Source organism: Rhamphochromis sp. 'chilingali' (assembly GCF_963969265.1).
Source record: "Rhamphochromis sp. 'chilingali' genome assembly, chromosome: 1".
NCBI classification, from domain to species: Eukaryota; Metazoa; Chordata; class Actinopteri; order Cichliformes; family Cichlidae; genus Rhamphochromis; species Rhamphochromis sp. 'chilingali'.
In genome coordinates, this window is record NC_137929.1 from 38,552,852 (window position 1) to 38,624,940 (window position 72,089).

Below are 72,089 nucleotides of genomic sequence, written 5' to 3' on the forward strand. Positions count from 1 at the left end.
TCTGATTACAAATGTGAATTTCTATCAGATTTTTTCTTGTTTTAATGTTTTTTTTAAACACACAGGAAGTAACAAGGTCATACTGACAGTTCAGATCTGTGCAGTCACTCTGTGGTTTTACTCAGAATATTAATTAACTGCTTTAATTTGTTTCATAAAAACACATCTTATTATTTTCAAGTCCAAATGTCACCAGGATGCAGTAAATCTTTTGACTCTTAACAGCAGCAATAAAAATCAGTTCAGCTTCAAAATGACTTTATGCTTCCATCAATCTCTAACTTGATGTGTTTATGTGAACAGTTCCCAATAAGCCCACCGTGATCCTCGAACCATCCTGGCCTCAGATACACAGCAGTGAGACAGTCACTGTCAGATGTGAAGGAAGTCAGTCGCTGTTTGTATGGAGAGATGGCACAGTAATCAGACCTCGAACATCTGAATACAGAATCAGCAGAGCTACTGAGTCTGACAGTGGAGGATACAGCTGCTGCACCATGAGTCTTTCAGTCTGCAGTGACATCATCACACTGACTGTATCGTGTAAGTTGGACACATTTCATTGAGTCATATTGTTCTTTGTTTTAGTTTAGTAACAAAATCAGAGAAAATCGTAACAAACATTAAACACAGATGTGATGATCGCAGTTTCTTCAGTACCTGCACATGTGTAGTTTCCACCACTGCAGCTCAGAATTATGACACAATTATTTTATTTTTATAATTTATTTGAAGTTGTGGATCAAACATGATCAATAAATACAGAATGAGCAGAGCTGCTGTCTGACGATGGAAATACAGATGTTGAAAAAAGAAAAGGCTGATCATCAACAGAGAAGAGTTCTGTTATCACATCACAGCCCTGGTTGGGGTCGGGGATAGCATACAGTATGAAAAACATCTGTGTGAATTATGACTGATAAATGCTGCTGACTGTGCACTGGTTATGCATCTTTATGCATATATATTTATGTGATCATGATCCTTAAAACAAACATTTAAATAAAAAACAGATTAACAAAAAATCTGATAATAAGAGTGACCACAATCAACTGGCCTCAGATCAGCTAACAGTGTATAGTTCACCTGTCTCTGCATTTAGGAGTACAGTTTGGTGACAGAGCATAAAAACAGTCTCACCTGATTCTTGATTCACTCTGATAAAGTTTTCATCATGTTATATACATCCAGTGTTAGCTCCTGGCTCTCTAGCTGGCTAACAGTTAGCTGAGATACCTGTGCTGTCCTCATGTGTGCTGCTGCCAGTTGTTGATTCTCATCAAATTTGTTTTGAAGAAACTTGTTGTTCTTGTGCTGTTGGTGCCTGTTTGTAACAAGTGTGATGATCACACTGAGATCAGGGACCGACCTACCTGAGAAACCTGAGATCTATTATTGAACTCCATCCATCTTCTTAACCCATCATCCAGGGTCGTGACCTATTAAGCACTTACTGAATTAAAAAAATACATAAATTGTAAATTAATTAAAAAAAAATTGGATTTTTTAAAATTACTATTGAGTTTTTATGTTGAAATCTTTATTTGTTATATAACAAAGTTTTTCCTGAAGCAACTGACAGTCTGATGTTTGTCTTTCCTGTAACATCAACAGCAAGTAAACCCAGAGCCACACTGACAGCACAAAGTTCAGTCATACCAGCAGGGGGCAGTGTGACACTGAGCTGCTCTGTGGAGGGCTCTGCTGGCTGGAAGTTTGACTGGTTCAGACGTGATTCAGAGTTTTCTGGAGCTCAGAAAATAGGAGCTGGAACATCAGAGCACACGATCAGTATTTCAGAAGGAGGCATCTATTACTGCAGAGGAGGGAGAGGAGATCCAGTTTTCTCCACAGAGGACAGTGCTGCAGTTACAATTCAGAAACAAGGTGAGGGCTAAGTTTTGTGGTGAGATAACACAAATTAATGATTAAATGAAAGTAACACATTATAAATATGATTTTTTTCTTATTCCTTGTTGATTTTTTTTTTCAGTTTAATATTTGTGTTTATTTGTTTGTTAGGGAAAGTTTGGGCTGCTGTGAATCTGCAGCACAGCTGGTCTCAGATATTCACTGGTGACACAATCACTCTCAGATGTGAGATTCAGGGAGGTGAAGGAAAGGTGTGGAAATATGAATGGACAGCACCCAACACAAACAGCCCTCCAACATCCAGTGAATACAGGATCAGCACAGTTTCAGTGTCCCACAGTGGAGACTACAGATGTCGGGGTAGCAGTGACTATCTCTTAACAGGATGGAGTGATGCCTTCAGACTGACAGTTTCATGTGAGTTGGACCATGATTCATGCTGACATTTAATGTTTTCATGTTTACATCTGTCTTAACAGGAAAACTCCAACAATGATCCAGCTGTCTGCAGGCAGCTCAGGACAACAGTTTTTCTCACTGTGCAAACAGAAAGGAGAGACACCATGGAGGCTCTTAAAATATCAGCAATGTAAAGAGGAATGTACAGAGATGACAGTTTGATAAGAGAATGATAAATCAGTGAAATCTTTAGTTTGTTAAACAGTCTAATGTGTCACATGCAGGGAAACTAATTAATTTTTGTGTTTGTAGATAAATTACTCTGTGAATGTTTAAAGTGTGATTAGTGCTGTAAGAAATGTATTCTTTATGATGATTTAATTTTTTCAATGGTTTTGTTTCTTCAACAGCAAGTAAACCCAGAGCCACACTGACAGCACAAAGTTCAGTCATACCAGCAGGGGGCAGTGTGACACTGAGCTGCTCTGTGGAGGGCTCTGCTGGCTGGAAGTTTGACTGGTTCAGACGTGATTCAGTCTCTTCTAAAGCTCAGCTCATGAGAGGAAATGAAGCAAACAGAGTTATTAGTGTCTCACAAGGAGGTCTGTACCACTGCAGAGGAGGGAGAGGAGATCCAGTTTACTACACAGAGGACAGCAGTGACGTCACAGTTGTGGAGACTTGTGAGTTTTAAACTTTCTGTTATTTAAGTTTCCCATGTGTTTCATAATAATAATAATAATAGATTGCATTTATATAGCGCTTTTCAAGGAACCCAAAGCGCTTTAAAATTCCAATATTCATTCACTCTCACACACTGGTGGAGGAAAGCTACAGTCGTAGCCACAGCTGCCCTGGAGCAGACTGACAGAAGTGAGGCTGTCATATCTTGCCATCGGCCCCTATGCGGTAGGGTAAAGTGTCTTGCCCAGGGACACAACAACCAGGACAGAGAGCCCAGGGATCGAACCGGCAACCTTCCAGTTAGAGATGCGCCGCCCAACTCCCTGAGCCACGTTCATAGAAATGTAGAAATAAAATTTGTGGCATCAACTCCAGAAAAGACTAGAAAAACTGCATATTTATTGCTCATTAGCTGCTGTTAGTCTTTAAATTGTGTTTAATATTTGTGTTAAATATTTTTGGCCTCTCTTTCTAAATGCTTCCTCACATTAAACTGACTTTAAGTGGACATGAAAGACTGTGTATTAAGCCACAGAGCCATAAAAACAAGCTTTGGGTGAAAAAATGAAAAATAAAAATAAAAGTCCAACCTTGCTTTAAGAAAGTGGCCTGATGGGTCATGTATTCCGTGTATTCCGTGCCACAGGTTGAATGTAGGGGTGCAACGATACACAAAATTCACGGTTCGGTTCGATACTTTGGTTTCACGGTTTGATATTTTTTCGATACAAAAAATGTTCATGCCTTTTTAATTTGTCATTTATTAAAATTATAAATATATATTTTAACTCAGAAGTACAGATTTAAAATTTAATGTTGCTGAAACAACAAAGTAATCAAAAAAAAAAATATATATATATATATCTGATTGAGGAATCACTCATCTTTGGAAAAGAGAGTTTATTACAGAGAAATGGCTCTTTCCAAAATAAAAGCTATACTATACGCTTCTTCTGGGCTATATTCTCAGCAGCATATTAAACATATCAGGTCCCCATAAGGAGAATCATGTGCTAACGGCTGTCTAAATGACTCGGGTAAAGTTTGTAGCATGCGTGCTTGTTGTTTTTGTCTGCTTCCACTTGTCTTTGCACTAGGATGATGTCGGAGTAAATGTGCAGTCATATTCGTTGTGTTCCCACTAGTGCTGTCAGCGTTAATCTCGTTGAAATGACGTTAACGCCACAACACGGCAAATCTCCGTTAACGAGCCACTGCGGATCGCCCCGTGCATGGGGCTGGATGGCCAACATGTTAACAAGCAAACTGCGCTAACGCAGTAGTTCCCACCCATGTAATTGAGCATTGTGTGGCACATCCACCATACTGTTTTACTTTTGTCCATGACGCGCTTACCTTCAGGGTCATACGTCACATGAAAACCAAAATAGTTCCAAACGCCACATCTGAATGAGGGTGGGGGAGGTTCAATTTGCCATGTTGCAACGAGTGCTTAACTTCTGTCTCACTAGCTTGCCCTGCGCTCAGTGAATCTGCGTTCGACTGCTCCGCCTAGGCTGCACTGTCGAGCGCAGATCCACTGAGCGCAGCGCAAGCTAGCAAGACAGAAGCTAAGCTCAACACAGACAGCATCGTCAGAAGGAAAGTTGATAAAATAAATTAAAAATTTTGTATTGTTCGATACATATGCGTACCGAACCGAAAGCACTGTATCGAACGGTTCAATATCGATACGAGTATCGTTGCACCCCTAGTTGAATGTTGTGGTGAAGACAGGGACCGCCTCTCTCTGCGTATGTGCGAAGCAGCGAGTGAGAGTAACATCTGCAGGAGGAAGTTTACAGAGTGAGAAAAAGAAAAGTGTGTTTATAGCAGCAGCTACTGCAGCCAGAGAGAGTCTGACAGGCCCAGCTGTGAGCCACATGTTAGTATCCAGCTGTTCACTGTGTTCACCGCCTCCAGAGGAAGAAAGTGTGCTGCTGTAACCTTCCCACGCCTCTCTCCATCTCTGCACTTTGCCATAAGTTGACCCAGAGCAGAAAGCTAGTTAGCAGCTACGAGCCAAACTCAGAACACTGAGCATCAGCCAGAGGTCTCCGTGGGTCAGAGCCGTGGATCTGGAGATAAACCTGCCGTTCTGACACTCACGTCAACACGACAAAGTCTGCTTTCCACAAGGAAACAAATATCTCTTGAAAGTGTTACAAATGTGCACGACATGATCAACAAGCAATGATTTGTACACATTTGTTTCACACTGGGACTTGAAAGCAGCTCACATTTGTGGATCTGTGTGAAGCTGGCAGTTAAATTAGACTCAAAACCCCACGTGGGCACGAGACGTGATCTGTGCGTGTCAGGTGATTCGTCCACATGTATTTAAGGTGTTGTGAGCTGTGTATTATCACCAGATATGCTGTTATTGTGCAATAAATATCTTTATGTTTTCGACCCTGAGCTGATGTATTTTATACTCAGGGCTGCCTGTGGCTGCATGAAAACAACAGAAGATGATCGCTCATTGAAACGGACTGAAGACATAATTATATACAAATAGTTTTCATGATTATTCTTCTTATTTTACAATTATTGGACCACAGCTACATTTTATTTACTTATTCTGAACTCAAACAGACCTGCAGAATGATGCTTTATTTAAAGTAGGCCTGCACAGGCCTGTGCTGTTTTTCTCCTCTTTAAAGTTTTTGTTAAAATGTTCTTAAAAGGTAAAAAAGCTCTTCTTCTTATTAAGACATCTTGTATTGTATTAAGTATATTTATTATCATCTCTGAATTATGGACGATGAATTTTAAAGAAAGAAATCTGAAAAACAATCTGGACGTTAAAATTTGTGCCTCAATGATCAGCAGTTACTCAGGTTTGTGTCGACACATTTGTACAATAGTTTGTGTGAACTGGAGACCTGAAAAGTTGCACACAAATCACTGCACACATCTGTAAATCTTACTTTCTGCTTGTGAATCATATTATACACAGTTGTACCACTTTCAAGGTAAATTTGTTGCCATAAAAACAAGGATATACTGTCCACCTTCACTCCCTGTCTCTGTAGCTGTAAGTGGTTCTTCAAAGGGAAAATGCAGCTGTTAGCTGTAATGTTAGGATTTGTAGATCACTTTATAAATGTGGAGTGTGTGGAAAACAGGCTGTGTGAGTCAGATACACCGGTGGGCCACCACACACGTGTACCACACGGTAAATAAATGTAAACACTGATTTTTAAATCCAACTTCAGTTACAGTCAAAATGTCACCAGGATGCAGTAAATCTTTCTCCTCTGAACAACAGCAAAAAGAAAATCAGGCTTCAAAATGACTTCATGTTTCTATTTGTGTCTAACTGGATATTTTTCTGTGAACAGTTCCCAGTAAGCCCACTGTGACCCTGCAGCCATCCTTGACTCAGATATACAGCGGTGAGACAGTCACTGTCAGATGTGAGATTCAGGGAGGTGAAGGAGCTCAGTGGACGTATGAATGGAGAGCAGCCAAGTTAAACACACCTCCAACATCCAATGAATACAGAATCATCAGAGCTACTGAGTCTGACAGTGGAGGATACAGCTGCCGGGGCAGGAGGGACTATTTCTTCTCAGAGTGGAGTGATATCATCACACTGACTGTATCATGTAAGATCTTTCATCCAGATTATTTCAAATTACTTATTGTGTTAATCTAACCTTTAATTGGGAAAATCAGTCGTCTGCTTATTAAATAAAATCACAAATCAGATGTTAATTATTTTTTATTCTAGTAGACTTTCAAACATGATAACAGACAGTTTTTGTTTATATTTCAAAACTGATCATTTAACCATTTGTGGACAGGCTGCAGTCTTCAGTGTCCACGAACAGCATGTTTAACTGTCTGACTGGATACTTTGTAGCATCGTGAGCTCAGAACATTCCTTCCGCTAACAATTAGCAAAGCTAGCTGGCCAGCAACAGCAAGCAAAGCATCAACACTGATCATTTTATTAAGGATGAAAGAATTTAGACCATTTTTAACTCTCAGTGATGCCACATGTGTTCTTTTGACTTTGGGACCTGAAGCTGAGTTTTAATCCAGATTACTGAGGATTCTGACTGTGGTAGCCGTGATGCTCCGACAATCCTTCAAGCGGTGTAGCTTTTACCAAAGTTGTACTAAAACATTTTTTGACTGATGAGCACCACGTACCACATAAAATCGGTTCGAGGTCAGTAAGCACAACTACAATTCATAAATAAAGCGCACCGGATTATAAAGTGCACTGTCGATTTTTGAGAAAATTAAAGGATTTTAAGTGTGCCTTACAGTCCAAAAAATTCCATACTTGGAGACAGAAAAACAAGGTATTTTAAAACTTTACTTACAGTGTAGAGCACTAACATTGCTGCTTGTGAGTTGAAATTCATGCTGGGATACCTGGCTGCCCCACGTCCACAGTACCATCAGTTCATAGCAGCGATTTTCTAATATCGATCTGTCCTGACTTACTGTGCACGGTAATCAGTCAGATGTTAGACAAGAGGCAGCGCTAAACGAGATCCTCCAAAACTGACATTTGGACTCCATCTTTTTTTTTAGTTGAATAAAACTCAACACACTCCCATGTGGTCTCATTTTATTGGAGGCTTTATTGGAGTCTGTCAGCCTCTCTGATTTTTTCGTTTTTCTATGTCGATCAGTTGTTTACATCATTGGAAATTAAATTATAGGATTACAGAAAACTACCTAAACTTGAACCATGTCAGTGATGACTGATGGTCACGGTGCTCTCACAATAACAGACACCATTCAGTTTAGTGTCACTTTTGACTGTTATTAAAGGAAAATGCAGAGAGCACACAAAACATCTAAAAGTAATTTGTTTGTGCAGCATTCATCTTTGAATAGTGAAGCTGTAGGCAAGGCAAGGCAAGGCAAATTTATTTGTATAGCACAATTCAACAACAAGGTGATTCAAAGTGCTTTACAGAGACATTAGAAACAAAAACAAATAAAAAGCATGATTTAAAATTGATTAAAACAAGCAAACAAACAAACTAACTAAACACACACATTTCACACCTGTTCGCGCGATCTGAACCCTTATCGTAAGGGGAGCTACCAGTCCTACTGTGGACGAGCTACTTTCTATTTTAAATTCCCTGAATTTAAAATACTATCTAGACCCAGTCTAGACCCAGTTGGGGAGCTACCCAGAGCTCTAATCCCACACCTGTTCGCGCGATCTGAACCCTTATCGTAAGGGGAGCTACCAGTCCTTCTGTGGACGAGCTACTTTCTATTTTAAATTCCCTGAATTTAAAATACTCTCTAGACCCAGTCTAGACCCAGCTGGGGAGCTACCCAGAGCTCTAAACCCACTTAACAAACAAACAAACAAACAAAACAGTATATAAAATCAAAACAGATAAAATCAGAACAGTAGATAAAATCAGTTTTGAAATTTAAGCTTAACAAACAAACAAAACGTATATAAAATCAAAACAGATAAAATCAGAAATAGATAAGATCAGTAGTTAGTGTAAGTTTTGAAATTTAAGCTTAAAAGTGTGGATTTGGTGCTTTATTCAAATGCAGCTGAGAATAGGTGAGTCTTCAATCTGGATTTAAATAAACTGAGTGTTTCAGCTGATCTGAGGCTTTCTGGGAGTTTGTTCCAGATATAAGGAGCATAAAAGCTGAATGCAGCTTCTCCATGTCTGGTTCTGACTCTGGGAACTGATAAAAGACCGGATCCAGATGACCTGAGGGATCTGGAAGGTTCATACTGGGTCAGGAGGTCACTGATGTATTTTGGTCCTAAACCATTCAGAGCTTTATAGGCCAGCATCAGAACTTTAAAGTCTATCCTCTGACGGACAGGCAGCCAGTGTAAAGACCTCAGAGCTGGACTGATGTGGTCCACTTTTTTGGTCTTAGTGAGGACTCGAGCAGCAGAGTTCTGAATGAGCTGTAGTTGTCTGACTGATTTTTTAGGTAGACCTGTAAAGATGCTGTTACAGTAATCAAGCCTACTAAAGATGAACGCATGGACTAGTTTTTCCAGGTCCTGTTGGGACATCAGATCTTTTATCCTTGAAATATTCTTGAGGTGATAGTAAGCTGATTTTGTTATTGTCTTAATGTGTTTTTCTAAGTTTAGGTCTGCATCCATCACTACACCCAAATTTCTCGCCTGGTTTGTGGTTTTTAGATGTATAGATTGAAGTTCTCTGGTGACCTGTAATCGTTTTTCTTTGGCGCCAAAGACTATTACTTCAGTTTTGTTTTTGTTTAGTTGGAGAAAATTGTGGCACAACCAGTCATTAATTTCCTCAATGCATTTACCAAGAGCCTGTACAGGGCCTCGGTCTCCTGGTGACATTGTGATATATATTTGTGTGTCATCTGCATAGCTGTGGTAGTTTATTTTGTTGTTCTTTATAATCTTTGCCAGTGGGAGCATGTAAATGTTAAACAGAGGGGGTCCCAAGATGGAACCTTGGGGAACTCCACATGTGATACTTGTCTGCTCGGATGTGAAGTTACCTATTGATACAAAGTATTTCCTGTTTTCTACGTATGTTTTGAACCAGTTTAGTACAGTTCCTGAAAGACCTGTCCAGTTCTCCAGTCGTTTGAGTAATATGTTGTGGTCAACTGTATCAAATGCTGCACTGAGATCCAGTAAAACTAAGACTGACATTTTTCCACTGTCTGTATTCAGACATATGTCATTAAACACTTTGGTCAGAGCGGTTTCAGTGCTGTGGTTCTGTCTAAAACCTGACTGGAAGGCATCGTAGCAATTATTCTGTTTTAAGAAGTAATTGAGCTGTTGAGAAACTGCTTTTTCAATGATCTTACTTAAAAATGGGAGATTTGAGATTGGCCTGTAGTTTTTCATTTGTGTCTTGTTAAGATTGTCCTTTTTCAGTATAGGTTTGATTACAGCAGTTTTTAGTGGTTCTGGAAACACACCTGACATTAAGGAAAAGTTGACGATCTGTAACAGGTCTGACTCTAAAGTCTTTGAGACCTTTTTGAAAAAACTTGTTGGCAGGACATCTAAACAGCAAGAGGAGGAGTTCAGTTGACCTAAGATGTCCTCCAGGTCTTTGCTGTTAATCGGGTGAAACTGTTTGATGGTGTTTAAACAGCTTTTTGGTGGACACAGTACATATCCTGGATCTGCTGTTGATGTACCAATTGCTTGTCTAATCTTTTGGATTTTGTCTGTGAAGAATTTGGCAAAGTCATTGCAGGCCATGGTCGAATGAAGTTCAGCTGCCACTGACACAGGAGGGTTTGTTAGCCTGTCAACTGTAGAAAATAAGACCCGAGCATTATGGCTGTTTTTAGTGATGATGTCAGAGAAGTAGGACCTTCTTGCACTCCTCAGTTGTAAATTATAATTGTGAAGTTTCTCTTTATAGATGTCATAATGAACCTGGAGGTTTGTTTTTCTCCATCTGCGCTCAGCTTTCCTACACGCTCTTTTTTCATTTTTCACTAGTGTGGAGTTTCTCCATGGAGACTTTTTCCTTCCAGAGATAACCTTCACCTTAATGGGGGCAATAGTATCCATTACATTTAACATTTTTGCATTAAAGCTATTGACGAGCTCATTGACTGAACCTTTGGACAGGTCAGGTGTTAATGGGAAGACCTGGTTAAAGATCTCACTACTGTCTTCAGTTATACACCGTTTTGTGATCACTGCTGTTGATATATTTGTGTGGGCTGAGATTTTACTTTCAAAGAAAACACAGTAATGATCAGACAGGCCCACATCAGACACAGTAATGTTTGAAATGCTCAGGCCCTTGGAGATCAGTAGGTCAAGAGTGTGTCCTCTGTTATGTGTGGCCTCTGTTACATGCTGAGTCAGCCCAAAGTTGCCCAGAGTGTTACTCAGGTCTTTAGTCCCTTTGTCCTGAGGGTTGTCCACATGGATGTTAAAATCCCCAACAATAATTACACAGTCGAAATCAACACAGATCACAGACAGCAGTTCACTGAGGTCATTAAAAAAGTCTGTGCAGTATTTGGGAGGCCTGTAAACATTAAGAAACACAACTTTGATTGGGGCCTTCAGCTGTAAAGCCACATATTCAAAAGACTGAAAACTTCCAGGAGATAGCTGCTTACATTGAAATGATTCATTAAATAAGACAGCAACCCCTCCTCCTCTCCTGCTCACCCTGGCCTCACTGATAAAACTGTAGTTAGGAGGGGTCGTCTCGATGAGAACAGCTCCACTGTTATTTTGGTCCAACCAAGTTTCAGTTAAAAACATAAAATCAAGGCTGTGCTCAGTGATTAAATCATTAATTAAAAATGTTTTCCCAGCTAAAGATCTAACGTTTAATAAAGCCAACTTAAGTGTTTTAGAGGCATTACTTGTCCCCTCGTGTTTGGGAGCAGTCTGTGGCACAAAAGGTATGTTTACTATATTTAAAGATCTTTTAGAGTGCAGCTCTCTGTGTTTTGACCAGGCCACATGTCTCCTTCTGTCACCTAAAAGTACAGAAATTTAGTGCAGTTTTGTATGAAGACACTCAGTCTAATGCAGGGTCAGCAACCTTTTACACCCAAAGAGCCATTTGGACGCAATTTCCACGCAAAAGAAAACACTGGGAGCCGCAAATACTTGTTGACATCTAAAATGAAGATAACACTGTATATATTGTTTTTTACCTTTATGCTTTGTGTGAACAACTAAGGTGTGTTGCTTATGAAATCTATGAAGTGCTACAGAGAAACTTACATGTTATTTATGTAATGAACACATTTTGAACTCTTAAAGAAATATAACAAAAGGAAAGACACCCAGCTGAACTAAAATGATCCATGTAGCAAACAAAAACTGTTGTGAGCCTCCAGCCTTATATCACCTTTGGGCTTTTGGAGCCTTGACCTGATTTTTAAAAAATAATTGGAAAAAAAGCACTTTGCTGCTAAAAGATGAAAAATAGGTATTTGCAAAATTCTGCCTAAATATGTATTTTACCTGGTCAATGTGTGTGGCGGGGCGTGGTCTGCAGCGCTGCTGCAGGGGAGGCGGACGCACCTGAGCGGCACCCGCAATCACGCCTCGCCGTCTTAACGTCTGTGCTCTCTGTGCTGTTGTTGGTGTGTGTCGGGCTGTGAGCTGAAAAGCTACAGCCGGCTGTATGCGTACAGCAACCGTGTGTGAAAAGTGGTCAATAAAGAGAAGCTGTAAAGCGTGTTCATGGAAACATCGTCGGGTCTGCCGTGGTATGTTTACAATGGGACTTCTGCTCCTGAACCTCTGTGCACAGCGTCTGCAAATCAGGGCTTTCATCTTTACGCAGGACTGTAAGCTGTCATCTGTGAGGCGTGAGCGGTGTTTGTTTTTAACATAGTTCACGGAGGAGAACAGCTGCTGACATAATGTGGATCCGAAGATCCATAATTGGCTACCTGGGGTTGAAAGTCTCGATAAATGCATGTCGTTTCAGCGGGTATGACGCTTATTTTGAGCGATGAAAAAAATAATAGAATAGAATTGTATTTTTATATTTCAAGATCACAATAATCTTCCAATTTAGAACTACAAGTTAAAAAAGAACTAAATAAATAAAACACACTTCAGCTAAATACTTCTAATTTATTTTCCCAAACCACGCGGAGCCGCACTATAAGGACTAAAGAGGCGCATGTTGCCGACCCCTGGTCTAATGTGTCACATGCAGGCAAATATTTTTTGTTTGGTGCTAGAAGCTAAATGACTGAGTGAATGTGTAAAGTGTGATCATTACTATAACAAAGTTCTTCCTGAAGCAAGTGACAATCTGATAAACTTTTCCCTGTAAACATCAACAGCAAGTAAACCCAGAGCCACACTGACAGCACAGAGTTCAGTCATACCAGCAGGGGGCAGTGTGACACTGAGCTGCTCTGTGGAGGGCTCTGCTGGCTGGAAGTTTGACTGGTTCAGACGTGATTCACAGTTTTCTGGAGGTCAGAAAATAGGAGCTGGAACATCAGAGCACACGATCAGTATTTCAGAAGGAGGCATCTATTACTGCAGAGGAGGGAGAGGAGATCCAGTTTTCTCCACAGAGGACAGTGCTGCAGTTACAATTCAGAAACAAGGTGAGGGTGAAATTTTGTTGTGAAATAAAACGAAACATCATGATTAAACTCAAGTAACAATTTATAAATATGATTTATGATTTTTTCAGTTTAATATTTGTGTTTATTTGTTTGTTAGGGAAAGTTTGGGCTGCTGTGAAACTGCAGCACAGCTGGTCTCAGATATTCACTGGTGAGACAATCACTCTCAGATGTGAGATTCAGGGAGGTGAAGGAAAGGTGTGGAAATATGAATGGACAGCACCCAACACAAACAGCCCTCCAACATCCAGTGAATACAGGATCAGCAGAGTTTCAGTGTCCCACAGTGGAGACTACAGATGTCGGGGTAGCAGTGACTATCTCTTAACAGGATGGAGTGATGTCTTCACACTGACAGTTTCATGTGAGTTGGACCATGATTCATGCTGACATTTAATGTTTTCATGTTTACATCTATCTTAACAGGAAAACTCCAACAATGATCCAGCTGTCTGCAGGCAGCTCAGGACAACAGTTTTTCTCACTGTGCAAACAGAAAGGAGAGACACCATGGAGGCTCTTAAAATATCAGCAGTTTAAAGAGGAATGTACAGAGATGACAGTTTGATAAGAGGATGATAAATCAGTGAAATCTTTAGTTTGTTAAACAGTCTAATGTGTCACATGCAGGTAGGGATGGGAATGGATAAGAATTTATTGATTCTCATTGGCTCCACTTTGAGAGTCGCCACCATCTCTAAGCAGAATATCAAAGACATTCATGCAGATTAATTAGAGGCTGTGAGGTCAAATGTTTGTGCATGTTGGAGGTATTTCCCCTCTTTGTTGGAATCAGTGTTGGGATCATTTCTCAAAAAAAGTAAAGCAAAAAAGTTCTTACACAAAATCAGCACAAAGAGACTTTAAATTGGTCGTCATGGTGATTCTACTGTAGAGGCATGAACAGGTAGAAACGGAGCTGCAGCCTGACTGCTCATCAGTTTGTTACCTGTTGAAATTCATCACTCTGGGTTATTGGCTAGCTTAGTGTTAGCGTACTGTCTGTGCAGGTACTGTGAAGAGCTGAAGTTGTGTTAACAGTTGATCACGTTAATGCAGTTGTTTCTGTCCTGCAGCAGTGTCCACTTTACCATCGTTCCCATCCTTTGTGCAGGAACAATAAAAGTAATTTCTGAACCACCATTTTCCTCCTTTGATACAAACTGGAATCAGCTGATCGTAGCGAGAGTGCAAGAACCAATAAACAGGATTAATAAGCAAGTGGACTAACAATTCCCAGGACTGGGACTACTGTGATCCAGTTCTCTACTCCCATGACTACATGAAGGATTACCAATTTCTGTTTATGTTTTTAGATTAATTATTCAGCGAATGTTTAAAGTTTGATCAGTACTGTGACAAGAGTATTCTTGGTAATGATTTAATGTTTTACTTTTTGTTTCTTCAACAGCAAGTAAACCCAGAGCCACACTGACAGCACAAAGTTCAGTCATACCAGCAGGGGGCAGTGTGACACTGAGCTGCTCTGTGGAGGGCTCTGCTGGCTGGAAGTTTGACTGGTTCAGACGTGATTCAGTCTCTTCTAAAGCTCAGCTCATTTACTTTTTGTTTCTTCAACAGCAAGTAAACCCAGAGCCACACTGACAGCACAAAGTTCAGTCATACCAGCAGGGGGCAGTGTGACACTGAGCTGCTCTGTGGAGGGCTCTGCTGGCTGGAAGTTTGACTGGTTCAGACGTGATTCAGTCTCTTCTAAAGCTCAGCTCATGAGAGGAAATGAAGCAAACAGAGTTATTAGTGTCTCACAAGGAGGTCTGTACCACTGCAGAGGAGGGAGAGGAGATCCAGTTTACTACACAGAGGACAGCAGTGACGTCACAGTTACAGAAACTCGTGAGTTTAATTATTTTATTTCTACCAGACTAAGAGGTCATATAGCTGTGAGTTTATTAACCCTTAAATAAGAAAATAAATAAGAAAAATGAGACCTTGCAGTGAAAAGTTTCAGATTTTGTTTTAATAACAAACAACAAAACAAATGTTTCTTTGTTACAGTGTTGATGTAAATACCAGCCGTACCTGCAGGTGTAAACATGAGACTGTGCTGTAACTATGTAAACACTGTATATGAGAGTTGTGTTGGATCTGATTGTTCAGTGTTCAGCATGGTGATGGCTGAGGGATCAAAGCTGTTCCTTAGTTTGTTAGTTCTTGTCTTTATGGCTCTGAAATGTCTGCCTGAAGGTAGACGTTCAAACAGTGCATGACCTGGGTGAGATGGATCCTGAAGGATTTTCTTCGTGTTCCTGAGACTGCGGGAGCTGTGCAGGTCTTCAAGTGAGGGCAAAGGATGGCCGACTATCCTCTGGGTGACCTGTATAACCCTGTGGAGCTATTTCCTCTGTGCTACTGTGCAGCTGTGCTATACAGTTCTTCATGTAGCACAGTATGCTATCAAAAACCAGCTACAGGTCAGGGTGTTTGAAAATATCTCAGTGCATCCTGATGAAGCAGTCCTGCCTGTGGCCTGGTTTTGACTGTTTTTGTGCTGATTGTAGCAATTTTACAAAGTGGGATGTGGCCGTGATGAAAACAGTTACCTGTGGTCAGACTGGCCCGAGGTGTGGTTTAACCCTGTAGCCTGTTGGAGGTTTATTTTTTTCACTCACGTTACTCTCATGTTTTAAACATCAGAATTTTTATGTTTCTATTTGTCTCTAACTGGATATTTTCCTGTGAACAGTTCCCAGTAAGCCCACTGTGACCCTGCAGCCATCCTGGACTCAGATATACAGCGGTGAGACAGTCACTGTCAGATGTGAGATTCAGGGAGGTGAAGGAGCTCAGTGGACGTATGAATGGAGAGCAGCCAAGTTAAACACACCTCCAACATCCAATGAATACAGAATCATCAGAGCTACTGAGTCTGACAGTGGAGGATACAGCTGCCGGGGCAGGAGGGACTATTTCTTCTCAGAGTGGAGTGATATCATCACACTGACTGTATCATGTAAGATCTTTCATCCAGAGTATCTAAATAAGGAAAAAGCACTTCTTCTTTCTTACAGCTTTATAACTGTCTTTCATGTTGGTCAGTAAAATGTTTAGTTTTTATTCCAACAACAAAAACCTGAACAGCAGCTTTTTATTCACAGTGAAGAGAACAAAACATATGAGAGTAACTTCTCTGCTGTGCAGCTCTAATACATGAAAGATGAAATGCAGAACAAATGCTGGATCTGTCTCAGCTGCTCCACCACATCCACTAAGAAACATTAAATCCACTGATTGTTCCTCATGTGTGTTTTTAACTTAGAAATGCAGCAAATTAAATATGAAAGATTAGTGTTGTGTTTGTGTGATAGTTGTACAGTTTGTTGCAGCTTCACCATTAAAGTTATGTGATATTTATTATTGACATATTCCCACCAAGTTATTTCAACTGGTTTGATTCAGTCATTGACTTTTGTTCTTTTTCTAAACTGAACTGCAGATAAACCAAAGGCCAAACTGAGAGCTGATAACACAGCTGTTCCAGTAGGGGGCAGTGTGACCCTGACCTGCTCTGTGAGCCCATCATCATCATCTGGATGGAAATACTACTGGTACAGAGATGAGAAATCCTCTGAAGCCCTGACCACACAAGATGCAGTTTTCCACTCAAATGGACAAATCAGTGTCTCACAGGAAGGACTCTACAGGTGCAGAGGAGGAAGAGGAAACCCAGTTTACTACACAGAGGACAGCCAGTCAGTCAGGATTGGGAAAACTGGTGAGTTTAACATGAAGTCAGATAAATTCCTGATTAAGGAGGAAGATGAAGAACAAAAGGCATTAACATTTTTGACATTCATGTGTTTTTATTGTACTTTCTTGAACAGTAACAGCCTCAAACAGGCCTGTTGTGACTCTGTATCCAAACTGGTCTGAGATATACAGAGGAGAGACGATCACTGTCAGATGTGAGATCCATGGAGGAGACACTGAGTGGGATTGTGAGTGGGAAACAAACAGCATGATAAAAGCTCCAAATCAAAATGAATACAGGATTAGATCTGCTTCATCATCCAACAGTGGAAACTATCGCTGTAAGGGCAGAATGAAAAGTTCACAGCATGAAACAACAGAGTGGAGTGATTCAGTCACACTGACAGTTTCTGACAGTAAGTAGAGTCATAGTTCATTTAACCTGGAAATAGAAACAGTTTGTAAAAATGTGTTTTTATTAGTACATGTTGAGATATTTGACATGTTTAGATAGTCTCACTCTTAAAGTTCATCATAAATATTTGTGAGTCAACATTTTAGTGACATTGAATTCAGAGTTAAGAGACGAAACATTGAGAGAAAATCTTTGTTGAACAGATGAACCCCGTCCTGTCCTCACTGTGTCTCCATCATGGCTGAGTCCTGGAGCCTCAGTAACTCTGAACTGTGAGGTTGAACTTCCGTCTGCAGGATGGAGCTTCTACTGGTATAAAGCTGTTCCTGATCTATCAGAGAAATCCTCCAGTTATGAGCTGCTACCTGATGGCAGTGGGACTGCACAGGACTCCTACATCATTCATGGACAGACACACACAGCAGGATATGTGTGCAGAGCTGGAAGAGGAGACCCAGAGTATCACACTGATCACAGTCAACCAAAGTTTGTTTGGTCTGCAGGTGAGGAATTTTAATCTTCATGTTGATGATTTGAAAGTCTGTAAATCTGGCTGCATGACTATCAGGACTCCTGTGAACCACGCAAAAGTCAAACGTATATTTTCACTGTGATATTTTGAATGCTAACATCTGTGATCTTTGTCTCTTCACTGCATGTTGTTTCCAGATGTTCATTCAGCAGCGTCTCTCACAGTGAGTCCTGACAGAGTGCAACACTTCACCTCTGACTCTGTCTCACTGACCTGTGAGGGAAACTTCACTGAGTGGAGAGTGAGGAAGTTCTCTGAGGACGGCCGACTCTCTGACTGTAGGAGAATGACTGGATCCACATGTGACATCAACACATCAAAGTCAGATACTGCAGTGTACTGGTGTGAGTCTGGATCAGGAGAGTTCAGCAGTGCAGTCAACATCACTGTACAGAGTATGTTATTATACATTTACTACTTGGATTTTAATGAGTTAGACATCAAATGTGTATTTCTCCCATTATTTTTTTTGTGGCATACAGTATTTGTACCGTAGTCTTTAAGTGTACAAGATCAGATCTTCATAATGAAAAACATTTGTACAATCTGTTCTTATTATTGTTTGTCAGGTTTTTCTCAAAGTGTGCACCAGCTGATGTGACTGAAACAATTGTGTGTGATTGTGTCACAGATGATGGTAATGGTCCTATCCTGGTGAGTCCTGTTCATCCTGTGACTGAGGGAGCTTCTGTTAGTCTGAGCTGCAGTTTGAGAACACAAAAAATACTTTCCAATGTGTTTTTCTATCACAATGACAAACTTATTCAAAATGATCCCCGAGGGGAGCTGAAGATCTCTGCAGTGTCAAAGTCTGATGAAGGTTTCTACAAGTGTCAGTACTCAGGAAGAGAGTCAGCACAGAGCTGGATGTCAGTTAAAGGTGAGCAGGATCAAAACATCTGATGGATTTTTATAAATGAGTTTTGTTTTAAGGCTTGAAGTCACCTCGCTTTATTTTCTGAGAACTTTCCTAAACTTATTTTATGAATTATAAAGTATAATTAAACTTTATTGTTTGTTGTCACAGTAACTGTGTCAGGAGCTGACAGCTCTTCATCTCCTGTGTGGTTGACTGTTCGACTGGTTTGTGGAGTCTCTCTCATTATTATTCTCCTGCTCTTGTTGTATCGCTGCACAACAACCAACAGTGAGACCTTTTCCTTTACTTAACACAAACTCTTTACCCTTCAAAGACACAAATCCATCATGAGGTTCATTTAAAAGCAAAAGTCTTATTTTACATTTTTAATAAAGGTGCTGTTAATGAGCAGACGTTTAATCAACACCATCAGCAGCAAGTGTACTCTTCTCTTCTTGCTGGTTAGTTTTTCATCCACTTATAATATTATACTGCTGTTTGCAACAAGACTGTACTTATTAAATCTGCTGCAGCTTTTAATATAAATGTTATTTTCAATAATATTTGTGTTTAAAATAGCATCACAGACATGAGGTGACTGATTTTCTCTGACCTGCAGGTGATCGTTGTGGCTATGAGATAATCAGAAGGTTTGAAAACACTGAAAATGGTAAAGTATAAACTTTCATTAATATTGAGCTTGTGGACGCTGGATGATTATATAATAACTGTGTTTAACATTGAAGTCCATGCGTCCAACTATTTTCTTACACTTGGGACCAGGTCGTGGGGGCAGCATCCTAAACAGAGAGGCCACATCCTCCAGCTTGTCTGGGGGAACACCAAGGCTTCCCACACCAGCCGAGAGATATAATCTCTTCAGCATTTCCTTGTTTTGCCCCAGGGTCTCCTCACAGTGGGACATGCCTGAAAAACATCACACATGAGGCATCCTTGTCAGATGCCTGAACCACCTCAAATGTGGTTCTACTCTGAGCCCCTCCCGCATGGCCAAACACCTAACGCTATCTCTAAAGGAGAAGCAAGCCAAACTTTGAAGTAAGCTTATTTCCACTGCTTATATCCACGATCTTGTTCTTTGGGGTCACTAACCCAGAGCTTGTGACCATAAGTGAGGGTAGAGATGTAAACTGAGAGCTTCACTTTTACGGTCAGTTCTCTCTTCATCTTGACGTACCGGTACAGTGGATGTAGCGCCAATCTACTCCCCTCTCCTCCTGCGAGTGGTGGGCCTATAGCAGGGTGGACCCATGTCCTTTTTTTGGGCTATGCCCAGCCGGGCCCCATGGACCAATGCCTGGCCACCAGGTGCTTGCTCTTAGGCACCCTCCCCAGACGTTGCTTCATGGCGGGACCCCATTAACCCTTTCAAGGGCAGAGTGAACTGTTCCTTTCATTCAGGTTTTTTTTTTTTTATTATTGTTTGTCTGGTCCTGGGTGAGGGACCGGATAAAATTTGCCATGGGAGACCCTACCAGGAGGCCCCCCCTCCAACAACAACACAGCCCCTGGGATCCATGGGACACACAAACCCCTCCAACATAATAATGTTGAGATTCACGGAAGGGAACATTAACATCAGTAAGATTATTATTTCATTGCTGCCAATGTCGCATCTGTGATTCAGCTCAAAGTCATTAACAAGACAAGTGAGTGCACAAAATGTGAGATTTAAAATGCAAAATGTACATTGGTAATTATTCTCACTGATAATAAATGTATTTAAGCAGAGAACAGAAGGTGTTTGTTTTGAAATGCTTTCATTTGATCACCTCAACAGGGCAACGTGGTGATGCAGAGGAGAGCTCTGACTACAATAATGTCAATCTGTCAGGGTGCTGGGTCGTTGACCAAAGATTCTGAGGCTATTTTGCTTTTGTGAGTCTCTCTGTGAAAGTGTGAAGATGGTCTAGGTTTAAGTTTATACAGTTTAAGCAGTAGTTTAGTTCTTCCTATGTTTCTGAGTTTTCTTGTATTTCCAGTTTATGGTTTGTTGTCTGCGAGGTTCCACTTGTGTGTTTGTCTCATCCCTGTGTCGCTTGTGAGAGTCTGTCGTGTCATCCATGTGTCTGCTCACTCGCCCTCCGTGTGTCTTAGTAGTGTCAGTGTGTTTTGTCTTCTCCTTGTGTTTCGTCTTTTGTCTCTCTGTTTGTTTATCCCCGTTTCTGCATCAAGCTCGTGCGTTCGTGTCCTTACTGTCACAGCTGCCGAGGCAAGCCGTGTGGAGTTGGAAGAAGGACCCAAGATGCAGGCAGTGGATGAAATGCTAGTGAGGTTTATTTACAAAGGTGTAGTGGCAAACAAGCAGTGGGGCATGACAAATAACTGAAGACACCTAAACTGGGAGAACTAAAAAATAACAGACCTGGGAGCATACGACAACGGGATGAGACACAGACGAGGAACAGGACACCGTGGACCACAGGGTAACGCAGACTGACACGGCGTAACGCAGACGAACCAGCAACAGGCAGGAGAACACACAGGGCTTAAATACACACACCAGTAATCAGGGGATGAGAGACAGGAGGGCAACACGGCTGGGAGGAATCAGAGCTGACGGGACAGGGGAAACGTAATCTGAACACACTCACATCAGACAGAGACCTTCACAATAAAACAGGAAACTAACAGACAGAGAACCAGACAGGACACTGAACTTGACAGGCGGACTCATAAGTAGACACAATAACACCATGGACAGACAGAGGGAACACAGAGAAGTGGGAGCAGGCAGGCAAAGAACAGAAACCCAACAAATGGCAAAATCACAACAGAATACATACTCGGAATGAACAAAAGCATAAGGAAACACAAACCACTGAGTCCTCAGACTCAGGACCATGACACTTCCTGTTTTAGTTTGACAGCATTTCATCCCGTGTTCAGTGTGTTTGGTTTGGCTTCCCTGTCTCGTTATATTCAATTCATCAGAGCTGTTTTCCAATGTGTTTCCACTTCACTGATCATCTCTCAATCCTTCCAAGGTGTTTCAAGGTATTCCCAGTGTTCCACATTTTCTGTTAGTTTAAGTTTTAGCTTTCCCAGCTTAGTTTTTTTTTTCTTTATTTATTTTTGGTTAACCTGATTTGGTTCATGTTTGTTGGCCATGAAAAACGTTTTTTTGTTAAAATTTTGATTTTGTCTCTCGTTGTCTGCATTTGGATCCTTACAAAGAGCCACAGAGTCTGCAGCCACAGATTGTGACAAAATCCAAATTCAGCCACAGCTCTAAAGTCTTAACAGCAGCTCTTTAGCTGTTTTTTCTCTTTAAAGTCTCTTAAATACTTGAAGTCACTTTAAGTGAAAAGGAGAAGGTTTTGAATTCAAAGCAATGATCCTGATGCCTGAGTTTATATTTCCTTCAGAAAGAATCGTTTAGTGTGTTTTGCTTGTTTCTCTCCCCTTAGATAATAATTTTTATTTACTTTAATGTACTGTAGATCTTTTTTTTTTATCTTTTTAATTATTTATTTTATTTGTAATATATTATAAATGTCTTTCTGTGAAGCACTTTGCAACTTTGTTAATAAAAGTGTGATATAAATAAAGTGTGTTGTTGTTGTTGTTGTGTGTCAGACTGAGAGTACATGTTACAGCTGTTCAGTGTTGTGCATGAATCCACTGAAAGAGAGCTTTCATTTAAAAGCACTCATTGTCATTTAAAACAGCTTCAAACCCTCCAAAATGAACTAAAGCTATCAACATGATGGGAAGTAACAACTGCTCTGATGATGCTCAGCAGCCTTTTTACTGTGTAGCAGTTTTTCCAGTTTTCTCGAGGTGGTCCGGCCTGTACTTTCATGTAATACAGATTCATTTTGACAGTGTCAATCACATGTTCAGCAAGACCATGATAACTCTGTGTGTGACACATAAATCAAAATCAAATCGCTTTTAAACTACTTAAAATATAGTTTCTAACTTTCTCTTCTGCTTCATGACTTTTTTATGCACTGAAATTAAAGGAGCTCATGATTTCTGACTGAGCCACATAGAGAAGAGGAAACACAGCCTGTGGTTTGAGCCACAAGTCTTCCTTTTAGCAGATTTATGATTGATTCATGTTCTCATCAAACTTCACACAGCAGAGAGGAAACAAGGAGTTCAGACAAAGAGCACAGCGGGAATTTCATGAGCAGCTGTTTCATCTGTTCATTTAGTGCTTCTGTGTTAACTTTACTGCTACATGTGTTACTCGAACATTTGAAGCTCTCAAGTCGTTGTTTAATGGAAGTTCTCATATTTTACTTTTTAGATGCACATTCATTTTAGTTTGCATCTGTGTGGGTTTCCTCCATGAACTCCAGCTTCCTAACAGCTGTTCTTATCATTATTTATGATATGTTCATTTAGTTATTCTGTTTTCACTTCATTGCTCCCCGAAATCTTGCGAACAGAACATTTGAAGTCATCTATTCTCCACATCAGATAGACATCAGTGTTCAAGGTCGGTCCTGTGACGGGCTTTAAGTGTCAGTGTGGATATAAAGTTATAGTTCCTTGTCCCATATTTCCCATGTCAAACTCTGAACACAGCTTCCAAGTCCAATCACTGGACTGTGCTTACAGCTGGTGGCCAATAGAGGGAGACATTAATCCATTTATAATTTATTGTAAGGAGTGAGAAGATGTTGATATGACTGAAGAACAGACAGAACAGAGGAATGATATTGACTTTGGACCCTATCATGAAAATAATCAGGCCTTGGATGGATGTCATAGTGATCAAAGCATTTACATTAATAAACTTTAAAAATACAGTTTCATTAATAAAGTTTTATTGGACTCAAATAAATAGTAATCATGGGCGGATCGATCCAAATATTGATAATTTTGATACCAGCATTTGTATCAGTGTTGATCAATACGAGTGTAATGAGCTTGATGCTTCAGTTTCTGTTCTCCTGTGTGCACCGCTGCAGTTTCATCAAAGAGGCAACCTGGCTGTCTGTGTAAATGCTGCTGCTTTCAGGTGTCACAGAGCAGCCACAGTTTGCTTCTCCTCTCTTGTGTTTTATGTTTTACTGTCACTGACTCAGCAGTGCCAGGCAAACAAGTAAGCAAACGTGCTCAGCTAACCAGGACCATCCAGCAACGCAGTAAGCAGAGAATATCTATGTAGATAACTGTGGTAATAGTAATATTTCAGTTATATTACTTTAATTTTCAAAGTGGAACTGGCTGATTCTTACTCATAAAGTGTCATTTATGCTAAAACATTGATATAATACATTTATCTGACTGAAACATTTAAATGAAAACAATTACAGGAATTGAAACAAATATAACAAACATAGTATGACTCAGATTTAATTCAATATAATTACCCTGTTGTGCTAAATGTGAAAAGGATACTGTCTGATTACTGTAGTTAAAATACTATTAGATGTGCTAGATTATTGTTTTTTATTTCGGTCCCAGGTTTTAACTAATTAATAATCCAAAGGACAAAAAAAAGAAAAAACTTAATGGTCATGAAAACTCCTTCATTCAGAATTAGCAATCTGATGATGTAGTTAATACTTAAAAAGTATTGGTACTGGTATCAGTATCAGTGATACAGGCCTTGTATTTTACTTGGTATCAGATTAATATCAAATCTTGCACACACATCTTATTGCACACGTCCAGAAATAGTGAAATATTAAATTTATTAAACTGTTACAATTTCAGCACCATGGACAGCGCACAAGGTTCTCACTGCATGAGCTGTGCTCTCTAACACGTGACTGTTTGTCGTGGTGGACCTGCACAAATTTAGCTGCATGCACATATAGATCTCTCTTTCACATTTATGGGCATAGGTTAATAATTTTCATTAAAAAGAAAAATGAAATAATTTACTGTTGTACTGTTTCTAAGGTCCCTGTCCCTGGGTTACATCATGTCACTGCAACAGTGTAATTATATTTGAAATAAGAAATCTCAAGAGAATCTGTCACTCTCTCTACCCACAAAACCAGATCTTTGTGTAACTTCAGACAGTCAGATCCTTGTCATTCTCCACCTTTCTCATGCAAAAACACCTCTCCAATATAAACACTGGGTTGTGTTTAGAGCTGGTATTCAACAGAGGGCGCAATTGAGTTATTTTTTATTGCAATGCATTAGTCTGCTTGTCTGAGTGTTAAATATTTCCCAGAGTTGTGATGATAAAGGAAAAAGACTTTGACTTCAGAGTCTATTATTTACATCACAACATGTTGCAGAAGAAAAATAAATCTCTGTGTGTTGTAAATGTAGGTGTAACTGTGTCCAAAGAACCAAGATCAGCATCTGAAGAGGCATATGCCTGCTGAATGGCCTCCACAACCCTGTGGAACAATTGTGACTTAGACAGGGGTCTGCCCAGAATTCCACAGTGGAAGCTCACAAAAATCTCGTCTGTCTTCCTGAACGACCAGATTTGCAAGACATGCTGTGACAAAGCACAGAGATGGCACAGGGCAACCAGGCCTGCAACCTTGTCCAGGTCCCCAGTGGGAGATGTTCGTAACTGTTGGGCCGGAGGATCACCACTTTCCAGTCCAGCAACCAGCAGCAGCATTGCCTGTGTACCGACAGAGCTCATTAATCCACCTGGCAGATTTTATGGCCAGCAAAAAAAAGTGGTTTTCAGGGACAGACATTGCAGTTCAGCAACCTCCAGCATCTCAAAAGCACAGCACTGAAGAACCAGATCCAGGACTCATGGGAGGAAATGGGGGACCAGTCCTTCTATTTGTAAGTCACTGGGTGTCAGTCTGAAACTGTTTGCTAGCGTTGTTCTTAGACAGTAAACGTGACGAAACTATTCAGGAAAAAACACACGTACATATTGTTTATCATGACTCTGGCCTATAAACACAATTTAAAAACTGGTATATATCACCCTGTTGCTTTGTCATCTTGAAGTAGTCGTGTGATTGGCTTACCACGACTACTTTATTCTTCCTCAGTCGAACAGCAGCACTCATGCGATTGTTTTGCCCCCTTAGCTCCAGGTGTTGTGCCAAAAAGTGGTCGTCTTCCAGAAAGTGATTGCCGTCCACAGGAGCACGCGCAGTTACTTAAAGCCGTAGCACCCAGATGACTTACGTAGACAGCTACTTCTGTGCAACTGATATAGGATGTGGTAAGCTGAACACAGCTTCAACCGTCTGTTGACAAAAAGTAACGCAACCGCACCGCATGCCGTTGCGTAACGGTTTGTAACGGTAACTATGTTGTAACGATTGAAATAGCAATTAGTTAGATTACTCATTAATCTGAAAAAAGTAACCTTGTTAGTAACACCGTTACTTGTAACACCGTTATTCCCATCACTGCAGGTAGGCGGGGCACCAATTCACTGAGCCTCTGGCACACCTGCTACTCGTCAGACGCTTTCATCAGAAGCGTTCTTAAGGAGCTGCACGACGGTTGTCTAGTGTCGGAGTACAGTCTGTGTAACTGCTCACCCACCTACCGGAGCTTGTGGAGATCATCTTCTCCGAGTCTATACAGAGATTCAATTCACGTCCCAGCACCTCACCTCTCAGTCTCCCTCTGTGCCTTTTAAGTCTGGCTTCTAACTTCCCTGGAATCTGTACGTCAGACTGTATCAAGTAAGCTGGCCAGTTGTCATTTATTTTCCCATTTATGTTCTTTTTGGTTTCCGGCAAAACACCCCTAGTGCTACTGGGTCCTACTGGGAAAAGATGGAACGGTGACCCCCTTCACCTGGGACAGGAGGACCTTCAGAAAAGGGAGTCCTGGACAGGAGTAGTGGGACAGCTGGAAACCAGGCCATGTGGGGCCAAAGTGGGGCCACCAGGATCAACCCCACCTCCTCGGTCTGGACCTTGCAAAGGAATGACTGGAGGAGGAAATATAGAGGGAAGGGAAAAGCATTTGCCAGGTTGTCACATGCAAGGGGAGGGACATTGTTCTGCAGGGAGATGAACAGATAGAAAAATGTTGACTCTCTATATAAAAAGAAAAAGGTTGTCTTCTGCCCTGTCTGTTCTGACGATGACATGGTGCCCCTGCAGACCCGACAGAACTTGCTTGAGTGCCAGGGTGACAGCTTGAAGCTCCAGCATTTATGTGTGAGACACCCAATGACTGATCTAACAGCTGTTGAGCCGAGAGCCTTCATGGACTGTACACCAACCTGTTGGGGAGTCATCTGTGAGGACTAACTGGCAGTCACGGGACCCATCCCTTGGCCCTCCTCCAGGATGGTCGAGTACCCTCCACAGATGGAGAGCTCGATGAAGCCCCTGTGAGACCACCACTGTTGGGACTGTGTTAAAATATGCTTTAGTTTCTCACATTTGCTGAAAGCTGAAAGTCTGAGTTTCATTTAAAATGAATTCAGGGGTTTGGGTTGGGGTGGGACTAAGGAAGTTTCAGAGTACTATTAATTGGCAGATGACTCAACCTGTAGATGATAGTACATATGAGTCTAGTGGTTCAGGTCACCCCCTCCCCGTTTGTTCTTTGTTTCTCTGAGCAGACTGTGATGACTGCATGTGTGGAAAAGACTGTTGTTGGTTTGTTTTTATCTGCTGAAAATCAGACACCACAAAATATCTGTCTGGGCCTCCAAGAAAAGAGGAAATGCAGCCTGTGGTTTCAGCCTGAAGTCTAACGTTTGTCTTCTTTAAAGTCAACACAGCAGAGTGGAAATGTGCAGGTATGACAATGTGTGAAAACAGGTTAAAAGTAGCTTTATTGTGGTGATGACACATGCTGGACTAAAGAATAAATAAAGCATGTGGGCATCAAGAGAAACGGTGAAAAGCTTGTTTCTCACGCTCATGTCTTTAAGAGTCTCTGCATGGACGTGCTGTAAATGTTCATTTATCTCTGAAATAAATAAAATCATCCATCACTCTCTCTGTCCACAGCATCATATACAGACATGTTTTCTTCTTACTGCAACTTCCAAACAGGCCAGTTCCTCACAGTATAACACAAAACTCCAAAGTATAATCACTGCTTTGTAACCAGCAGAGGAGCCAGTAAATCATCTAAACCTACTGATACTAATGTGTCTGTTTGTCTGGTTTTACAGAAATGGTTCCTACACCTGTGATGATGACGTCAGTGTTTGACTCCAAACTGTCTGCTGGACAAGTTTTTAGGCCTTTTCAGATTTCATGTCTTCGAGCCTCATAACATATTGATATGTACTGAAACTTTTGCACTTATGTTAACATATAAACTGCAAATAACATAAAACATGAAGCAACATCTTAATGTATTTTACCTTTCCCACAGAAAAGTGGAGGGATGGAGAAACACACCTGCTGTTAAACAATCTAAAACACTTCGATATCAACATGTTTGCGAGTGTGTGTAGATGATACTGCAACAAACCTTAATCAAAGGTTATCTTTGTAAGAAAGTGTTTGACAGAATAAGGATAGATGCTGTGTTTGCAGGCTTTAACTATTATTAATATTATAGACTGTATATTGAGAATGAGAAGTGAGAAACTGAGGTACACCTTATTCTCATATGGAGGGGACTACCCAATCACAAAGTTACCACACCTTAAAGCATTTACTGCTGTGTTGTCCTTTTGGACTCTAATGTGGGCGGAGCCTATAGTAGCTTTCATAGTGTGAAAGATGAGGTCCAACTAGACAGGTTATGGAGAGACAGACAACCATTCATGTTCACATTCACACCTGCAGGCAATCACCTGAATCACCAGTTAACATAATAATATATGACTTTGGAGAGAACCCAGACAGGTGGAGGGAGAACATGCAAACTTCACACAAACAGCCCAGCTGGTGGATTCTAACAGGAAACTTTCTTGCTGTGAGGCAACAGTATGAACTACTGTATCTATGTGCCTCCTTTCTATTTCTGGTTTAATGTCTGTGTAGGTTCTCAGTCATCCAGCTCATGGTGGTCTAAGAAGTTTGGAAGGAAAGTGACTAAACTTCTTTACATTTCTTGAAGATGTGTCACCTCTCATCTAAGAGGCTCTTTGACTTCTAAAAGCAAACAGTAAAGAGTCCCAGGTATTTTAACCTCAGTGAGGGTTTTACTTTAAGTGGGTCATAGATCCACAATTAATCACGTGAGTCATCACATGAGCCGAGCTGTGAAAAAAGGTGTGGGTCATTATGGAGCTTTTTGTACTTCAAAAAACACATTCATGAATCAAACCTAATCAGTCCTCTGTGTTTGGCTTATTTAGTGAGTCAAAAATACAAAAGAGTGGCAGCACAGAAGAAAGTTTCAGTTTTACTGCTGTTGAAAGTTCAGTGCTGCCATCTTGGATTACTAACTCACAGTACGTGTGTCTGCTCAGACTTTCCAAGCTGTAAATGTGAGTTGAGTTCCACAAAAAAAAAAAACCCATTTTGACTGGTAACTCAGAATTTCCCATTTCTGGCTTATTCAGCAATTTTCACCTGAGATTTGGGGTGAGATCACTGTGAGAGCTTGCCTTACCCTATCATGTGACCTACTGAGGTCACCTGAGGAAAGATACTAGTTGGGGTTGATGTACCTGGGAAGAGATCTCAAAACTGCATTGTAGGTGACTGACAGCTGATGCCATTATCCATCACCTGTGGTCAGTGATGGTCATTCACAGTAGACATAGATGGCCTCTTTCACTCCTCTTTTAAACCATCATTCTTGTCTGCCCGGTGGTGTAGGGTCCTAATTACTCCAAGTTTGTGTTCCAGAGGGTGATGGGAGTCAAAGAGGAGGTACTGGTCCGTGTGTGTGTGGGCTTCCAGTAAACTTCGATGTTGAGGTTGCCGTTCTCTTCAATGTGCACATCTTAGCCCCTATGACAACTAACAGGAGCTTCCATGTGATACTGAGGCAGGTTATTGGCTGGTAGTTGGATGGGACCGGTCCCTTTTGGGGGTTCTTAAGGATCAGGACTGTCTGCCCTTCGCTTAGCAATTCCAGGTGTCTCTCTTTGACTAGCATGCTCTTCCACTACATATATATATATATATATATATATATATATATATATATATATATATATATATATATATATATATATATACAGCTTACTGTATGTCCTATTTGTCTCAGTAAAAGTTTAATTCATTAATGAAGTAAAGTATTTTGAAATTAATTGAATGATTGAATTGTTAATGGATTGTGAAGAGTTTGTGTGTGTGACTCTTGTCCCTTTGCAGCCTTCTTTCTGCCTTTTCTACTGTGCAGCACTATATTTGCAGCACTGCAATCATGTGTGAAGTACATAGTGTATGGTCAAAATCAACAACCTCAGCTGTTGACATGAAGAACTTTGGAGCTGTTGAGCACCAGAGCAGACTGTATTGACCTCTGTTTGTGTTATTGGATAAATCTCTCAATATAAACTGCAAATACAGAATACTGTAGACTTTTTCATTAACGCAAAACTTTTTTTAAACAATCAAACAAAAATACAGTAAATTCAGATCTACAAAAAACTACAATGATGAGAAGCAATATCAAGCAGTATTAAAAGACCAAACTGGAAACGTCTTTGTTCTTCTGAGCAGGCTCCAATGCCTTCATGTGTGTAAAACTGTTATTTTTAATCTACTGAAAAACAACATGGTTTCGAGTCAGGCTACCGAGAAAACAGGAAATGCAGATTGTGGTCTCAGCCCAAAGTGGTCTGTTTTAAAGATCATAGAGCAGCGTGCAGCAAACAAGAATGAGTTGACGAGAGTTGACAAAAGATGCAAAAAGAACAAAGGAAGTTTCACTTTGATCCCTGTGTGGATGGTAAATTTTTAAATGATTTATATGTAGTAAAATAATTGTAATAATTATCACTGCTACATTTAAGTATGCATAATATTCTGTGAAAACAGATCAAAAATCGACAGAAAAAAACTGTGTGGGCATCAAGAGAAACTGTGAAAAGCTTGTTTTTCACACTGAAAAGCAGCTGCCCTCAAGGGTCTCTGCGTGGACATGCTGTAAATGCTCATATATCTCTCAACAAGGCTACAGAACAAGACTTTTGGTCATCACCATAAGTCAGGTAATACATCACAGCATCTTCTGATGTGGTGTTCTACACATACTTAAATAGTTTGGACAGAGGGCTGGACTTCGGTTTAATGGAAGTAATCAATATCAGTCTTTGGTTTAAAGAAGGATGTAATTCAAAACATTTGTAAATTAAATACTAGAAATACATACTTTAAATTTCTACATGGTAGAGTTGCATAAACTTGATCCGCGTCTGGACTTCTTTAAGTTACTTGAAGACGTTTCACCTCTCATCCGAGAAGCTTCTTCAGTTCTAAGGTCAAATGGTGGAGAGTCCCAGATATAAACCTAGTGGGAGTAACCCCCCACAGAGGGACAAAAGGACCCCCTGATGATCCTCTAATCGCCTGACCCAAGGTGTGAAACTGGGTGTGGGTCCCAATCAGCCAGAGTTTCGGGTGAGTTCATTGTGAAACCTGGCCCCACCTTATCATGCGAATTCCTGAGATCAGATGGCCCAGGATGTGAGTGGGCGTTAAGGCGTCTGGGAAGGGATCTCACAACAGTTGCCCATAGTGGACCTCATCACAGCCACAGAATCTGCCATACGGATTAATAAATTATCACAGACAGAAGCAGAGCAAATCAAGATGAAAGTCTCAGCCACGCTCTCCAGTGCCAAAGTCCCTCCATCCAACCTCACAATACAGGAAAAGAAGGCCGTCGCTTCAATGAGCAAAGACCACAACATCACTGTTTTACCAGCTGATAAGGGAAGATGCACAGTGGTCCTAAACACTACAGATTACCATACAAAGATCACTACTCTCCTCAGGGACAACAATACCTACGAAGCCTTAAAGCGAGACCCCACAAGCAGCTACAAAAAGAAAGTTATAGCTTGCCTTCAAGAATTTGAAAAGGACAAAATTATTGACCGCCTTACATATCACCGCCTTTACCCAGGGGATGCCATACCCTGCATTTACGGACTTCCTAAAATCCACAAGGAAGCTGTCCCACTCAGACCCATAGTCAGTAGCATAAACTCAGCCACTTACAACATTGCTAAACACCTTGCTACCATCCTTGCTCCTCTCGTGGGGAACACCCCACACCACATCAAGAACTCCACCGACTTCACCGACAAGGTCCAGAAACTTACCCTGGATCCAGATGAAACCATGGTGTCCTTTGATGTAGTCTCTCTCTTCACTTGCATACCCACCATGGAGGCCGTGGAGACTGTCAGAAAACGACTACAAGAAGACAGCTCCTTGGAGGACAGGACCAACTTCACACCCGATCAGATCTGCACACTGTTAGACCTCTGCCTCACCACTACATATTTCAAATACAACGAAGGCTTTTACAGACAAAAACATGGCTGTGCCATGGGCTCCCCCGTGTCACCTATTGTAGCCAACCTTTACATGGAGGAAGTGGAAAGGAAGGCTCTTGGCTCTTTCAAAGGAAGAGTACCCAGCCACTGGTACAGATATGTAGACGACACATGGGTCAAAATCAAGACACAAGAAGTGGAATCCTTCACTGCGCACATTAACGCTGTGGATAAAAACATCAAGTTCACCAGGGAAGACACAAAGGACGACTGTTTGCCTTTCCTGGACTGCGCTGTGCACATTGAAGAGAACGGCAACCTCAACATCGAAGTTTACCGGAAGCCCACACACACGGACCAGTACCTCCTCTTTGACTCCCATCACCCTCTGGAACACAAACTTGGAGTAATCAGGACCCTACACCACCGGGCAGAACATGTTCCCTCTAAGCCTGAAGGAAAAAAGAAGGAACACACACATGTAAAGGAAGCACTCAAAACGTGCGGCTATCCTAAATGGGCGTTCTTAAAGTCAGCAAAGAGGCACAGAAAAGAAGACCAGACACCAGCGAGGGAGGATAAGAAAGACAGACGCAACAACATTGTCATCCCCTATGTTGCCGGTGTATCAGAAAAACTCAGGAGGGTTTTCTCCAAGCATGACATCCCAGTGTATTTCAGACCCAGCAACACGCTCAGACAAAAACTGGTTCACCCGAAAGACAAAACGCCAAAACACAGACTTAACAATGTGGTGTATGCTGTACAGTGCAGCGAGGAATGCCCAGACCTCTACATTGGAGAGACCAAACAGCCACTTCACAAGCGCATGGCACAACACAGAAGAGCCACCTCCACAGGACAAGACTCAGCAATCCATCTGCATCTTAAGGATAAAGGACACTCTTTCGAGGATGCCAATGTTCACATTTTGGACAGAGAGGACAGATGGTTTGAAAGAGGAGTGAAAGAAGCCATCTATGTCCACTGTGAGCGACCATCTTTGAACAGAGGCGGTGGTTTACGACACCAACTCTCTGCCATCTATAATCCAGTTTTGAGATCCCTTCCCAGACGCCTTAATGCCCACTCACATCCTGGGCCATCTGATCTCAGGAATTCGCATGATAAGGTGGGGCCAGGTTTCACAATGAACACACCCGAAACTCTGGCTGATTGGGACCCACACCCAGTTTCACACCTTGGGTCAGGCGATTAGCGGATCATCAGGGGGTCCTTTTGTCCCTCTGTGGGGGGTTACTCCCACTAGGTTTATATCTGGGACTCTCCACCATTTGACCTTAGAACTGAAGAAGCTTCTCGGATGAGAGGTGAAACGTCTTCAAGTAACTTAAAGAAGTCCAGACGCTTTTCTTTGCAAGCTCCTTTGACTACGATGACCTGGATGACTGAGAACCTTCACAGACATAAACTTGATCCACAACATGTAGCTTTTGAAACAAACCTTTTTTTTTTGTTTTTTTTTTAATTGCAGCTTTTAAATAAGTTTTTCACATCATCTATTTGGATTTTCTTTCCTGATTTTTGACATTTAGTCAGATGCTCAGGTCTAATCTGTATGTTGATGTCCAAGTAAGACAAAGAATTGTTTCCAGATCAAATGTGTTAGTACTTAATGTTACTTTGATATGCCGTCAGATAAAAAAAAGTAACACTGAATATAAATGTTGTCTTTAGATTTCGTGTTAAGCTTTAGCTACAGTTCAGCCACACAGTGAGTCATTTCCTGTGTTTGGAGTCACAGCCAAATTTAAAACATATTTCCAGCACAAAGTGAGAACATTCACAGATCTATTCTGAGGCTGAGCGAGGTTTTTCACTTCAGTGCTACATGATAATCTTTAATCGAACTATGAAATACATCATATATGTTTTTATGAAGTATGGGGGAAACATCTTAACATATTTCTTGTTATAATCAATCAAAAGCAAAGACTACAAAGCTCTAAACTCTACAAAACTTTGATATTTATAAGTTAGAAGTAAACAACAATAAAAATGCACCCGTGATTTCCATTATCCACTGGACATTAAAATAAATAAATAAATGAAAAGACAGAATAAATGTGAGTTCAGGGAGAGAGAGAGAGAGAGAGAGAGAGAGAGAGAGAGAGGTACATCAGACCGACAGTTACTTTGAAAAAAATAAATAAATAAAATTGAGTTGCGGCTCAAACAGCATAAAGGACACTGCTTAAGAACAACACATATAACTGCAAAACTAAACTGTTCTAAAAAAAAAAATTAAAAAAATTAAAAAAAAAAGATTTGGCTTGATGAATGCTGGGACACCACTTTTGTCAAATCAGACCAAGATAAATGTGTTCAGATGGAGTCCAGAACAGGACTAGGTCTTGCTGTGTGTGCAGAGTCCCCAAGGTAGTAATGTTATGACAACCAGTACATATACATTTTTTTTAAGATTTATAGATGGCACTATGAATATCTGTGGATATATAAAATTACTGGCTGATAAGGTGACTCCAAGTTCCCAGAGACCTGACAGAAGAGGAACATTGCAGATTAAAATTGTTTCACAGGACACTTAAAAATGCCGTGAGAGTTTTCAAAGAAGTAAAAGGCAAAAACTATGAACTGACTTCCTGACTTGGAACAAAATACACATTTGTATATTATAGAGAAAGACATGTGAAACACAACATGTGAAAGAAACCTATATGTGTTTGCCATGGACAGGAAATGTAAACATGTCAAACAACTGCTGTGGTCAAAGCTACAGGAACTGTTTGAGGTAGGTGTAAAAGCGAAGGAAGCACAGAGAGGTGAAAGACAGAAAAAAAAGTCAGAGAAAAACTGACCTTATCTGGTTTAAGTTCAGCTTCTATTTCTGCATTTATTATTCATAGAAAACACTTTGTGATCATCTGCATCGCATCAGAGTGGATCAGAGTGCAGTGATGATGGGGCACACTTTGCTCTGTATGACGGGGTTATTCTGTAAGTACATTTTTGATGTTGTTTGATGTATTATTTGTTAGAATTATAGTGCATCACTGCTTTAAAACAATTTAACTGGGAGTTCAAACTGAGAATATTTTGATGATTTTAAAGCAAAATGTTGGTTGCTGTTTTGGCTCAGTTTAGGGTGGAGCATTTTGTTGGATACACCACTGTTTTTGGAGTTGACTCATTGTTATTGTTTAAAATTTGTTACATTATTAGTTTTTTAAACTATTAACAATTTAAAAATTTAGGTTTTTTGTTTCCTTAAATTTTGAAATGTCCTGATATTAGTTTATATGCACAGAAACCTTTTGATGAATTTTGGAAATTCACTTTTACAAAATGCCCGGATTCATCATGAGTCAGTTTCTGTCAGTTTGAGCCTCATGACTTTTTCATCTTTACTTCAGTGCTCATTACGTTCTCCTATAGAAATACTCAAGGTGAGGTGTTTTTCCTCTTCATCCTATTTATAATATATGTATAATGTTGCTAGAGCATTCGTGTGACACTACAAATTACTAGTGCTCTCCCAGTGTTGCTTTCTCAGGCGAGCTCTAAACTTTAAGCTGGATCCATTTAAACTTTAAAGGTTACTGTCCCACTGCCTATTAAAGGAAGCATGGAAATCACTTTAGTTTGTTTGCAGATCAAAGTGAAATTTATTTGATTTGGTTGCTCAGATATTCTTGGTGTGTGTTCTGTGTGAAAAAGACTTCCAACTGACCCTCTTCCAGCTGTCTTAGGGTGAGAGACGGGTACAGTCAAGTTACTTTTTTCATGCTTGATGGAAATGTATTTACTGTATAGTTCAAAGACTTTAATGATTTTGTGCTGGACACATAAGTGTAAGAAAATACCTGGCTGTATTTTGTACTGCAGCTTTTAGTGTCTCATCAACAACGTGTGGCTCTTTACAAAGCAGCAACAGTGTACTTGATAATTATATCTATGATAGGAAGGAAAAGGTCATTATATTCTTTACTGTAAACCATGTTTCTTCATATAAATATCCACAGCGGTTTGACCCTGTCTGAATTCAGTATTTTAAAAAGTAGGGCTGCCACATACATTAACAGCGTCATTGTGTTTGTGATTTAAGTTGTCATCGATGTTTGTGAGGGTAGTTATGCTCAGTAAAGTTAGCAATAAAGTTTCTAAAAAATATAAAAAAGCATAACAAGGAACAAATAAAACAAAATGTCTGTTTCTGTAAGACCTCAGTCAAGTTTTAAGACATTAATTTTTAAACTTATTTTAATCTAGCAGTGTGTTCAAATTAATTTTCAGGTGTAAAAACACCTCTAATTAGTTCCAGCAGTGTATGAATGCAGGTAGAGAGGAGTTTAGTTTAACTATTTATATTTTTATATGTTGATATTTATTGTCTTTTATTCATACATTTGTGTGCTTGGAGGTTTGTAAATATAAAAACAAATTATAAATAGTTTTAAAAAAATTGTAAATAATGTATCTTTACATGTGAGAAGACAAATGTTTGATACTAGTGATGGTTTATGACAAACAGTATTTAACATGTCAAATAAAATAAATGTTCTTCACAATTAAACAAGTATTGGACTTGTGATCTCTTCATTTCATCTTTAGCCGCTCAGTCAGCTCACATACAGTGGCTTGCGGCCCCCTTGAACTTTTCCACATTTTGTCACATCACAGCCATAAACATGAATCAATTTTATTGGAATTGCACGTGAAAGACCAATACAAACACGTGAGAAGTGGAACCAAAATCATACATGATTCCAAACATTTTTTACAAATAAATAACTGAAAAGTGGGGTGTGCGTAATTATTCAGCCCCCTGAGTCAATACTTTGTAGAACCACCTTTTGCTGCAATTCCAGCTGCCAGTCTTTTAGGGTATGTCCCTGCCAGCTTTGCACATCTAGAGACTGAAATCCTTGCCCATTCTTCTTTGCAAAACATCTCCAGCTCAGTCAGATTAGATGGACAGCGTTTGCGAACAGCAGTTTTCAGATCTTGCCACAGATTCTCGATTGGATTTAGATCTGGACTTTGACTGGGCCATTCTAACACATGGATATGTTTTGTTTTAAACCATTCCATTGTTGCCCTGGCTTTATGTTTAGGGTCGTTGTGCTGCTGGAAGGTGAACCTCCGCCCCAGTCTCAAGTCTTTTGCAGACTCCAAGAGGTTTTCTTCCAGGATTGCCCTGTATTTGGCTCCATCCACCTTCCATCAACTCTGACCAGCTTCCCTGTCCCTGCTGAAGAGAAGCACCCCCAGAGCATGATGCTGCCACCACCATATTTGACAGAGGGGATGGTGTGTTCAGAGTGATGCGCAGTGTTAGTTTTCCGCCACACGTAGCGTTTTGCATTTTGGCCAAAAGTTTCATTTAGGTCTCATCTGACCAGAGCACCTTCTTCCACATGTTTGCTGTGTCCCCCACGTGACTTGTGGCAAACTGCAAATGGGACTTCTTATGGTTTTCTGTTAACAATGGCTTTCTTCTTGCCACTCTTCCATAAAGGCCAACTTTGTGCAGTGCATGACTAATAGTTGGACAGATTCCCCCACCTGAGCTGTAGATTTCTGCAGCTCGTCCAGAGTCACCATGGGCCTCTTGGCTGCATTTCTGATCAGCGCTCTCCTTGCTCGGCCTGTGAGTTTAGGTGGACGGCCTTGTCTTGGTAGGTTTACGGTTGTGCCATACTCCTTCCATTTCTGAATTTCTTGAACAGTTTTCCATGGGATGTTCAAGGCTTGGGAAATATTTTTGTAGCCTAAGCCTGCTTTAAATTTCTCAATGACTTTATCCCTGACCTGTCTGGTGTTTTCTTTGGACTTCATGGTGTTGTTGCTCCCAATATTCTGTTAGAGAACCTCTGAGGCCGTCACAGAGCAGCTGTATTTGTACTGACATTAGATTACACACAGGTGCACTCTATTTAGTCATTAGCACTCATCAGGCAATGTCTATGGGCAACTGACTGCACTCAGACCAAAGGGGGCTGAATAATTACACACACCCCACTTTGCAGTTATTTATTTGTAACAAATGTTTGGAATCATGTATGATTTTGTTCCACTTCTCACATGTACACCACTTTGTGTTGGTCTTTCACGTGGCACTCCAATAAAATTGATTCATGTTTGTGGCTGTAATGTGACAAAATGTGGGAAAGTTCAAGGGGGCTGAATACTTTTGCAAGCCATGAATGAGTGGAGCTGGTTTAGTTTATCTAAGAAAGGTTTATTTCTGAATCAGTGCCGGTGTGTTAGCAGCAGAAAACACGAGGGACAGAACTGAACTTTAACAAAAAGTAAGTTGTTTATTCAGGCTGATGAGAAACGCAAAAAGCAAAAGTTAAAGGTAAAATTAAACTATAACCAGAACTGGGGAAAGGTAAAGCCAGACATGGACGAACTATAACTGTAACTGTAAACATGAACATGTCTTTAGTTTGATAAATCCTGAAGTTTCTGTCTTTATCGTAGTGCTCTGTACTCTCCTCGGCACTGGACACGCTCAAGGTGACTGAAAAGTTTTGACTTTACTTCTTTCTTTTCATTTATTTAGTAAGGTTTCATCTCAAAATACTGAATCTTAATTACAGTTCACCTATGTTTTATATGTAATTATTATTCAATATATGAACAGTGTATGAACATACTGTCACAGATTGTGTCGTGCATAAAAGTGTTTCAGGCTGTTAACTTTGTGGTTGTGTTGGATTCTAGCTGCTCTGCTAACTATTGAACCCAACTGGTCCAGTTTTTTCTTCGGTGAGTTTGTTACCTTCAAATGTGACATGAATGAAGGAGAAGACACTGACTGGGAATACAAAACCAACAAGGATGGTCGAGAAGTTGTCCCCTACAGCACACACAAAGAGTACACATTAGAAATTAAATATTCAAGTCACGGTGGAGAATATCAGTGCTGTGGTCGCAGGAGGGGATCATCTTATACAAAGATCAGTAATACTGTCTCTGTAACTATGTTAGGTAAGTCCTCAATGACTAATAATGTGATGATTCCTCTTGAAATACAGATGTAAATTCTCAATACATTAATGTCAGCACTACAATACTCACACTCTGTCATTTATTATTACTGTATGTGTGTATTTTATTGTATAAATAAAATAACTGGATGAAATAAATTTTAAATAAGGAGAAGAAACGTCAAAAGCTTAAAAAAAATTAAGGTGATGATGTTTCTGTTATCTAAACCTGAAACTAGGCAGATCCCTCTGAACCCATCATTGTGTTTCCTTCAACAGTGAACTCCATTAGTTTACATCCAGTGTGACTTCTTCAGGCCTGAGATTGGACAAACATTTATACTGTGTTTATTTAGAGATCTACAACCTGAATTACTGCAGCTCTGTCACCATGTTGAGACAGAAAAATGGCAAACATTTGAAATGTTTTAAACTACCTTTATAATGGATGAAGTGTACATTTTCTTCTCTTTTTTCATAACAGCAGATAAACCCAGGGCCACACTGACAGCAGGAACAAAAATCATACCAGTAGGGGGCAGTGTGACACTGACCTGCTCTGTGCAGAGCTCTGATGGATGGATATTTGAGTGGTTCAGACGAACCCAAAGAACCTATGAAGGTAAAATCAGAGATCAACAAAACAGAGATATCAGAGTATCTCAAGGAGGAATCTACAGCTGCAGAGGAACAAGAGGAAACCCAGTTTACTACACTGATATAAGTGATGATGTCACCATTGAGAAAACCTGTGAGTTCAGTAATTTAGTTTGAAATATACATTCACTCATGATTATCAAACATACAATGTGAAGTTTTCTGTGTTGATTTCATGTTTCTGTTTGTATCTCAACTGTTAATATGTGTAAACAGTTTCCAATAAAGTTGTTGTAAAACAACAACCCAACTGGCCTCAGATATTCAGAGGTGAGACGATCACTCTGACATGTGAGGTGCAGGAAGGAGGTGAAACCACTGAGTGGGAGTATGAATGGAGAGGACCCAGGACACCCACACAGTGGACACACAATAATGATGTGACATTCAGAGTTTCTGAGTCCAGCAGTGGAGACTACATGTGTAAGAGTCGACGCAGAGATGACTCATATTCTTCAACAGAGTGGAGTGAAGCCTTCACATTGTCAGCATCAAGTAAGTCATGTTTGTTGTGTGATCTCCATTTGACAAATGTCATCATGGTCAGCACAGGATGGATTCAATGGTCTACAAAGCATGTTACATTGTTAGTCAGACAAAGAGCTGCAGCTGATAGTAGCCTCATTGTAGACAGTTTGTCACCACTTTGTGTCATGAACCTTCAGCTGGTATAGAGATGCCAATGCTGACCTGCTGCTCCATCACCTGAGGACAATGATGACATAATAATAATTTCAAAGAAATAGCAGCAAATCTACAATTTCTATAAGAAAGAATAAGTCACTCTGGTCTGTCATGTCATAAAGCACTGCCATTTGTTAAAATATAACATACACATGACCTGGTTTAATACAAAAAGCAATGATGACCAATCACTTTAGTGAAAGTATTCAGTGTTGGAGGAGAGTTGGGTGCTGAGAGAGGTCAGACCCGAATGCAGACACTGAAAACCGACTTGAACTGAGAGTGAACCTTTATTACGGCAGAGCAGAATACAAACAAAAGCAAAAGGTGAAAGAGACTAAACAAGCAAAAGCTAAACTGGGAAAACGTTAAAAAACCAAAATAAGAAATTAAAGATCTGAGACGTGGGAATTGGAACATCAAAACCTGAGAAATGCAGTTTGTGATAAACAGGAGAAACGCAGCCGAATCGACAGGGAACAAAGGGAAACACACAGTACATACAGTGGGTAACGAGGGAATACATAACAGGGAGGCACAGCTGAACCTAATCTGATGAGAGAAGACAGGGAGGAAAAATACAGAATAGACTGACGCAGCACATGGGACTGTCGAAGCAAAACAGGAATACATGAACATAGAAACCAGGAGCACTAGACGTAACACAAGGAACACAAGAGAGGCACAGTGACAAAACGAAAGGGCTAGAATAATAACTGAAGTACCAAAGAATAACAAAGGGAACTAGAAATACAAAAGGCAAAACCATGAAAAACCACTAAATAACAGAGTCACCATGTCAGGTTAAGGCTGTGTGCAGGTAGGAGTGGAAGTAGAAGGACCCAAAGTGCAGACACTCGGAGGCAGAAAGTGGCTCAAAACTCAGCTTTTATTGCTGGATGGCAAAAAGTAACAGAAATCTGAAATCGAAAAATCCAAATAAACTTACATGACCAGGCAAACGGAACACACAGCATAAATGAGAGTAGATCACGACACAGACACAAAGAAACACGGGGCTTAAATACACAGAGGGAGCAATCAGGGATTGGGTAACAGGAGGGAAACACAGCTGGGGCAAATCTAGCCTAACGAGACAAGGGGAAGCAAAACCAGACACATTAACATCAGACATGGACTTTCAAAGTAAAACAGGAAACATAACACAGACTCACAGGCAGGCACTATAACAAAGGGAACAAAGACGTGGGACCAGGGCAGACACAGACACTGACTGGATGTGGGGATACAGCAGACAGGGGAGACAGTAACTATGGAACACAGACAGAAAACCAGAACACTAAAACTCTAACCAAACCCCACCAAGAGAACCTAAACTAAGAATGATCCTAAACCCATAAAGCAAAGCTAGAATATAATGAAATAACAAAATCAAAGAACCAAAAACACAAAACACTGGGTCAACGACCCAGGGACCCTAACACACCAGACCATGACAAATTACTTTTTATATACAGCAAAGTAAATGTAAAATTTTACTGTGTTGATCAAAATGAGTTTACTGTTTATTTTATTCAAGATTTGTTCATGTTTCTCATTTCCATCTAGTTGATTAAATGACTTAGATTCAGTCATTTATTTGTTTGTTCTTTTTCTAAACTGAAGATAAACCAAAGGCGAAACTGAGAGCTGATAACACAACTGTTCCAGTAGGGGGCAGTGTGACCCTGACCTGCTCTGTGAACCCATCATCATCATCTGGATGGAAATACTACTGGTACAGAGATGAGAAATCCTCTGAAGCCCTGACCACACAAGATGCAGTTTTCCACTCAAATGGACAAATCAGTGTCTCACAGGAAGGACTCTACAGGTGCAGAGGAGGAAGAGGAAACCCAGTTTACTACACAGAGGACAGCCAAGAAGTTCAGATTAACATGACTGGTGAGTTAGTATTCAGCAACAATGTTGAATAGATTGTTGATTGAGGATTACTATGAAGGTCAAACAGCATTATATCTCATGGTAACCTCTTTGGCATTGTAAAAATGTTCTTATTGGAAATGGTTGAACATGAATAGTCATGTAAAATGTGGAGTCTAGAGAATCAGTGTCAGGAATGTGATCCAAGGAGGGGAGACTAGGTGGGATTATGAATGTGAAACAATCATTTTCAGCAAATCTCCAAATCAACATAAATTCACAATTAGTTCTGTAACAATTCTACAAGTAACACTGCAAGTAGTGTAGAACAGGAGTCACAACATGAAACCACAGAGCAGAGTCATGCTGACAGTTTCTGACAGGAAACAGAAAATCTCAATGTAAACATCAGTTTTTGTTTCTTTATATTAAGATTTGACTGTTTGACATATTTATATAGTAAAAGTTTATAAAGCAGATTTAATGAAGTCAACATTTTGTGTTCATTGTTGGGAGTCAAGTCATTTAAATACAGCAGGAGTTGATTCAAAGTGATTTCTAGTCGAGGGAAATAGATGAACTGGATTTTTTTCAAGATCATTTTTATAAAATGATGTTATGAAATTTAAAATATAATTAAGCTTTATTGTTTGTTGTCACAGTAACTGTGTCAGGAGCTGACAGCTCTTCGTCTCCTGTGTGGTTTATGGTTGGACTGGTTTGTGGAGTCTCTCTCATTATTATTCTCCTGCTCTTGTTGTATCGCTGCAGACAGTCCAAGTGTAAGAGCCTCTTCTTTTCATGCTGTATTAGAGAGTTTATTTACTACACACACTTTAATTATTCATACATATACATGTATTCTGATCTCATGACACAAAATAACAATTCACACCACAAACATGTGTAATAACATTTGTCTCTTTCACAGATTCCTGCTTCACCAGGTTGGTAAAATACTTTTAATTATTATTTTAAACAAACATCAGTTACTTTTGAGTTTATTGTGTTTATTTCCTGTTTCAGGTGGATCCAGTCTGAGAGTCACAGTCCGGGCTCCTCCACAAATCATGGAGTCAACCAGAATGAAACTCATGAACACAACTCTGTTCATCCTGGTCAGCACTTAAACCGATCTTTATTATCATTATTAATATTGACTTTTCATTCAGTCTCCATTAACAGGAACATTTCTTAGGTTCAGTTTGTGCTCAGCAGCTTCTCAAAGAACATTTATCAAAATCCAGTTGGACAAAGATCCAAATAACCAACTGACTACATGCACAAAAGATCAGAAACAAACAGGATTTTACAACCTGATTGTATCTTTAACTCGACTGAAAGAATCCACAAATGTTATTGTTTCATATCAGAACAACACAAACAGTAACACCATGATGGGTTCATGCTCTGAAAATATCTGATCACACAGCACCACACAATTTTTTTTTTCTGTTTTTGCATTTATTTTTAAATATGCATGTTTCTGGTTTGCTAACTTCTATGAATCAAGTAGGAAACACTGAAAATGATCAAAAACAGTTTTTTCTATATTTTGAAAGGCATGTAAGATCTAACAAAGAAACAGATTTCTGTTTCTTTGTTAGAGGAAACTAAGTGCAACATTTTTACATTCCAGGTGCAGATGAACCCCAAGATGTCACATATGCTCTTATCGAATTTAAAAACGTCAGAAAAAACAGTGAGTGTCGAAAACAATATAGATTTTTTTTAAATAAATAATTATTTGAATTTATTTGTTTATTTGTTCAATATGGAAAAGAAAGGCTAGAAAGGGTTTTGCTTCAATATTAATGACTTTATTTTGTTTATTTGCTCATCTTAACAGGGAAGCATCATAAACCAGAGCAGAGTGCTGTTTACTCTGAGGTGAAGACGGGAGCTGCAGGTACAGTCACAACAGTCTCATTCAGTGTTTGTACTTGAACGTGTCATCACATCATTATATTGCAGGTAATTATAGGTCAACATGGAGTTTAGTTATTCACTGACCAAGCTTAGCTACTACATACGACCACTACACATCAGCAGACTGAATCTTATACACATCGAGGGCCGTTCAGAGTTTAGTGTAAGTTTGTCTGCTTCATATACAGAATGATATTGTTATTGTACAGTATGGTATTGTCCATCTATATGTCCCCAAACTAAATAGTTTCTCTCATGTTTTTACTCTGTAATGTTCTTGTCATCATATCTGTGCTGAACAAATGTGTCCTGAGCTCTGACGTCTCTTTTAGAGGACAGTCTGATGTATGCTGAGGTCAAACAGCCCAAAAAAGAAAAAGCCAAGAAAAACAAAGGTGAGCAAAGTCTGCCATCATCTCCACTGAATATTGTTTAACATGTTTATCTGCTCTTACAATGTAAATCTGTTTATTTTATAGTTTATATTTATGTATTCACACTTTGTCAGCTATTTAAAATCTACTCTTTTATCTTTGCATTAGTGGAGACATCCAGTTTCCTCCTGGTTAATGACATTATTGTTTTCAATGATCTTCTCTTCATTCACAGGAACATCAAGTCCTGCAGCTGATGCAGCAGTTTATTCTGAAGTCACATCAGGAAGCTCTCTCAGTAATTCTGCTGCCATGCAGGCTGATTTATTCTTCACATTATTAAATGTCTTCAGCTCATAATATCTTTACATGTTGGAAATCACTTTGTCTTTTTGTGCTTGTCTTACAGGTCAGTGAGGAGAGCTGTAGCAGCAAAGCCAAGAAGAAGCTTTTTATGAAGCCACTCTTGCTCCTCTGCTGCCCAAATATCAGACATGCTCAGCTTTATGTACAGTTGCAATATTAAATCACAATATCAGACATATTGCTCTCTTATAGCATAAAACAAATGCAGGTGTATTTCTATTTAATATTCATGCTTTTTATATTCAGTTTTTTATTAAAGATTTTGTAATAAACCTTGAATGTATCTAACATGTTCCAACAGCAGTGAGGACAAAGTGTGAAATATGTGATCTTTAGTATCTGACAGCACAACTTAAAGTCAGTGTTTGCAGTGTTTCACAAGTAAATACTGATATGGGCACCAACAAATACTTTAACTGTGTTTGTCCAAAGATCTCGTACATTATATAAATAAGAATTATATCATAGGCAGTGAATACATTTGAATGTATTTCATGTATATTTTTGTGTTTCTGATCATTTTTTTGCATCTGTAGCTAGAAGATAGAAATAAAATCTTTTGACATTTGAACATTTTATGTTTGATTTTTGTTTCCTGTTTGAGATTATTGACAGACTAACAACACAAGCAGGTTGTAACTGCATTATCATGCAAACCTGAAATAAGCAGATGTGAGTATTATTTGCAAAGCGGTCACTAACAGTTCAGAGCATGACAGCAGTCTGCATGTATCTGACACAGAGGACTGAAGTAGAACATTTACTGTGTGCTGCTGTCACAGGATGAAGTCAAAGGAAAAGATAATTTGTACATGTGATGAATCTCATATGAAAGATGGAGACAGAACATCACAGAGTACTAAAGCTCTGCATCAATCGTGGTCAGCATGACTCAGAGAAGTCGCAGTATTATAATTTTGCACTCCACTCCATTTTGATCATTAACTGATCTCACAAGAATTTCAGAAACATCAGACCTAAAACATTCATTTAAGCTTATCATTGTACTTACATTGTACAACAGGCACATTACTGCTCTACTAGCGCAGAGACACCTACTTTCTAGCAAGTGATGAGGAGAAACAAAACAGCATCTAAACACTAGTGATGCCCCACTGGGTGCCAGTGTGGTCACCAACACTCCTCCTATAGATTAGTATTTATTTATACCTGCTCTGTGCTGTGCTGAAGGAAAAGACCTTCCAACACTTCTTTCATTTCAGCTGAGTTCACCTGTGTGAAAACAGAGAAACATGCACGGCATTAAATCAGACTCATTTGTGTTCCAGCACATGTGGATATTAAGGGAAATAAAATGTCAGACACTTTGGCAAAATAGACACTTAAACAAGACACGGTGGGCGTGGAGATGACACTATAAACTTGAAGTAAAAGCACTAAAATTATTAAATAAATGTCAGTAAAGGTGGGACACAGAGGCAGACAGAAGCAAAGTGGATCAAGTGAAGACAACAGGGAAACAAGAAAGAAAGAAACCTTATTTTATAGATTAAGAAAAGGTCTCATTAACTGTGACGTTTATAGGAAAGTGTAGGAGTCTTATTTACCATTTCAGCTGCGTAGGTGATAATAAAACACCTTCATATTGGTTTTCAGGCACTAATGAAGGAGAAACAGAAGAGGTGAATGGCCCAATATTGTTTTCACATGCAGCTCTTCACAGCAAAACAAGAAAAAGTTTGAACATGAACACGTCACACAACTGCTGTGGTCAAAGCTACAGGAGCTGTTTGTGGTTGGTGTAAAAGGAAGGAAGCACAGAGAGGTGATAGAAGGAGGAGCTGAATATAAACTCTGGTCTTATCTACATGAAGTGCAGCTTCTCTTTATCAATGCAAAGTCGAACACTTTGAGATTAGATGCAGATCAGCGTGCAGGGCTGGACGTGAGGATGGGGCACTCTTTGCTCTGTTTGCTGGGGTTATTCTGTGAGTACAATACACACCTTTACTGTTTGAATGGCAGCGATGAAGGAAAATGTTTCTCACTGGTGACAATTACAGTGTATCACTGCTTTAACCTGTTTACCTGACAGCTTCAACACAGCAGACTAGTTTTTTTTTTTTTCATGTTTCCAGCCGGTTTCACAGCTAATAGAAACATAAATTTGATGATAACTGTGCCATGTGAAGATTTAAAAAGCCTCAGTTTATATATTTATTGTGATTTTGTCAGTTGTATAATGTCTGATGATGTTTCATTCATTATTTTAGTGCTCAGTACAGTCAGACATGGAAACACTGAAGGTGAGAAACTGTTTTTTCTTCCCTTTATATCATGTGTGTTGATCTTAACTAGTATTTAGCTTCTCCTGTGTTGCTCTAAATGACGTCCTCTGTGTTATATTTTGTATCATAAACCAAACATTTCATTGAGATTATTGGTTAAAATGTTAATATAACCATGTTAAGTGTGTGAGCACTCAAGCACACAGCCACGATACAAACTGTATATTTGCTGAAGAGCTGTGGCTTCATACATGTGGATTTTCTTTTCATGTTTATCTGATCTGAAAATATCAACAGTGTGTGTAGTGCAGTTTATCTCACTGAGTTATGTTGTTGGATTGTATGTTGTTTCATATAGTGGGATTTTTTGGATTAATTTTTGGATTATAAATTTTTTATTAAATTTTATTAAATTTATTATTTATTTATTTTATTTATTATTAATTTTGTTGCTGTTTTTTTCTTCTTAGTGGATTTTGTATTTATCTAACTCCTCTGGTCTGTTAGTGCCTCTATTCTGTCTGTGCTGGTGCCCAATTTGTACCCTGTTATTGACTTATGTTGATTCTCCGTATTACTGTGAAGCACTTTGGTGTGCCTTCGGGTTTTTAAATGTACAATATAAATAAAACTGTATTGCATTGTATTACCTCTTGGAGCTATAAAAATGCTAATTATCAAAAGCTCCACACAGACGACAAATTAAAGGAAAAACCAACATGAACATGGTAACCAAATGCTGCTCTGAGCTCAGCATAGAGTTTGTTACCTTCATCCCTCATTTGGTGTTTTGATTAGAAGCTGTTTAACACGTCACTCCAAAGTCTCTGTAGATGTTCAGTGTGTTGAATTGTGTGGCTGCAAAAGATGATTCACATTATTTAAGTTTGCATCAAAGATTCAGAGCAACAATTTTATTCTTTTTGATCTTTTTCTAAATTACAGAACTTGGAGTGAAGGCCACTCTGACAGCAGACAGATTAACCATACCAGCAGGGGGCAGTGTGACACTGACCTGTCATGTGAAGTACTCTACTGACTTAAAATATGAGTGGTTAAGAGAACCCTCTGAAAACTCTGAGAAGACCGCAGTAGCTGGTGAATCAAACAGAGTACTTGTGACCTCTGAAGTCGGCATCTACACCTGTAGAGGACGTATAAAAGGCACAAATTTACTCATTAAAGAAAGTGACTCAGTCATCATTAGTGAAACTGGTGAGTTAAAAAAAAATTAATCTGCAATAAAACAGCTTGGATTCTCCAAAGTTTGAGAAAATTCATTTTGAAACACTTGTAAACGTGAATGATGTGACCTCATCTTTGCTCCATGATAAAGAATCATTTTTAAATATGTGAAACTTCTTAATGTATTTTTGTTTTTGACCTTGTGACCTGTGTGCTACATTTTATTAGTGGATAAATCATTGAACCTAAACAGCTGTTTAAAGTTACTGATACTGTGCACAAAAAAGTCATGTGTTGAAAGATGAGGAGCCAAATGCACTCTGAGACAGACTGAATAAGAAAAAGTGAAACTTATCTCACACACACACACACACACACACACACACACACACACACACACACACACACACACACACACACACACACACACACACACACACACAAACTAAGAGGGAAGTAAAACTCAACATAAGACACAAGAAACAAATGAATACCAAAATAAAGCAGGAAGTGAGGACAATAACTAAACAGTAACATACACAAAAGAAAGTAAACAAAGGGGGACTGACCCCGGAGGATGAGACAGGGAACAATGAGGGAACAAATTAAACTTTCAGACTAAATTATTAGAAGAACTAAAGGCTCTAAAAATGCCCAAAAATAAATGAAGATCAATAAACTACAAACACGAACAAACAAACAATTCAACCTCAAAAAACTCAAAAAAACAAAACTAGATCTGGAATCACGACACACTTGAGATTTCTACGTCCTCTTTATTTTTATCAAATATTCCCACATTTGACTTTTTTGTGATGGTAAAAACTGAAATTGGAAGCTCTCTAATATGTAACTCCAAACTCCACTGACTTTCAGTTGTGTTGTGATATTTTTTCGCTCAATTTACATCAAATACTTTCATGGTGGTTTTTTTGTATTTCTTCATTACAGGACATGGAGTAAATATCACTTTAATAGCAGACAACACAACCATACCAGCAGGGGGCAGTGTGACACTGACCTGTGATGTGAAACACTCTGCTGACTTAAAATATGAGTGGGTCAGAGAAACCTCACCTGCAGTGAAGTCCACAGAAGCTGTTGGATCAGATAAAGTGGATCTCTAAAGGAGGAAAATACCAATGCAGAGGACGGAGAACAGACACAACTTTACTCATAGCACAAAGTGATCCAGTCACCATTCAGGAAACTGGTGAGTTTAAACATTTAATTTGAAACTAAGCATCGCAGGTTCTCCAGAGTTTGGAGGAGACCAGAGAGGGATCATATAACGACCAAACATAATTTTCTATGGCCCCAACCTGTCAACTTAGTTATGATAATAAAACTGTCATAAAATAATAATTAACAATAATTTGGTTATAATATTAAATAATAATGTTTTTATTTTTTTATGATAATAAGTTAATCAGTCAGAAATTAAATGTATGGTTCAGTCATTCATAGATGTATTTTGGCCCCTGATCCTCAGGTTGCTGTTATAAATTACAGTTTTTGGACAGATCACATCACTCTGTGCGATAGGCTTATTTCCCAGGCCATCTTGACCAATGGCTGTGGAGCTGTCATAAAAACCTTTTTTAATTACTCTGAAGATACTCAGTTAGCTCAGTGTTGGATAGTTTGATAGAGATTTTTCTGGGCCCCGTGATTCTCACGTGATTAACCGAGGATCAGTGAAGAGGGTGAAACACAGTGAAACACAGCGAAGGGTGTAAAGAACTTCATGTTCTGGGACCATCAAACATCTTTTTCTGTGAGAGACAAACAATGTACATCTTGCAGTCACTCAGTGAGCAATAAGACCGGTGTTTGTGGCTCTGTAGACACATGGCCTAGAAGCACAGCTACAGTCATTGATATCATCATGAGCCGTGAAGCAATAATCACACTTGAAATGTTTGAATGAACCATGAATGCTTTTTTGATTTGTTTTTTTTAAGCTTTTTAGCCTTTAATGGACACAAACAGTCTACAGTGGGATGCAAAAGTTTGGGCAACCTTGTTAATAGTCATTATTTTCCTGTATAAATCGTTGGTTGTTACAATAAAAAATGTCAGTTAAATATATCATATAGGAGACACACACAGTGATATTTGAGAAGTGAAATGAAGTTTATTGGATTTACAGAAAGTGTGCAATAATTGTTTAAACAAAATCAGGCAGGTGCATAAATTTGGGCACCACAAAAAGAAATGAAATCAATATTTAGTAGATCCGCCTTTTGCAGAAATTGCAGCCTGTAAACACTTCATGTAGGTTCCAATGAGAGTCTGGATTGTGGTTGAAGGTATTTTGGACCATTCCTCTTTACAAAACATCTCTAGTTCATTCAGGTTTGATGGTTTCCGAGCATGGACAGCTCTCTTTAACTCACACCACAGATTTTCAATAATATTCAGATCTGGGCTGAGATGGCCGTTCCAGAACGTTGTACTTGTTTCTCTGCATGAAAGCCTTAGTGGATTTTGAGCAGTGTTTCAGGTCGTTGTCTTGTTGAAAGATCCAGCCCCGGCGCAGCTTCAGCTTTGTCACTGATTCCTGGACATTGGTCTCCAGAATCTGCTGATACTGAGTGGAATCCATGTGTCCCTCAACTTTGACGAGATTCCCAGTCCCTGCACTGGCCACACAGCCCCACAGCATGATGGAACCACCACCATATTTTACTGTAGGTAGCAGGTGTTTTTCTTGGAATGCTGTGTTCTTTTTCCTCCATGCATGACGCCCCTTGTTATGTCCAAATAACTCAATTTTAGTTTCATCAGTCCACAACACCTTATTCCAGAATGAAGCTGGCTTGTCCAAATGTGCTTTAGCAAACCTCAAGCAGCTCTGTTTGTGCTGTGGGCAGAGAAAAGGCTTCCTCTCCATCACTCTCGCATCTCCTTGTGTAAAGTGCGCCGAATGGTTGAACGATGCACAGTGACTCCATCAGCTGCAAGATGATGTTGTAGGTCTTTGGTGCTGGCCTGTGAGTCGACTCTGACTGTTCTCACCATTCGTCGCTTCTGTCTATCCGAGATTTTTCTTGGTCTGCCACTTCGAGCCTTAACTTGAACTGAGCCTGTGGTCTTCCATTTTCTCAACATGTTCCTAACTGTGGAAACAGGCAGCTTAAATCTCTGAGACAGCTTTCTGTATCCTTCCCCTAAACCATGATGGTGAACAAACTTTGTCTTCAGGTCATTTGAAAGTTGTTTTGAGATCCCCATGTTGCTACTTTTCAGAGAAAATTAAAAGAGGAGGGAAACTTACAATTGACCCCCTTAAATACTCTTTCTCATTATTGGATTCACCTATGTATGTAGGTCAGGGGTCACTGAGCTTACCGAGCCAATTTGGGTTCCAATAATTAGTTCTAAAGGTTTTGGAATCAATAAAATGACAACAGTGCCCAAATTTATGCACCTGCCTGATTTTGTTTGAACAATTATTGCACACTTTCTGTAAATCCAATAAACTTCATTTCACTTCTCAAATATCATCTATATGATATATTTAACTGACATTTTTTATTGTAACAACCAACGATTTATACAGGAAAATAATGACTATTAACAAGGTTGCCCAAACGTTTGCATCCCACTGTAGACAGACAGGACAGTGGCAAGAGAAGGAGAGGGGGAGACATGCAGCAAAGGGTCAGACTCGAACCCGGACCTTAAGGAATAAGGTCACCTGCTCACCCATTAAGCTAAACTGCCACCAATGCTTTTAATTAATAAACAGTTGTAGAATAAAAATACAAATAAGGTTTTGTCCTGTTTGTAATAGAGTACAGCCCCCCTGATGTTTCTGATTAACACACTAAGTATAAACTCTCTCTCTCTCTCTCACACACACACACGCACACACACACACACACACACACACACACACACACACACACACACACACACACACACACACACTATAGTCAAAGAAAAAAAAAGTTCATAATTGACCCAAACATTCTATCTGTAACGTCTCCAGTCCTCTAACCCAGGACCACGGACACTGTGTTGTTTTATTTACAGTGGAGTTTCTTTATAGATCACCTCTCCAGTCACTCCTTGTTGTCTCCGTGCCCGTGACTATGGCACAGATCCAGACTCTTCTCTCCCGTCCAGGCCCCGGCGTCCTACTGATATAAGGGGACGTGTGATCAGATGATTTCCCCCATCTCCACCCCTCCACTGCACTTGAGCCACAAACCACACGCGCCACAATCTCAAAATTATTTTATATCTAGATGGAAATAATGGTGAATGATGCAGTGGTTGCTCACCATTCCTTGTTACTGGAAACCACTCCATCCTCCTTTATATATTTGAATCAGAGGATAAATGCTTAAAATGAATTCAGCTGCTTTAAAGTTATTGATCTAAACAGAAAGGTGAACATAAAACATTCATTCCAGTTTTCTGCATCTGTTTTTATTCTGTTAGGATTTCAAGCTGCAAACTTCTGAATCTTGTTAATTGGCCTTTTGTTAGAAACCATTTTTGTTTTATATCTTCAATCAGCCAGCAGGAGGAGATTCAGCCACAGGGATTATAAAAATGTTCATTTATTCCTTTTGTGTGCTAACTGAGGAATTTTACTGTGGAAAGTTTCCAACAGGATCAATGTGACGCTGCAGCACAGCTGGTCTCAGATATTCACTGGTGAGACAATCACGCTCAGATGTGAGATTCAGGGAGGTGAAGGAAAGGTGTGGAAATATGAATGGACAGCACCCAACACAAACAGCCCTCCAACATCCAGTGAATACAGGATCAGCAGAGTTTCAGTGTCCCACAGTGGAGACTACAGATGTCGGGGTAGCAGTGACTATCTCTTAACAGGATGGAGTGATGCCTTCAGACTGACAGTTTCATGTAAGCTGGTTTACGATTCAAACTGAAGTTTCCTGTTTTCATTTCTACTTCAGTTTAAACTCAACATCAAGAAACAATCCAGACCCTCCAAAAATCAGACACATAGCTGAGTGCACTATGACTCTGCAATGATTCATTTAAAGAGGAATATAAAGAGATAACTGTCTTAATAAATAAATCAGGTGCATCGTTAGTCTAGTTTTGAAGTAAGACAGATTGCCTGTGTCACATTATAAACTTGTGTTTGGTGCCAGTCAGAGTCAGAGCCACACTGAGAGCAGAAAGGACAATCACAGCAATGATATCAGTCTGTTTGTCTTTCAGTGAGGTTACATTAAAACCACCAGGACACAGTTTATGAAACGGAAGGTCAAACGAAAGAACCAGTTTCTTTACTCTGGATGCAGATGACAAATGTTTTTACTAAAGAAAATCTTTTGTCAGTCTAGTTTAGATATTCAGTTTTTTCCTGCATTAAGGCTTTGTGTTTCAACCTACAGGAATTAAACATCTCTTTATAAAACTAGAGCGGGATTACATTCTGGGAAATAGAGCATCAGATGCTGCACCTTAATTCAGTAATAAAAGCTGAACCAAAACCTCCAACATGGCCTCATTTCGTTTATCTGATTTTACTGTCACAGACACATGACAAAGATAAGGATAAACATTAATGAACACGGATGTAGGGGAATAGGCTCGGTGTAAATATGATGCAGGTTCCACAGAAATAACAGACACGATTCAGTGTAGTGTCACTGTAGAGTATTATTAAATGAATATCTTTATTTATTATTATTTTTTTCCCTGACGCAAGTCATAATCTTATGACGTTTTTTTCTGTAAACTCAACAGCAAGTAAACCCAGAGCCACGCTGACAGCACAAAGTTCAGTCATACCAGCAGGGGGCAGTGTGACACTGAGCTGCTCTGTGGAGGGCTCTGCTGGCTGGAAGTTTGACTGGTTCAGACGTGATTCAGTCTCTTCTAAAGCTCAGCTCATGAGAGGAAATGAAGCAAACAGAGTTATTAATGTCTCACAAGGAGGTCTGTACCACTGCAGAGGAGGGAGAGGAGATCCAGTTTACTACACAGAGGACAGCAGTGGCGTCACAGTTGTGGAAACCTGTAAGCTTAATTATTTTATTTCTGTTAGACTAAGAGGTCATTGTGTGATCTGTACTAACAAATTTAGCAAGTTTGAGTTTGTTAACACAGAAATGAGAAAAACTTCTGTGTTCCAAACATGGAACTGCTCCATATTGTTTTAAAATCACACTTCTGTTCTGTTATTGGACAAAGTCCAGTATAGTCTCCAGCAAAGCATTTACGTCACCACATATTATGAGTTTTAAGCTTGGTAGGTTGTTTAGTGAATAGAAGATTTTATGAAGAAATGCTGCATTATTGTCAGAGCATAGAAATGAACCATTGTTAAAAATATTTTTCTGTGGATAAGATTTCCATGTAGTTTGCATGTGTGTCGCCATCATCTCTAAACAACTGTGTTCTCAGAAGAGATTGAAGTTATGAGTGTAGTAAACACCATGGATGGAGCAAGAAGCAGCAATCTGCTAAAATGACTGTCACCCCGGCCAGAGAAGGAACCAGAAACATAGACATGGCTCACAGATCTCTTCAGAGGGCTCAGCAGATGAATAAAGTCATTTTTAAGTTTTTCAGACTGTTCTTTACAGATTTGTTCCTAGTCGAAGAAAATAGATGAACTGGATCTTTTATAAAATTATTATATTATTATAAATATAATAATTATATAAAAATAATTATATAATTATTATAAATTATTATATCGAATATAATTAAGGTTTATTAATGAATTCTTGTTTGTGTTACAGTAACCATGTCAGGAGCTGACAGCTCTTCTTCTCCTGTGTGGTTGATGGTTGGACTGGTTTGTGGAGTCTCTCTCATTATTATTCTCCTGCTTTTGTTGTATCGCTGCAGAAGAACCAACAGTGAGACCTTTTCCTTTACTTTCTACAAATCTTTATCATTCAAAGACACAAATGTATCATGAGGACCATGTAAAAGTGAATTGCCTTATTTTATATTTTTAATAAAGGTGCTGCTAACGAGCAGACGCTCAATCAGGATGAAGATCAGCAGCAAGACTACTCCTCTCTTTTTGATGGTTAGTTTTTCAACTACTTTTAAATATTCTGATGCTATTTGCAACAAGACTGTACTTATTACATCTGCTGCAGCTTTTAATATAAATGTTATTTGCAAGAATATTTGTGTTTAAATTAGTATCACAGACATGAGGTGACTGATTTTCTCTGACCTGCAGGTGATCGTTGTGTCTATGAGACAGTCAGAAGATGTGAAAACACTGAAAATGGTAAAGTTTACAGCTTCTTGTGGAAGCTGGATGATTATACAATAACTGTGTTTAACATTAAAGTCAATCAGATTATTATTTCAGGTCCAGCGGAAGGTGATTTCGCCAATGTCACATGTGTGATTCAGCTCAAAGTTATTAACAAGACAAGTGAGTGCACAAAATGTGAGATTTGAAATGCAAAATATACATTGGTAATTATTCTCACTGATAATAAATGCATTTGTGGACAAACCAGAGGGTGTTTGTTTTGAAATGCTTTCATTTGATCACATCAACAGGGCAACGTGGTGACCCAGAGGAGAGCTCTGACTACAATGATGTCAATCCAAATTCAGCCACAGCTCTAAAGTCTTAACAGCAGCTCTTTAGCTGTTTTTCTCTTTTTCTCTTTAAAGTCTCTTAAAAGTTGAAGTGACTTTGAGTGAAAAGGAGAAGATTTTGAATTCAAAGCAATGATCCTGATAGCCTGAGTTTATACTTCCTTCTGAAAGAATGACTCAGTGTGTTTCACTTGTTTTTCTCCCTTTAGATAATATTTTTATTGGACATTAATGTACTGTAGATCTGTTTTTATATTTTTAAATATTTCTTTGATTTTTAATATATTGTAAATGTCTTTCTGTGAAGCACTTTGCAACTTTGTAAATAAAAGTGTGACATATATAAAGTGTGTTGTTGTTGTTGTGTGTCGGACTGAGAGTACATGTTACAGCTCTTCAGTGTTGTGCATGAATCCACTGAAAGAGAGCTTTCATTTAAAGGCACTCATTTTCATTTAAAAAAGATTATAACCCTCCAAGATTCAATTCAATTCAATTCAATTTTATTTATATAGCGCCAAATCACAACATAAGTCGCCTCAAGGCGCTTCATAGATACTGAGAAAAACCCAACAATCATATGACCCCCTATGAGCAAGCACTTTGGCAACAGTAGGAAGGAAAAACTCCCTTTTAACAGGAAGAAACCTCCGGCAGAACCAGGCTCAGGGAGGGGCGGCCATCTGCTGCGACCGGTTGGGGTGAGAGAAGGAAGACAGGATAAAGACATGCTGTGGAAGAGAGACAGAGGTTAATAACAGATATGATTCAATGCAGAGAGGTCTGTTAATACATAGTGAGTGAGAAAGGTGACTGGAAAGGAAAAAGGAAAAACTCAATGCATCATGGGAATCCCCCGGCAGCCTATGTCTATTGCAGCATAACTAAGGGAGGATTCAGGGTCACCTGGTCCAGCCCTAACTATATGCTTTAGCAAAAAGGAAAGTTTTAAGCCTAATCTTAAAAGTAGAGATAGTGTCTGTCTCCCGAATCCAAACTGGAAGCTGTTTCCACAGAAGAGGGGCCTGAAAACTGAAGGCTCTCCCTCCCATTCTACTTTTAAATACTCTAGGAACAACAAGTAGGCCTGCAGAGCGAGAGCGAAGTGCTCTAATAGGGTGATATGGTACTACAAGGTCATTAAGATAAGATGGGGCCTGATTATTTAAGACCTTGTATGTGAGGAGCAGGATTTTGAATTCAATTCTGGACTTAACAGGAAGCCAATGAAGGGAAGCCAAAACAGGAGAAATATGCTCTCTCTTTCTAGTCCCTGTCAGTACTCTTGCTGCAGCATTTTGGATTAGCTGAAGGCTTTTCAGCGAGTTTTTTGGACATCCTGATAATAATGAATTACAGTCGTCCAGCCTGGAAGTAATAAATGCATGAACTAGTTTTTCAGCGTCACTCTGAGACAGGATATTTCTAATTTTAGAGATGTTGCGCAAATGGAAGAACGCAGTCTTACATATTTGTTTAATATGTGCATTGAAGGACATGTCCTGGTCAAAAATGACTCCAAGGTTCCTCACAGCATTACTGGAGGCCAAGGTAATGCCATCCAGAGTAAGAATCTGGTTAGATACCATATTTCTAGGCTTTTCAGGGCCGAGTACAATAACCTCAGTTTTATCTGAATTAAGAAGCAGAAAGTTAGCAGCCATCCAGGTCTTTATGTCTTTAAGACATTCCTGCAGTTTAACTAATTGGTGTGTGTTATCTGGCTTCATGGACAGATAGAGCTGGGTGTCATCTGCATAGCAGTGAAAATGTATGCTATGTCTTCTAATGATACTGCCTAAGGGAAGCATGTATAATGTAAACAGAATTGGTCCTAGCACTGAACCCTGTGGAACTCCATAATTAACCTCACTGTGTGAAGAGGACTCTCCATTTACATGCACAAATTGGAGTCTATTAGATAGATATGATACAAACCACTGCAGCGCAGTACCTGTAATACCTACAGCATGTTCTAATCGCTCTAATAGGATATTATGGTCGACAGTATCGAACGCTGCACTAAGGTCTAGCAGGACAAGCACAGAGATGAGTTCACTGTCAGAGGCCATAAGAAGATCATTTGTAACCTTCACTAAAGCTGTTTCTGTGCTGTGATGAGCTCTGAAACCTGACTGAAACTCTTCAAATAAACCATTCCTCTGCAGATGATCTGTTAGCTGTTTGACAACTACTCTTTCAAGGATTTTTGATATGAAAGGAAGGTTGGAGATTGGCCTATAATTAGCTAAGACTGCTGGGTCTAGAGATGGCTTTTTGAGTAAAGGTTTAACTACAGCCAGCTTGAAGGCCTGTGGTACATAGCCGATTATTAGAGATAGGTTGATCATATTTAAGATCGAAGAATTAATTAATGGTAGGACTTCTTTGAGCAGTTTTGTAGGAATGGGGTCTAAAAGACACGTTGATGGTTTGGAGGAAGTAATTATTGAAGTTAACTCAGAAAGATCAATTAGAGAAAAAGAGTCTAACTTAACATCAATGGTACTAAGAGTAGCTGTAGATAATATTACATCTGTGGGATGATTACTGGTAATTTTTTCTCTAATGATAAAAATTTTATTTGTGAAGAAGTTCATGAAGTCATTACTAGTTAACGTTAAAGGGATTGTTGGCTCAAAAGAGCTCTGACTTTGAGATGAACTAAAGCTGTCAACATAATGGGAAGTAACAACTGCTCTGACGTTATGCTCAGCAGCCTTTTTACTGTGTATCAGAGTTTTCCCAGTTTTCTTGAGATCTGCCCCATACTTTCATGTAATACCGATTTGTGCCACAAGGTGTCGTGGAGAGTCAATGGGACTTTTTCTCTTATTACATCCATACTAAAAGGTTTTCTACCGAATACTGAGGTACCACATTACTGCTAAACATCTAAAATATATTTTAAAACTGGTGCTCTGCTAGCTATATTGTTTCTGTTGTTTTCATTGTAAATGTTTAAATAAATAAACAGCATGGAAACATTTTCATTCAAACCTTAAAAGTTTATTTTTACACACATCAATCTGTATCTTCTGTTTATAGTATTTGTATTTTTTTTATTACACTGCAGTGCCATTATTGTATGTTCAATAAAGTGAGCTGAAACAAGTCTGTCTGTCTCGCTGTCTGTCTATCATGTTCACTGTGTGCCTGCATGGGTTTCCTCCTGGAGGTCCAGCTTCCTCCCACAGATCAAAGGTGTTTGTTGTAAGTGTGGTTGGTTTTCTGTCTCTCTGTTTAGAGTGTACCCAGTCTCTAGCCCAGTATCAGCTGGGATAGGCTCCAGTCCCCTCTGTGAGCCTGACGTGGAAAAGCAGGTAGTGAATCTGTGACTCTTGCTCCTCTCTTGTGCTGCTTTTGCAGTCTTCATACTTCATGGCGGGTGGCTGTAGCTCAGGTGGCAGAGCAGGTCAGCCACTAATCAGAAGATCGGTGGTTCGATCCCAGGTTGCCTCCTGGCTGCATGCCAAATATCCTTGGGCAAGATACTAACCCCATGTTTGCCTACTGGTGGTGGTCAGAGGGCCTGGTGGCGCCTGTGTCCGGCAGCCTCGCCTCTGTCAGTGCGCCCCAGGGCAGCTGTGGCTACAACGTAGCTTGCTATTGCCAGTGTGTGAATGGGTGAATGACTGAATGTAGTGTAAAGCACTTTGGGGTCCTTAGGGACTGAGTAAAGCACTATACAAATGCAGGCCATTTGCCATGGCAGCACTGCCATCATGTGTCACATTTCAGTGTGTGGTCATGTCAGCAGCAGCAGCTTCAGATGAGGAGTTCAAAAGTTTTGTTTGAGCACTTTTATGTTCTGACATGTAGGTGATGTTTGTGTCTTTGAATCATTCTGAAGTCACTGCAAATGGAGAGTGCAGAACACTTTTTGATGAGTGAATGTCAAAACTGCTGAGTAAAACACCGATGGTACTATTTTTTAAAATGGAATATCACACAAAAATAGAGACATGAGCCTACAGAAAAAAACCTTGTCCTGTAATTCTTACATGTGCATAAAACTTTAGTGTCTAACTTTCTCTTCTGCTTCATGGCTTTTTTTGCACTGAAATTGAAGGAGCTCATGATTTCTCGCTGAGCCACATAGAAAAGAGGAAACACAGCCTGTGGTTTGAGCCACAAGTCTTCCTTTCAGCAGTTGCATGATTGATTCATGTTCTAATCAAACTTCACAAAGCACACACAGCCGCTTTTCCAGCTGGTTTGGAGGCAGCCCGCGTGGTCAACGGCTGCAGGGGCAGAACATGGCTGTGATGATGAATTGGTGCTGGTCGGGGGCTTGGTGCTTGTGGGGAGAGTTGGCAGACAGTACCAGGAATAAGATGCTTTAAGTGCATGTGATTATGCATAACATATGTTGACAGATGTTTGATATCTCTCCCTCTGCTGATCTGACTTTTGCACACATTACATATCAGTTTGGTTTCATCTGCAGTAGTGATGTGCGGATCGATCCTGAAATATCGATTCCTCCGATACCAATCATTTATGTTCTAGAATCGATTCTCACATTAAAATATCGATATTTTAGCAATTTAGGGTAAATTTGTAGTTTATCATTAACAGGAACACAGTGGAAAGAAACTATAACATTCGGATTGTCTACATTCAAAGGAACTACTTCCTCTTCCGCCTTTCATAGTCATGTGTGAAACACGGCTGTATAAATGTCTCGCAGCCTCTTGGCGTGCGCACTCACAACAATGGCTGAGCGTAATTGTGCAATATGGTTTTTCAATTTTGTTGTCCGGGTGGAAAATCTGGAAAAATTCGGGAGAATGGTGGCTCCGGGAGATTTTCGGGAGGGGCACTGAAATTCGGTATTCTCCCGGAAAAATCGGGAGGATTGGCATGTATGGTTGTGGCAACATCACTAACATGGTCAAACACCTCAGAGTAAATCATATCACAGAATATAACGAGCGTATGTTGATGCGAACTGAAGAGGAGGACAGGGACAGGTGCTGCTAGGGCGAGACAGACGTCTCTCACGGAGTCCTTTAGTGCTGCAGGCAGGCAAGGTGTTCAAATAGCGCACAACTTCAGTTTTTTTTATTTCTATATGATGAACTCTGCACTATTAAATAATTAGAACAAGTAATCTGATGTCTTGTAATCATTATGATGCTATAATTTGAGATACAATAAATAAAATAAGTTTTTGTACAAAGTATCGGTATCGGATCAGTATCGTCGATACCACCCTGAATATTACTTGGTATCAGATCGGAAAGGAAATCAGTGGTATCGCACATCACTAATCTGCAGCACTGAGTGTAAAATGCTTCCACACAGAACTTGATCAAGTTGTTTTGGCTGGTGGAGGACCAAGAGGTGGCTCAGCAGCAGCAACACTAGCATTGTTTTATCCTTTTAAACCGAACTTTAACGTTACTCTGTAAACAGCCTATTGTCTAAATCCATTCCCCAACCTTTTTTGCGCCATGGACTGGTTTATGTCTGACAATATTTTTACGGACCAGCCTTTAATGTCGGTCATAATGGTGGTACTTCAAGAGGCATATATTTTATGAGGTGGTACTCACTGTGGAATGTTTGAGAACCACTGTTCTAGACATTCCAGGATCCAGGAGTCATAGGCCTTCTGGTAATCAATCCAGGCAGTGCACAGGTAGGGAAACGTAGTCTCACAGTCTCGGCTGACTGCTACGTCTACCAGTAGCTGGTGTTTTGCGCCTCTGGAATTCTTGCCAATTCCTTTCTGTGCCTTGCTCATATATTGACCTATGTACCTTTTCATCTTAGCCGCTATGATGACTGACAGGAGCTTCCATCTAGTGCTGAGGCAGGTTATTGGTCGGTGGTTGGATGGGACTGGTCCCTTCTGGGGGTCCTTGAGAATCAGGACTGTCAGGCTTTCAGTTAACAATTCTGGGTGTTTCTCATCGACTAGCAGCTGGTTCATTTGTACTGCCAGACGCTCATGGAGTACAGTTAGCTTTTTCAGCCAGTGGGTGTGAACCATGTTGGGGCCTGGTGCTGTCCAACTCTTCATATTGGAGACACTGTCTTAGATGTCTGCCACTGTGATTGTTCAGGGAGGTTGCTGTGGTCTGTGTGGTTACTCTTATGGGTTGCGTCCTTCTCCCGTATGCTCTTCCAATATTCCTCAGTCTCCAGCTTTGGGGGTGCTGTTCTCATACTGTTCCCCTGCCACTAAGAGTACACCTTGGCTCCTGCCTTCTATCTCTCTGTTGTACCTCTTCAAGCGGTTGGCCAAGGCTGTAAGTCATTGCTTTATAGTTTCCAAGGCCAACATCTTCATCGCACCTTTCTGCAGCTCCGATAGTTGGCTAACCTCTCTCCATGCTACCTTTATCTTAGCCTCCAATCTCCTTCTCCATGGGGGGTATTGATTCTTGTAGCTGTTCAACTTGTAGCCAAGCCTCTCTAGATCAGCTGGTTAGCCTCGGTAATCAGGCCATAGGTATCGTCCATAGTGCTGCATTCACATCATCTGGTAGACCTTCTGAGGGTACTTCACGTAGTCTTGGTAATTGGCTACGGGGGATCCACGTTTCAATCTTCGCCATGATCCTATCTTTCAGGTCAGTTGCTCTCGCATTAAACGATCCTTCTCCTTTCGCACTTGGGGCTTGGTACCCAATCTTGGGTGGGGTTGATGTAGGGTTGCCAACCGTCCCTTAAAAAACGGAATCGTCCCGTATTTAGAAACAAAAGTACAAGTCCCGTATTGAGCTAATAAGGGACGCACTTTGTCCCGTAATACAGTAAGAATCAAAAGTAGTCTATAAATGTTAATGGAATTAACGCTTTGTTTGAAAACATAATTCCCAGCCCCTCTCCTGCTTTGTGACCAATGAGCTGACAGCACACTTATGATAATTCGAGTATGACAATTCAGATTACCGCTCATCTCATTGGTCGAGGAAAGGTCGCTTACGGAGAAAATACCGGAAGACAACAGATGACCACAACAAGAAGCATGACCAACAGGGAAACAAACGCAGACACTGCGGTGCAAGTCTCGGACGACAGTACACCTAAAGCTGGGCAGACACTGTGCGATTTTTTCAGTCACGTTATTCAGCTCCTGCTCAAACTGCACGATTGACTCGCAGGGGTTAGAAGTTGGTAGGTCACGATGCAGGGTCTCACACTATACCGCCCGATGCTCTGATGCGACCTGAGTGCTCACACTGTACCTCCATAAAATGAAGGTTATAACAGAAAATCTGTCGCTCTCTCTCTTTCACTCACACAGACACACCACCACCATCAACTTTGCTAAATTGCAAATGAAAAACATTGATCAGGCAGCTGTGATTGAGCAGCAATGTAAATCCAACTATTTTCACGGTTGTTGTGGTCGTGATAATTTTGTGGCTGCACAGCCGTGCTGCTCCATCTTTTTCACCGACGTTTACTTGTTTGCACGTGAGCAGTGTGGGGTAGTGCGCGTGAGCAGTGTGGGGTAACGAGAAGCGGCTGTGTCACCACAGCCGCTTCTCGTTACCCCACGTATACTACACGATGCACGATGAAGGCCAAAATCGGGCCGATCACCAAATCGGTCGCACGACTCAAAAATCGTCTCAAAATGGGCCCAATATCGCACAGTGTAAGCCCAGCATTAGAGCAGCAATGTTTGTTCCCCCCAGAGAAAGAAAAAAAAGGCTGCAAAAGTACAGGGAGGAATGGGAAAAGGAAAACACCTGGCTGGGAAAATGCACGATAACACCTTTAAAGCGCACTGCACTGTGTGCCGGCGCACTTTTTCCATAGGCATGCTTCTAGTGGTGGGCACATGAAGAACATGAGGGGCGTGAAAGCTTGGGGAACCCTTAACCAATTTCTTGTCCACCAGGCCACGGCAGAAGCAGATATGGTATGTAAACACTGGTTTGTTTTTTTTAAACCCTCTGGTTAAGGTTAATATGGGCATGTGCAGTGAATATCAGCGCTATGTGGCCAGAAGTGTGATAATATAATTTATTTTGTGTAATAAACAACTGCAAGGATAGATGATTACAACAAATAGATCACTAATACATAAAAGTAATACATATTTTAATAATGATGATGAGTTATGATGCGTAATCATGGGAACAAGCGGGTTTACAAACAGGAGCAGCTGATTAGCATTAGAAAAGCTGAAATAATACCTCAACTGAAGCCAATTGTACTAAATGCACTATATGTGCACTGTTACAAGAATATTTTTCGTTCTATTGTTTTCTATTAATTTATATAATTTTAAGTTAAGCAGGACAGAGTTCTTTTAAAGAAAGATTTACTTATATTCTCAAAATTTAAGCATGACAGGCTTCTGTTTAAGAAAGAGATCTGTTTTACTGTGTTAATGTTGTCATTTTGAGCTAAAAATAAATGGCTAAATGATCATTTGTTTCCCATATGGTCATATCACAAAGAATATGCATCTGCTTAAATCAAATTCAAGTCAAATGGTTAAAAAATAATTTCACACACAAAAAAAAGAGCTACAAAATTCATCACACTGGGAAGGGTGAACTGGGTTGCCCAGCCCTGGCCACGAGGTGTCCCTTATTTATTTTTCAGGGAGTTGGCAACCCTACTTTCTGTGTACTCACTACCTAATTTATAGCCAAAGTATTCACTCACTCCAAGAGCACCTGGCTGCAGCCACTGTGGAGCTCCACAGTAACCGGATACACGTGACCTCCACACTAACCGGAAACACGTGACCTCCACAGTAGCCGGAAACACGTAACTTCAGTTAAATCGACTTTGACAGCGAAAACTAAATTGCGTTTTTGTTACTATTGATGCTGCTGAGAAATAAAAATGGTTTTAAGTGTTTTTTTTTTTTTAACACTCTGGGTTTGTTCAAAAAAAATTCACCATCCCCTAAATTGTTTGTGGCCAAAAGTGTACAGTGGTCCCTCGCTATAACGCGGCGCACCTTCCGCGACACTCGCTGTTTCGCTGATTTTTTTTTCCAGCACATCGTGTTGTGCTTTCTGATTGCTGTAGACCATCTAGTCCAGTGTCTCCTGTACATGAGCGGTCCCTAATAGGCCCACAGACCGGTACCTGTCCGTGAGTCCTTTGGTACCGTTCCGCGAGAGTTGAGGCTCCGGTGTGAAATGTATGGTTGTAGTTGTGTGTCTTATTTTGAAAGAACTATTTACGCGTTACCATAGCGACCAGAGAGCATTAAGAAGTAGAGAGGAGGATGTCACTTTCATTGTTGTTGGCGCACAGCTCAAGTCACGTTTATTATTATATTTACAAAATACCACAGTTTCTTTTTTATTATTTTGTTGTATTTATCTGCGACACCTTAAAGGTCGTTCCCTGAAAATATTGTCTGACATTAAAGCGGTCCGTGGTGCAAAAAAGGTTGGGGACTGCTGCTGTACAGTACAGAATGCGTTTAACTTGTCGAATTTACATAAATCTTCGATCGCCAGCAGTGTAACTCTGAAGTGCTGTATTGTATGTTTGTAAGTTTTCTCTCAAACAAACACAACAATGCCGACGAAACGTTTTGCACCCTCAAATGCACCTTTTGGTTTCATTCCATAATACTGGACTTATGTTTCTACGAAGGTTTGAACTCTAAGAGTGTTTGAACAAAAGAGAAAAGTGTGAAAATGTTCATGCCTGTCTGAGAAAAGTGTATAAAGCATGTAGTGAGGGGTTTTACAGTCTTAACATCTATAATAATTGTAAAAAATAAAGTTGGCTACTTCATGGATTTCACCTACCGCGGGTTATTTTTAGAACGTAACACCAGCGATAAACAAGGGACTGCTGTATTATTAATAGTAGTCTGGGACATCTAATTGATTAACATCAACATTGATTATTATGCACTGTTATTTTTGTTCAAGGAGAGCAAAAAATATAAAACTCTCTCTCAGCTTGTTTGTTGCCAAAAATGGCCACTTTTTGTGTATGTTCACAAAATGCTATAAAATGTATATTTCTTAAAACATTTATCTACTTTTACTGAAGTGACTCTTTAAAATAGCACCAGTCCTTTTCATCAAAATCAAAATTGTATCTAAATTTTTTACTCTTTATAGCCAGTTAGGTTATATATTACCATTAACTTTTCAGATACAACGGTGATAAAGTCCTAATGTTTTCATGAAACTTCCTTTTTTTCCCAATCTGAGCATCGGGGAAAAGGTTGTCTTGCAATTGTTAAGGTCACACTAGTGTGTGCCCCATTTCTTCCAGGATCACTCTCTTTATAGGTTTTAGTGGACTCCTAGTACTGTGAAGTGGTTTCATGGTACAAAGGCATTGTATTCCAAGATCTGGGAGATTGTAGAAATGAACAGTGATGCCCTTCCTATCCTACCATCTTTCCAGAAAAATAAGTGATCTGGAAGCTGTTAGGCTTACTTACAGCAGCAACACTTTCTGCACCTGCATAAACTCCAGGACACATTTAGTAACAGTGTTTGTTGCTGTATGTGCTGCAGCTTTGAATTTTTTAACAATATATATTTTGGGAAACTCAAAGCTCAATAGTCTGTATCAACAGAAATTCACTGCAGCCTATGTAATATTTGATGTGTCATAATTTATTCTACTCGATCTTGCAAATACATATTTGTGTGGCAATGTCATGCACAACACACACAACTATTAGATCCTTAAGATCAAACCCGTGTCATTCTTTTGGTCCACTGCAGTGCAGTAGTCAAAAAAAAGAGAATAAGTGAAGTGGCCACAAATGGCCAGGATAGAGCCCAGAGTGTTAATGTTTAAAATGTATAAAAATATTATTGATTACAATTCTTTACTGTTAATATCAACAATAAGCTTTTTAGTTTGAAATTACAAGTATAAAAAAAATGCTGTTACATTTACATTTAATGCTGTTACACTGTAATCCTTTATTATACGTATGGACATAGAATCAACTGAAAAACATTTTGAAATAAGTTTAATTGGAATTTTGTACTATGCAAAAACAAAACAAAAAACAACAACAACGACATATTAAACAAACAAACAAACAAACACAGCCAGTGCCTTCATTTGTCCATTACATGTCAGACATAGCACTGACCCTTAGTCCCTGCTCATCAGCACATGCTTTCAAAAAGAGCTCCATGTCCTCTGCAAACTGAAAAACAAAGAGGAACAAGTCCCTTGCTCCAGTGTCTTCTTCCTCTGACATGTCTCTTAAGACCCTCTGCTGGTCCCCTTGATTTAAGGACAGATATTTTGGCATTGTTACGTGTCCACGGAAAAGTGCCTTATTTTGGACAACCCACTGCACAGCAGGACGCAGATCTTCAGCAACTGCTGGCTCCTGTGTCAGGCAAATGGGGATAAAAACATAGCTATTGTCATGTCGATGTGTAGGCAGGCAGGAAGAGAGGACCCAAAATGCAGGACTCACTGAGGCGGAAGTAACTCAAAACACACAGCTTTATTGCTGGTAAGAAGCAGAACAGAAAAACACTAACTAAACTGGAAGAACGGAATAACTAGGCAGGTAGGCTGGCTGGCAAACAGAGCACACAGAGGGTGAACAGACGTTAACAATGCGACACCGAGTAGGGGAAGACACAGACACTAAATACAAGAGGTGAACGGAGCGAAGAGGAAACAGCTGGGAGACACGGCTGACGCTGATTACACTGACGAGACAGGGAGAGCACAAAGCTGAACGCACTGACAAAGGACACAGACCTACAAAATAAAACAGGAAGCACACGCCAGACAGAGACACAGACTCGTAAACAGGCATAATGACGTCATGGACAGACAGAGGGACATACGGGCAGAGAAGACTAAGCACAGGCAACCTAAACCAAACATGAGGGCAAGATAACAAAACCTAAACCAGGATTAATCATCATCGTCATCATCATCAACATCATCATCAGATAACTAAAGAATCAGAATATAATTATAATCAAAACAGTATTACCAGAGAATAAGAACTAATCCATAATGCAAAAATAAACCAAAAAATAAGAAACTCAAAATGCTGGGTCGACCCGACCCAGGTCCGTGACAGCTATTTCTCTGTTGCAGAACAGTTTTTTAACAGTTATTCAAATGTCACTAACCATGTAATTACACTACTGTTTAAAGTGAATAGACCTGACTGACTTCCTGGAACTTGTGCTTTTTCAGTCTGAAAATGGGCACGTGTTGTCCTTCAAGCACAGCTTTGGCTTCCTCTCTCCCGTGTGCAAATAGCTTGCCAGAGCTTAACAGAAAATTTTGATATTGTTAAGGTGTGTAAACTTTGACACAACATAGAACAGAAGTCAAAATATAAGTACCTCCTGAGATCAAAGTTCTCCATCAACAGCAAGAACCACCAAGTAGGGCATGTCTGACTATAAAATATTAATATGAAACATATTTAACAACTTTCAAAAGATTCAAGACTCCATTGCTGTGAAAGTAAATAGAATACTTACTATAGTATAGTCAAATGAAGCATCCAGTGCCACGTACAGAGCAGACTATTTGGAAGAAAAAATAAAAATGTCATTTTTTTAGAAGCTTAAATTAGCTTCTGTATGAATCTCAAGAAGAGAAGAGAAAAATTACAATCAGCATGAAGATCCCACAGTCAACTCCATAGTCTTGGCTTAGAAAACCCTGTATTACATTGAAAATAAAGGCTCGTTAATAAAATCCCTTAAAAGAGGACTAGTGTAATTCATATTATTCACCATACACTTAAACTAGCACATACCTTCAAGTCAAAGCTCTTTTTTTCTGACCACTGCCTGGGAATGATCTTCACTGCAAGATTCCTTTTTTTTTCAAGACAGCTACATTCACAAGTTAACAGACATCATCATGATGGGTGTGAAATGTTTATTGCTAATAGCACCAACTGTAACTACAGGCCTTAGGAACACGACCTCAACAAAACAGCATAACAAAATGAAAAAGTGCAATCACATGCTCACAGTTGGTCAAAATAAAGCATTTTCAGCTTTAATTTAAGGTTGGCATATTTTATAAACTAATATTTAATGGTGTTTTATGTTAAACTAGAACATTTGAAGACCCTATTTATGTCTGAAACTCATCTAAAGACAGCATCACTGACTTGATCAGAATGTGAAGATGAGAAATAGAATAAAATGTTGAAGCATCATGCTGATATAGTTTATAAAAAAAGCATGTGAGTGTACTGTATGTGTGAACACTCAAGATCAGCAGAACATGATCTGGGATGCACTTAACCTGGAACACTGAACAGGTTCCTGAAAACTACCAGAACAAACCAAAAATGCTTAAAAAATGTGACCTCAAAAGTGTTGGCCACCAAATCCTGCCTTTGTGTATAATGGGTCAAGAAAGAGGATTTCTCTTTTAGGTGGCTTCAGTACCTAAAAGACAGTTAGCCATGACTTCAAATCTGAAAACAATGTCATTGCAAGCGATCACAATCAAAGACTTTTGAAACTGCGTCATAAAAGCTTGAATACATCTCAGACACATAGCGAAATTCTAGCAGTTTGTATGTGTCAAAAAACAAGACTTACACACAACTGGAAATGATCAGGTGTCCAGAGAGGGAGAACTATGATGTCCATCCTCTGAGCATCAGTCTGAAACAGAATTTTATTTTTAAGTATTCTGTATATGAACTCTCACATTTAAAACAACTCTTTAAATTAAAAATAATCAAAAAATCGCCCCTGGATATAATGATTATAAACTGACTGATCAGACCTCATGTTATTATTTAAGGTGGACCAACAGATGAACACAGAAATGTCACATCTACTCTTGAGCTTAAAGGTATTGATAAGAAGACTGATTTCAGACAATGTAAGGATATCAAACTTTATAAATATATTATTGTCACTCCTAATCTGAACAGGGCGACCGTGGCTCAGGGGTTTGGGAAGCGTATCTCTAACCGGAAGGTCGCCGGTTTGATCCCTGGGCTCTCTGTTCTGGTCGTTGTGTCCTTGGGCAAGACACTTCACCTACCGCCTACTGGTGATGGCCAGAGGGGCCGATGGCGTGATATGGCAGCCTCGCTTCTGTCAGTCTGCCCCAGGGCAGCTGTGGCTACAACCGTAGCTTGCCTCCACCAGTGTGTGAATGCGCATTGTAAAGCGCTTTGGGTGCCTTGAAAAGCGCTATATAAATCCAATCCATTATTATTATAAATGATGACAGAGACAGGAGCTCTGACTACAATTATGTGAATCATGAGTCAGGCTCAGGTACAACTCTACAAATATGTCACAAATACTTTCAGAATGAAATAAATCATATTGTTTTTACAGTAAAACAACTTTGGAGTTTTGTTGGAATAATTTGAACTTAGTTTCTTTAGTTATACTCAATCTTTTGCTAGTTTAGCCAAACAAAAAACAGGACTTTCATATTATTTTAGGTGGATGAGTTTGTGAAATTTGAATGCAAAATAATTTAAAAGTTCACAAAGCAGACTCACAACTTCAGCATGGAAAAGAACATAAAATAAATAATCAAACTATAACTGTGTTTAATGATATTTCTGTAACTGTAAAATCATTTAGTTGACTTGGCTCTGATGGAAGACTGATAATCCAATCTACTTTTGTACTTATTTATGTTTATGTTGCAGTAACTTTCTCTCCCTATATATATATATATATATATATATATATATATATATATATATATATATATATATATATACATATATACACATATTAGGGGTGCAACGATACACAAAATTCACGGTTCGGTTCGGTTCGATACTTTGGTGTCACGGTTCGAATTTTTTCGATACAAAAAATGTTCATGCCTTTTTAATTTGTCATTTATTACATTTATAAATATATATTTTAACTCAAAAGTACAGTTTTTCAATTTAATGTTGCTGAAACAACAAAATAATAAAAAATCTATCTGATTGAGGAATCACTCATCTTTGGAAAAGAGAGTTTATTACAGAGAAATGGCTCTTTCCAAAATAAAAGCTATACTATACGCTTCTTCTGGGCTATATTCTCAGCAGCATATTAAACATATCAGGTCCCCATAAGGTAGAATCATGTGCTAACGGCTGTCGAAATGACTCGGGTAAAGTTTGTAGCATGCCTGCTTACTTTACTTTCTGTCTCTCACAGATATTTTTTTTTAATCTAATGATAGACTGAGCCACTAAGAAAAGAGGAAATGCAGCCTGTGGTTTCCGCCTGAAGTTTCCCTTGTTATAAATGTCTTGTTTCATTTTATCAACACATAGCAGAGAGTTAACAAGGAATCCATAAAAAGAGCACATGTAAATGTTCACTTTAATTTCTGTCTGCATGGCAGACATAGCGCTGTTTTACAGACAACTGACATTGTCTGCCAAAAATGAGAATTTTGGTCATTGCTATCTTAGTTTTTGAAGCCAATTTTGGACCTCAGTGGCAAACTGAGCTACACTGCATGCTCACATGGAACATTTCAGTGAGGAGGTGTCCCCAGTCCCCACCCTGACAGGATTTATTGTGGGGACTAACTTCAGCACTTTATTGTCCTTAAACACGATGCTGCATTCGATAACACTTGAAATCAGGAATATATTTACTGGTGTCATAAATCAGTTGAAAATCTGGCTTTTTTTTCTTGTACCAATAAATAAAATCAATGTAGATTTAAATAAGACCATCATTATTATTCCATTAGAACTTTATGGTAAATGGTCTGTATTTGTTTTGTTTTTTTTTGGGGTTTTTTTGCCTGTCCCGTTTGGCTCTTTTGTCATCAGAATTATTGTCTAAAGGCAAAGAAAGATGCCCAACGGATTTACTTTACCAAATTGACCATCCCAGCCTTGCCATAATGGTCCATTTGATTCACCTTTTATTGTTTATTTTATTTTCACTTGCTGAATACGGGACAGACTTGACTGGAGGAAAGAAGGGGAGAAAGAAAGAGGGAAAGAGAAACAGCTGAGAAGAGGGACGGGGGAGAAGGGCAAAAAACAAAAACCAACAGAATGGGCAGGAAAAAAAAAAGAAAAAAAATGCATATATCAATCACCTGGATCACCTGCTGAGAAGGAAAAAAGAAAACAAGCAGAAGAAAACGAGAGCAATAGAATAAACAACATCACAATGATTTATGGGAATATGACAGTAAATACTAAATGTTAAACATTATTGTGCAGCACATAAGATCAACAGAACACAGTGTGCTTTGAGGTAGGAGCCAAAAAGGGTGTAGTTTGTGGGTGTGATCACCCGTGTGTACACCTGTGAGCATGGACGCGCTTGTTTTTTTAAAAGGTTCCTTCATGTAATGATCTGCTAGAGGGTGTGGGGGGGCCACAGCCCCGTCCTCCAGGGCATGAAGCAGGTATGGAGGAGATCAA

At 39.7% G+C, this 72,089-nt stretch overlaps 2 protein-coding genes across 2 annotated transcripts; both read left to right on the plus strand.

Annotated features, from left to right (window-relative positions):
- Positions 1-2,364: 2,364 nt before the first annotated feature.
- On the plus strand, positions 2,365-44,950 carry LOC308408001 (Fc receptor-like protein 5; the record flags this gene model as incomplete). Its single annotated transcript, XM_080900048.1, has 14 exons — positions 2,365-2,461; positions 2,682-2,954; positions 6,300-6,566; positions 12,757-13,029; positions 13,148-13,414; positions 15,755-16,021; positions 41,815-42,093; positions 42,735-42,854; positions 43,062-43,238; positions 43,712-43,774; positions 43,922-43,981; positions 44,334-44,396; positions 44,611-44,673; positions 44,785-44,950. The coding sequence occupies 14 exons, from the start codon at positions 2,365-2,367 to the stop codon at positions 44,790-44,792; spliced, it is 2,277 nt and encodes a 758-aa protein (XP_080756174.1). The 3' UTR covers positions 44,793-44,950.
- LOC308400117 (Fc receptor-like protein 5) lies at positions 16,226-20,773 on the plus strand (the record flags this gene model as incomplete). The annotated part of the gene is made up of 9 exons (XM_080887617.1): positions 16,226-16,310; positions 16,505-16,783; positions 16,899-17,174; positions 17,377-17,676; positions 17,843-18,100; positions 18,337-18,585; positions 18,733-18,852; positions 18,960-19,025; positions 19,184-20,773. The coding sequence occupies 9 exons, from the start codon at positions 16,226-16,228 to the stop codon at positions 19,243-19,245; spliced, it is 1,695 nt and encodes a 564-aa protein (XP_080743743.1). The 3' UTR covers positions 19,246-20,773.
- Positions 44,951-72,089: the final 27,139 nt, after the last annotated feature.